This window comes from Nyctibius grandis, chromosome 9 (assembly GCF_013368605.1).
Source record: "Nyctibius grandis isolate bNycGra1 chromosome 9, bNycGra1.pri, whole genome shotgun sequence".
In the NCBI taxonomy this organism is placed as follows: domain Eukaryota; kingdom Metazoa; phylum Chordata; class Aves; order Nyctibiiformes; family Nyctibiidae; genus Nyctibius; species Nyctibius grandis.
In genome coordinates this window covers 36,732,994-36,805,082 of record NC_090666.1, presented here as the reverse complement: position 1 = coordinate 36,805,082, position 72,089 = coordinate 36,732,994, and the positions used below count along the sequence as shown (strand labels likewise).

The 72,089-nt window shown below is 37.5% G+C and overlaps 1 protein-coding gene across 2 annotated transcripts; it reads left to right on the top strand.

The window, feature by feature from the left end:
• The first annotated feature begins 29,721 nt into the window (after positions 1-29,721).
• Positions 29,722-71,840, top strand: DARS1 (aspartyl-tRNA synthetase 1). 2 transcript variants are annotated; one of them, XM_068407960.1, is made up of 17 exons: positions 29,786-29,876; positions 30,662-30,726; positions 31,124-31,181; positions 37,334-37,426; positions 42,357-42,459; positions 50,973-51,075; positions 52,341-52,421; positions 52,886-52,945; positions 61,185-61,296; positions 63,280-63,414; positions 64,596-64,743; positions 65,713-65,859; positions 66,868-66,910; positions 67,596-67,676; positions 68,314-68,425; positions 69,375-69,446; positions 71,199-71,840. In XM_068407960.1, exons 3-17 carry the CDS (start codon positions 31,157-31,159, stop codon positions 71,288-71,290), a joined length of 1,407 nt encoding a protein of 468 aa, XP_068264061.1. In that variant the 5' UTR covers positions 29,786-29,876; positions 30,662-30,726; positions 31,124-31,156; the 3' UTR covers positions 71,291-71,840. The 2 variants fall into 2 exon arrangements, with proteins under 2 accessions (XP_068264060.1, XP_068264061.1); XM_068407959.1 differs by lacking the exon at positions 30,662-30,726 and having other exon boundaries at positions 29,722-29,876.
• Positions 71,841-72,089: the final 249 nt, after the last annotated feature.

Here is a 72,089-nt window from a genome sequence, read left to right as displayed (position 1 = left end):
ATCCTCTTAAACAGAAATGAAGAACATTAGACTAGAATTTTATTCAAACACCTGCTAAAATCAGTGGAGACTCTCACTGGACTGATACGCTTTGGATCAGGACATCAATGCAGGGTCTCTTGCACACTGACTTTCTCCATTCTTTTCTACTGCCATCACAGCTACCCAAGTAATTATGATTAATTTTTGCGTCAGATAGTTGGGACTTTTCAGAAGAGTCATTAGAGTGGGTCCTGTGTGGTTAACTGATGTGCTGAGCAAGAGTGGTATGTTGCAAAGTGAAGTATCAGGCTGGAAAGCTGAAACAATGAGTTACTCAGAGAACAGCTGGAATACACCATGTTTGTTCTTTGCCTTTTTAGACATAAAAATGCTTTTGAGTATATTTGTTCAAATGTTAAAATGCATCCAACTATAAACTCAACTTAAAAATCTCACATCTCCCGTTATAAGCCAGTTATATTTACAAAAAGCAATGCTAATTTACCCATCAGGCACTTCTAAGCACATCTTTGGATGTTGTTGCTGTTGTTTTTTTATATAGTTGAGCTATTGTTCTGAAGTAAAAAAAAGTGGCATCTCTATGTAATTTCCATGCTCACTTGGCACCACTGCCTCCTTTTGATGACAGTCTGTACTGTTTCCCTTTCTTCTTCTAGTCACTCCAGCTGCAGGACCCAGATGTCAAACTCAGGAATGTACTTTTTCCCCAGCAGTGATATCTGATGCTGTTGCTGGCACCTCTACTGGTGGCTGTTCTGAAGCCTCCTGTGTGCAACTTCGTAAGTTTAAACTGCAGACAGTGTTTTTTATTTATATGCTAAAACCTTTTCAGTTGGCTTAAGTAGGGGAACTGAATATCATATATTCAAGTATACAAACATACAGATTCCATTATTTACTATACTGGTTTCACAACAACTGTTGTGCTTCTGTAACCAGAAACTGGGAGGCAAAAAACCTTCCAAAAGTGCCAATGTGACATCAAAAGTAGTAGCTTACTTTTAATAACCGATTCAAACAAAGAAAAGGTAAATATAAAGCAATCAAAGGCTGAATGACAAGAGTAAAGAGTAAGGTAGAAAGGAAAAGGTGAAAAAAGAAATGTATTAAAAAGGAATGAACAGCAAAGAGATGAGGGGAGAATAAAATATTTTAGAACTGTCTAAAAACGTTCTGTCACATGTCTCTAAAAAATGAAGTTCTTTAAAAAAGAACCAAGGGAAAAACTTCTTTCCAGTTAATCCCTTTCTGTAATTTTCTTGTTTTCTTCCTTCCAGCTTCATGTTTTCCTCCTGGGAACTTTTAGCTGCACTATTTGATTCTCCATCACATAGACAAGGTATTTGTCTCAGAGGGGCTTTGCTCTGGCTTACATACAGTGAGTGGTCTGGAGTACTGAGTGAGTCAAGCAGCTTGCATCCTCCCACAAGCACCCGATAGCACCTGTGTGCTTACTCTGCAGCCGTCTACGTGACAAATTAATTTTTGTGTCTACAGATCCCTTAAATAAAGTGCATTCCCTTCGCCCTGCATTAATAAACATAATTTTGAGACAGTTTCTATCTTACATAAATAAATATTACCAGTTGCTTTACATTGATGCACATACAGTCACAAGAACAGCTTATGAAGACAAAAGAGTGGCATATTAACAAACTGCTTAGTCAAGAAACTAACCAGTGTTAGGCTAAAAGAGCTAACTTGCAGGCTAAGAGAAGGGAGGATAATGGCTGAATCCATTAATGAGATAAAGGAATAGTAAGTGGTGAGTAACCCCAGCCAGGTAGATAGACTGGAAAGTTCAGACATAAGAAAATATTAATACTTAGCAGCGTTTGTATTATCTTGAGATCCCACCTGATTTCTATCTTAATATATCTGTTGGATGTTGAACACTGACGTGATAAACTGCATGTAATTCACGTTTTACAAATTAAAGAACCATGATCAAAAGTTTAAAGATTCAAATGAAAAGAAAGAATCAGGAATATAAAATATTTGCTAGGATTCAGCCATTTAATCAATTAATAGATTATATTTATTTTGCTGTTCAGTCTAGAAAGATGTCAACACCATGATTCCTATTCATCACTTAGATACATTTATGTGCACCACAGGTATGGAATGTATTCTATATGAGGAACAAAAACATACACAGGAGTCTACAGCATCTAGACAGATAGACCAATCAGTTTTTGCAGTGTGAAGAAGATAAATAGATGAGAGAGTGTACAATCAGGCTGACATAAAAACTAGGAGGCATCAGGTACAAGACCAACACAAGGAGGTATTGCTTCATACTATATAGTTAACCTGTAGAACTAAAAGATGCTTCAGGTTTATAGATACAAAAAGTGATATCACAACACTAATGGAAGAAAATCCAGCATGGATAATTAAATGCAAATAGGCTATATTTGGCTTAAGAAGTTCCTGCTCTGAAAATCACTGGAGGCTGGGAAAGCATTTTGGGGAAATATCACTATATAGTTACTGTCTTATACTCTTTCCTGTACTCTGGCTGGTCAGTGCCAAGATGATGAGTCACTGATTCAGACAAATCTTTGGTCTGACCCAGTCAAGTTGTTCTTATGTTTAGTTTTTGGAATTTGAAAAGTCCTACTGAAAGCAACAGGATATCGAAACTCATATACCCCACAAGTCTCATCCCCTAGCATTTTCTAAGAACAATCAAGAGAAAAGAAACTAATGAAGCTGAGACTGATGGCAGAACTGCATTCCTGTAGTGGGACTGTGGCATGATTGCTGCCCTCCTGCTGTGGACAATAGGAGCTAGGGTTTTTTCTTTATTTGGACTGTCCAGATTCAGCAACATTAAGAGTACTGGCAAGACCAGAGATACAGAAACAGAAGACATTTTACCCCAGGAGAAAATGTACTGCAGACTTCAGTCATGACAAGTACATTACACTTACCTCAAAAATATTTTAATTCAGCAGCATGAAAATTTCTAATTGCTCTCATAGTTCTTCCTAAAAACAAACTTATGGAGATTAGGTGCTGTTTGGAGTTTGTGATCAAAGCGTTAGAAACAATCAGTTACACTTGTAAGTGTGAAAACTGAAAATGTTACCATACAAATGGAAAAAGGAAAGCATGTCTTTAATTAGCTATTTTGCATATAAAAGCCAAAACTGTGACACCTTATCACAAGTAAGATTAGAGACAGCATACAAACAAAGACAATGCATTTAGAAGTGCTAAGGACATTATCATATTCTTCCATTTACTATCATTTTTTAATACAGCAAGATTTTATACAAGTGGGAGAAAGCAAAAGAAATAAAAGCTTGCCTATACGTAAGTAAGCAAGTCAACTTGTCTATGAACTTGTTCTCCAGCACCTCTGCCCCTAGGAAGTGGAATTTGTTTCCTTCTACATCTACTGCCCAACTACTTCTTCAAACTGTTTGTGTAAACACCAGGTGTTCAAAACAGTGGAGGCCTTTTTTGTCTCCATAATACAAGAAAAACATGCTAGACCTAATGACAGCTTTCTGCACACACAGAGGCACTAAAATGTAAACTCTCCATCCTTCAGTTGCTTTCAGCTCCAACATTTTAAAGGGGCTCAAAGAGATGACAACTTTTTGTTTGTTTAAGCAAAAAAGTGGCACTCAAAAGTCTACAGCAGGAAGCAGTCTCTCAGCTTTTCGAAAGTATACTTTTGGAAGAAACTCAGGCAAAATAATCTTTTGACTTAACTGGAAATAATGATTTACCTTGAACAAAGAAGGAATTTTCAGATATTTTGCCAGGGTAAAAGGTTGAGTAGGAAGAAACATGGCTTAAATTTCTACCATTGCTTCTGGAAGAAGTAAAAGGCATAATTAATATTATTGCTCATAAAAAGAAAAAGTCAACAAGCTTGAGGCTCAAACAGCTCTCACAATGAAGGATGTAAATCCATTTTATTTTCACATTGGGAATCCACAACCAGAATATTAGGAACTTCGGGATTACAGGAAGGAAGACCACAGACTATTCATCTTTAGGAAGACATATGGCAGAAAAGCTGGCTAGCTAAACAACTAATGGAGATTCCCCCTATTTTTCAAATTCAGAAAATCATCCATAATTATGTGGACCAGAGTCCCTGGCTGAGACTGAGACCTGGCTAAACTCCATACTGAGAACACGGCCCTCTAGGAATATATATGTCCATCAGATATCCTTCATAACAGCTGAAAGAAGTCTAGGTCCTACCTTTGTTGTTGGTTGTTACATATACATCATGGTCCGAACTTCAGAGGAGACTGTTACATATTGACTGGGAGTCTTAAAGAGTTAACAAGTGCAAAATAGACTGTGGAGTTTGTAAAACATTTCACCTGCCAGCTACCAAGATAAGGATAGAAAATAACTTAGTATGAGCAACTGCCACAATAAGAACCTTTGACATTGACCCTCAAGGTAACAGGAAGATTGAACTGCACAATCCTGTACAAACAGTGATACCAGGCTGCAACAAAGTGAAGAAATTTCCTATGAAATGGATTATAATGTGGAAGTAAATTAAGATTAAGAGAGAAAAGTGAGTTAACCCTTTGAAATAATGGTATTATTACCATCATCATCATCCTGAGCTTGAATTTGACAACAAAAGTGTTCAACTGAAGTCTGAGACGGTTCCCTAGTCTCTTTTCTTCTTTTGATACTAGAAAATACTGTAAAACTCCTTTTCTCTGATAGAAAAGAGAAGACAGTCTGTGGCTTCTAGATTATATGAGCAGCTACTTTATTTGGAAGGTCTACTGCAAAGGCAACAGCTGTGGAGTATACGGATTCAAGCAAATACAGTGGAAAAGTGGGCTATATTTTAAGTATTTTACATGAGACAGAGGAAGAAGTCACAACATTTCAGGATCAGACTATAAATGTATCTTTCCATAAAGGTATTTTTTAAAATTTGAACTGTCCTGGGATTGTCCTAGTAAAAGCAGTTTGGCATGGGAAAATCTGAGTGGGTAAAGCAAAATGGAGAAGATAACAGAAAATTAAGTATTTTAGCACAAAGCTACAATTAAAAAAATGGAAACAACTGGAAGTGCCTAAAAGGGAAACATCACTATCACAGCAAACAGAATAGGGACAAAAAAACTCCCAGTATTGCTGTTTTTTTTCTTTACTTTTTTTATTATGCTCTCGGAAAAGATTACCCAAGCACTTTTTCCGCTGACAGTCAAGCACGATATAATTAGAGATAGTCAAGTAAATGTGATATGTGAAAATACAATGAGATTTTCTTCCTCTTTCAGCAACTTCTTCCAGCCAATTGAATACCCACATTGAGGAAGGAATACTGCATATTGCTAATATGCACAGATTTCAGGTCTGCGTGTCTATTTCAGTCACTAATTTAGAACTGTGAAGAGACTTACATTTCTCTAACTCCAAAACTGGACTTGCAATGCCATGTAATTTGTAACATGTTATTTGATTTTTTGCAGTAGAGAGTAAAAGGAATAATTTTAAATAAACCCAGAACCAATAAGCTAATAATTTGTTTGACACAGCTTTCAAATTCGTCAGAATACTAGTGTTCTACAGAATAGAAATACAAAATTATTATATAAGTAATCATCAGCTGGTCAGTATCCAGCAAATGAAGGAATATTCTTTATTATCAGTATTCAGAATTGAAGTCTTCTTGCAACATATTTGTGACAATGGCCTTTTGCCACATTAGAGAAATAGTTCTTGTTGTTTCAAGAACTATTGTTAGGACACTGCGACCTAGTGATGAGTTGTACTTGGCAAAATATACAACCAATAGAGAATTAAGAAAAATGAGCACTTCTTAGCTTGAGAGAGAGAAATCTTAGTGAACATGACACAATTTATAGTTATAGCTAAATTAGCAGGTCAACTATAATGAGCTAAAAACATTATGGAAACCACAAACTGATTTATGTTCACTAAGATTTTGTCTATAGTCTGTTCTCTAGCTGAGACTAACTCAGGCTTTCTAGACTTTTTTGGCAATGAAAACAATGTCTGTAGGGCAGATGTCTGGTGGAAATAGAAACAAAAGCAATGTGATAGAAGTAATCATGCCAGATGTCCAGAGCAAGCAATTATTCAAAATAAAATTAATTGACAGGAGATCCAGAGCTTAAGGCACTGGTTACCCTTGGCCATATATACCCTAGCAATACTGACAGAGGTGAGACTAGTATGAACTTTAAAAGTAAAACCTACTATGTAGGCCAGAAGTTTTCCTCTCATAAAAAGTATTTCACAGCAACCACCCGAAAGGTTGCTATTACTAGACAGTCTCCAGAGGTCCCTTCCAGCGTCAACCATTCTGTGATTCTGCAAATGTGGAAAATACAAATGTGTAGGAGTTTTCTTTAATTTCCATTTATTATCAGTTCTTTTTAAACAGCACCAAATGTCTAAGTGTCATCTCCATATCTTGTTTGAAATTATGGTAGTTTTGATTTCCAAAGTTTTCTGTTAACTAGTTATGAAGCCATGCTGTAATTTTGATCTTATTATCCTCTGATCTAGTCTCACTATCCCACCCTCTTTCTTCCTTTCCCTCCTTAAGTGTCCAGAGCACAGAAGTATTCTAATTTATAATATCTTTAATCTGGAACAATCCCTTCCCTTCCAAATTGCTAAGACAATTTTTTTTTCACCAATCTTTTTGTAAAACTTTACTGCACATTTTATCGTAAGCACTTCTGTATGTTCTCCTTTAAAAAATGCAGTTGCTTAGAGAAGAGTATGTTTCACTGTTTAGAATTACAGATTATGACTTTAGTATATTTTATACTTTTTATAAAACTGCTATTGTTAAGGAACTGATAGTTCATGCACTGCCTGATCCAGAAGAATCCAGTTTGTTCAGAAGAAAATATTTTTTAAACATGCACATAAAAATCTTAGCTATTCCATCCATGAATGCCTACTGTAAACTAAATACATTCAATATGCAAAGTTATGAGTCAATTAAATGCACAACCCTTTTATTGTCACAGAAACACTTTTCACAGAAATGCTTAATGAATTGACGCTACGCAATTGCTACTGTCCTCACCTCCTGCTGATATTAGAAGTACTGAGCTACATGAGGAATTGTCCTTTCAAGTTATCTATTTATATATTTACATAGTAAACCTCTTTTGCAGGTACAGGTATGATTAGAACACATAAATTTCTGGTTTTGCATATGCAAGTATGCTGTGTGCAAATGCTAGCACTCACAAACAACTACAAGCGCCACTTTGAAAACTAGTTTAGGTATTTGGTTCTTTGTTATGATATATATTGGCAAATCAGAACAGTATTTGTCATTTTATCAATTTCATAATGAAAATGTATAGTATTAGTAATGTGAGATATAATTTCTTAGAAGTAGATTTTCAGTGGGATTTTTGCAGTCACAAGTGCCCAATGCTAATTATAAATCTTGCTCTCTGCTTCACTGTATTCTGTTTCGGTAGGACACTTCACAGGCAAAAAGAGAAGCTTTGTAAACATCTACATTCATCATTACTAAAAATAAAATGTGTACACTAACAAAGGCATTTAATAATCGACACTTGTTTGAGAATCATATTGTTCCAGGAAACACTTCAGTAGGACTCCAACCATGTCTTCTTTTGAAATTTTATAAGATATCTTCCTTTGAAAGTATTTCAGACAAATTTGTTATGCAAGAAGAAGTATTGATAATAACAAGGAACAAACTTTATACAAAGTTCACATAACTGAGTTTTAAGAAAATAGAACATGTACCTTCCATATGATACGAGAGTCACTGAACTTTTTGGATGATGTTGTAAATGAAATCAAAGCATGTTTAGTTTCATTTTGGTTTGTTAGAACTACAAAAGAAGAAGAAAGAAACAACAATTTGCAAGGAGATGGAAAACAAAGCAAAATAAATAGAAAAAAAAGTTACACTTAATGAGATTTGTTTTCATTGGAACTGCTGCTGGGTTTCACTTTCAAACTACAGAGTTATCTACTTTCATTTGATTAGAGACAATGCTATGCAATCTGTCTGAGTTGCTTTGATTCTCTCACTGGATAAAAGAACAAGTGCGTCACACTTAAAGAGAGAAAACATTCAATTTAAGGAAATGAAAGAACAAAGAAAGAACCTGGTTACTTTAAATACAAACGTGAAGACAATTACATTAAAGATAGTAAATCACAGTCTGGCAAGGATGCTGGTGGAGAAATTCTGTTCTGGCACAAAATCACAAAGAATTACTAAAATTCACAAGATTACTTTGGAAAAGCATAGTTGTGGTTTTGTTTATGCTAAGCTCTCTATCTCAATAGATCAGGTTTTTTTCTTTTTAGTAGTTGCTTCTAAACTTTCCCTTTATTGTAGTTTTCCATCACCATCTTTCAGTCTCCCAGTGACTAATGACTTTTCCATCTCTCCCTGTGCTGCAGCAGTACTTGCCACCTTTTTTCCTTCAAACTGTTTAACATAATAGAGTAATTTAAATTATCAAAGCAATTACTCCCAAATGGAATACAGTTTGACATTTGCTGCTTCTACTTCATGTCTCTTTCTGTCTTGCATTCTCAAAAGCTTATCGATTTCTCCAACTGAAAACTGATATAATAAGATGTTGTCTCTTCCTAGAAGCCTTGCCTTGCTTGTACTTCTGTACTCTCAGATCACCATGGCTACAGCACTACTACTACCTATGGATGTGCTTTTACCTCCATTTGTTGCATCACGTTATTAAGTCCTTAAGCATGCATTCCTTCACCACTAAATTATTACCTATGTCTTAGAAAAACTTTCACCTCCAATTCAAGTCTCACATATTACGTACTATAAAAGAGTAATCGTATTTATACTACAGAGTTACATCGCTTTAAAAAGCTTAGTAAGCAATGACAAAATCTAAAGTACCCCTAGATAGTTCACCAGAATGCAAAAACTGCATGGATAGCATGTTCCCACCAGACTTCATGATTCAACACAACTGCTTGTTCAGCCTAAATGAGGGAGTCAGTTCTCTATCTGAAAAGATTGCCAGGGTATACCATTAATCTTACCACTAATCTTAGACATGTACAGAAACAAAATTTAAGAACTTACTAAGGACTTCAGGACAGGGTTCAAAATACCAATTAATTACAATTGGTGTTTTCCCTCTGTGAAGACTACAAAATGTGACTTAAAACTGTATCAAGTTACCAAGGGTTCAGCCTTGGAGGATAAATGTTCAGCTGTAGACTACAGAAGCAGAGTCTTCAGGAACAGTCTGTAGCAAACACTGTGGCCACAAATTTGGAACACATCTAATGGAATCTGATGGCAATTCCATGCAAGCTGCATCTAAGGGTCTCTATCTCAAAGCATACCTCTTCTAACTAGGATTGTGTGGTATGTGGCACTGCTGTTGACTCTGCACTTTTTGCGTATCTGAGTTCCCTCCCAGAAAGCATAGGAATCATTTTGTGAAGCAGAATGGAGGCTAACTAGCAAAAAAAAGTTCTTTTCATAAATATATTATGTTTCCAGTAGCAATGATGATACAACTACGGTAGTCTGTGTATATAAATGATTTAAGCTGTATAGGGATAGTTAGTATTTTTACTAGACAAAACAATATATTTGGTAGTTGCTTTACTGCAGGCCTAAATAAAAGCTTATACCGCAGAAAGTCCAGCTGTTATTTCACTTAAGTCATTTGTCTAGTAAAAGATACTACTTCTTCATACAAGCCTTGACTTACTTTACGTTCTCTTATTTGCCGTTTCCAACTCTTGTAAATTAAGAGTTCACATGTTAAGTGTGTGGTTACTTTCAATGCACTAAAAGATAGATTGTTAACTTCATCTTTTATTTCACTTTTGAATACATTATACTTTACTGTACCTTTTGACTTTTAAATACTTCTAATACTTGAATACTTCAAGCTCTCTCCTTCGCTAACAAAGTAAGCCTCCTGTCAGTGGTAACATGTTAATTCAAGCATATGTTTTAACAGGATTCCCATGCCCTAATAACCATTATTTCCTGCATTCATAATAAAAGCTGTGTGAGATGGCTATGTTCTCACATATCAAACCAAACTTCAGGACAGCCCAGTTAAATGATTTGCCAACGTACAATTTACATAGCATTAGCAATTTTCTAAGACTTTCTCAATTATCCACCTAGCTCTTTAGGACACATCAGGTTAAATGCTAATCAGCACTACTAAAGTGTTTGATTTAAATCACTTGTTCCATGTTTTGAGATAACTTTGGTAATCTTAAAATAAGAGGTTGAACGATACAAAGTATTTTTTTAAACAGTTTGCCAACCTTAATGTGTTTCTTTACAACAACATATGGTATAGTCATTATTTAAAGGCAGGTTCTCAGCAGTACCCATCTTTCACTATAGGGATTGAAACTGGGGACCCATCTGCTCATATCTATTAAATTCTCGGTACAATTTCAAACATTTGCTGAACTGATGACACTTTCAAATATGGTAGGATTTATATAACATAGGTGAATAACAGGAACATGATTTCACTTTAACCAAAATCATCTTAAATTGTTGTCGGAGAAAAGAAAAAAGGAAATAAACAGCTGCAGTACTGAATCACGTTAAACACAATGACAGGGCTGTGTAATACAGGCTCCATGTTATAAAGCTTTCTTTTTTCCTTTAAACTAAGGAATGTGCAAATGGTAATCACACTAGCTCAACAGAAAAGCACTTTACAGCACACCCAAAAATGTGGAGGTGATCTCTTTTATTGGGGCAACTAAAAATATAAAGAAGTCTTTGAGAAATTTTATTTTAATTTGTTGTATCAGAGCTTGTGAGCAGTAAAAAAGAAAATCAAAGGGCTACCCTGTGTGGTGCCTCTTGGTAAAATAATCAGCTTTGAAGTTATTCTTTGGATAACACAAGACACTGGGTTAAGTAAGGGGCACCTCCTTGGGATTTACTCCTATTTGACACCGCACTGCCAAACATATGTAAATTTTATACCAAACTAAATGTGAAAACATGTATTATACTAAACAACCCTATAAACACTATGATTGTTCCCTAAATAACCACGCAGCTGAGAAAAAGACACAGGAAAACACAGCAGAGTAAAATCGAGGAAAATCTAGCGGGGGGGAAATTACAAACTGAAAGAAAAACTGAACCATTGATCCATTGATATTCTTACTCTGGCCACTCCCCAGCTGAAGTAATATATCACACTTCAACAAGTCATCAGCTATGACAACTTAGACAACAAAGGATCTGTACGTATATAAAGAATAAATAAAATCAGATTTCTTCTTAATTTGATAGCCATCATATTTTTGACAGTTAATTATGCTTATTTAAAGAAACACATCCCAATTCACGATAACTAAAATGCTCACTGTGACTGAAAATCTGTTCATCTTTTACCTTATTTGTTTTTTTTTCTGTTAATTCACTGATTTTATTGTCTAACATGAGGAAGAAAATTAAAAATAGAGGGGGAAAGAGAAAGAAACAGAAACAAACAGAAAAAAAGATCAACAGTAAAATGAGAAAAAATACAGAGCTCCTCACAGCAGCAGTATCTTGAGTACAGGATTACAAACATACGTGCAACCTCAGACTTTTCTACAGAATTTTTAAACTGAATATATTCTACCTTGTACCACAGCTTTCCATAGCAACTTGCAATAGAAACCTGCATATACTGGAATGGCATCTTGATAAAAGCTAAGGCCTTGTCTAAACTTGCTGATACAAATAAGATACAATATTTGTTCGAAGTAGAACAACTACTTTAAAAATTCCCAAAATCCAAATGTCTCCATATGGACATTCTTATTCCAGAATCAAACCATCCAAGAGTGACAGCAGCAAGAAAATCCTCAGGAATTGTTTTAGTATAGTTAATGGTTTCTCTCCTGTATGTATGAACTTTCTGAAAAAAAAATCACAGCTACTCCTACCCTATTCAGATGGCTGAATGAACACTACATATTTTTTCCATTGTTCATTTGAAGGCGCAGAACACTTGCAAAAGGTGTGACTTTTTGATGCTGGTATGATCATTATAGTTTCCTCCCAGTACTTCCATACAACCTCATTACTGGAATTAGCAAACCATAGCTTTTGCTTGACATATATTTATTACCAGTTGACACTATTTTGTCATCACAATATACTTACTGGCTGATTATATTAAACTAATTGAAAAATTCTGTTTCTTGATAGCAAATACCATGGGAAAAAAATATTGAAAATTATTATTTACATTTCTGATAATATTTTGCCACTGGAATGTGGTAAAGTAGTTCAAATACACTGTGGCTTTCCAGTAAAGTAATCTCAGACAAAACAGCATGAAATTCCTCAAATTAATCTAGGTGATTTTTGAATGATATGTAGGAATGACACCATGCCAAAATGAAGGCAAGCATTAAGAGGGAGTCAATAAAGAAAAATATCTAGGTGTCAAATCGTATTTGTGGAATATATGGAAACCTCATCAAAGTGAACGAGATTTGTATCAAAGGCAATTTTTGTGATGTCTGAGTGAAACTGAGTAAATGCGCTTGGAAATCTATGTCTGGACAAAACGCAATAGCTCAATGTGGGTCTGTAAAAGTTAGACTGACAACTGACAACTCAGCCTTCAAATCAGGTACTCAAGCTGGCATCTCAGAGCTTAAAATAGGTAACAGGATGATCAGAGGAGGTTTGTAAAAGGCAGAGAATTTCAGAATTGAACACGGGCTCTCATCTTTGAAGGTTGTCTCTAGACATCAAAGAAAAAAACTACTGAGGCATAAAAATGTACAGCAGTAAGTACTGCAACTAATCTACCCCAATAACTTTTCATTCATTTTGATAGTGGATGGGATTATCAAACTGGAGCAGATCACTGAAGAATCATTTTGGACAATGAAGATCATACCACAGTAGTAAAAATTTTAGGATACTTTCAGTCTTCCACCACAGACCCTTCATCTCTTGACAACATTCTTGCTTGTTGAGTGAAGATTTTAATGAAAACAGTATATCAGAACTTCCTTCCTTTGTGAGTATATGTCCTCACCTTAACCTTATTTCAACATTGTTTTTTGTGTGGGCGTTTATTGTATTGTAGAGTATGGCAAATCTGATAAGAGAAAAGCAAAGGTTGAGCCCAGTCTTATTGTATCAGAATGGCTGAAATAATCACATATCCTGGAAAACCTGGGAATTTCTGATCCTACTTTCGGACATAGAATGGATACACAGTTTTTGATTACAGAAAATTCTCTTGCAGCCAAACACAAAGCTAAACTTCAGTTGTATTCTCTGATGAACAATCAACATGGCTCATTTCCTGGGCTTTGGGAGAAAAACTGTTTCTTGCACAACCCAGTGAACCGAGAACAATAAGAATGATATGCTTGATGACAGCAGCAACACAGTATCTAAAAAATACCCCAGAAGACTGCACTTTTGAATTAAAGTATGAATGTCATAGGGACAGCACGTAGGATGTTTGATCCCAAAAGATTTGCTTCTTTCAGTGCCCTATAAGCCACAACCACCCATAACCCGGATAGTTAATTCTCCCCAGATGTTCTAACTTGTTTCTAAAAAGATTACAACAGTTATTAAAAGACAATAAAAAAACCAGTAATTTATATTCTGGTTTCTAAAGGAAACAAAAATATTTCTTTTATCTACATTTTATCTTATTATAGCTTTTTTCATGCCTCATGATGCAAAAAAGTGTAATTGTCTGAGTTTGTTATCCCATAGGAGAGAATTTTTCAGGTATAATGGAAATATTATTCCTAGTTCTTTGGGAATTTTTTGCAAAGAGAGTTTCCTCTGCTCTTACCATAAAACATCAACCAATTATGTAATTGAGAAAAGATCCGTGCTTCTTCCATCAGAGTCTGTTAGTATCATTCGTGAAATGCAAAAGTGGTTGGCTGCTGCAGAACAATGGCCTTCACACAACAAGGCAGTGTGACAGCATATCCATACTCTTGGCGGGTATATGCAATCCCTAACATCTCATCAGTCTCCTGTACAATAATGACTGTCCAATTAATTTGAATATATAATTCATTCATACTACTAGCTGGATTCCTATACATACCTAGAGGAAAACTGAAGAAGATTGAACAACTTAGTGTGAGCAGAGCTCCTGGCAGCATGCACCATAGAAATTGTTCACTGTAGAAAAATAATTCAAACCTATAATAGATACATTTGTCTGTAGGGACTCACAGCTCTTCTAGAGTTCTTACAATTACCAATCGTATTGACATATATTTTCTTTAACCTTTACATTTAAAAAGATAATCCTACCATCAATAGATTATGGTTTGAAAGAGATTCCCTTTACAGGCAACCCTTTTCAAAATTATTCATAATATACTTTCCCATGCTTCTGGTAACTGTCAAAAATTGGCTTCATATCAGATGGAATATTGGTCTGATTTAATACAGCATTTCCTGTTTGGATATTTAACTAATTCCAGTATTTTCTCCAGGGCTTCAGTTTTCACTAAGAAAGCATACTGCAATAGCCTCCAGTGAAGGCTGTTTCAGTGCTCATTTCCTGAATCTGATCTTGACTTCTGAGAGAATTAACCATTTAGTTCAGTGAGCTGCTGACTCTTAAAGTGGTCAAGATGTCCGGCTTCACAACCACTTACTTCACAACTCTGACAGTAGAATTTAGTTGGAATTTGAAAGCTTATTCCATAAGAGCAAGGACTCCAAATTTCCAAACTGTTAATAACTGAAATTTCTGACAAATATTTCTGCCTGTAAAAATGAATACTCTCTATCTATAAATGAGGGGGAAAAGAGACTTGGAAAACAAACAATAAATTTAAGCTTCTTTGGAAATGGCAAGGCTTCTTAGGATTCAGCTCATTAATTTTCCCTGGGAGATATGCAATTGAAATTCAGTGAGAGTTAAACACTTGACTCCCTTAGGTTCTTTAAAATCCCAGATGAAGTGATATTTAACTAATTCCCACACTAACAGAAATCAGTCATTTGGCACAATGATGCAATCTAATTGTTGGTCACTATAACAGATTCAGTCCCCAGAACAGCATTTAATGATGTCATTATAGGAGCTCACATATCCTGTCCTGCTGGGCTAAGAGCAGCTGAGTTTACTGGCCTGAAAGCCCAGTCACCTGAAGTGCAATACAAGGGATGTAGTTGCATTGGAGGATGCCTCTCATTACCTGCAGCAAGATTGTGTATGTTCATGCAGCTTTCCACAGGCACCTTTTGCTTTTCAGAAGAATGCATATTCTACATATTAGAAGTAACATAATCTTTGGGTGTGACTATCCTCACATGTTCTATAAAATCAGTGAAATTAGATCCCTCTCCGCCCTGTATGAAATAAAAGTATACCTCTCTGGAGAGATTCACTCTTGAATAGCAGAAGAGTTTTTCTCTCCTTTCCTAGTTTGTTTTCCCTCTTTCATTCCTAGTGTCCTCAGTTTGCTGCCAGAAATATCTAAACTGGTGAGCTCATTCTCCCCCCTCCTCCTTCCTTTCTTCCTTTCTCTCCTTCCCTCTGCCCGCCGGTGGGTTCCAATGGGCTCCTGCAGCTACTCAGGCGGACAGCATCCTGTTGCCAGGCAACTCCCTGAAAAGCAGCACATGCTGCGGCTGCACAGACAGAGCCTGCCCGTCTGCTCCAGTGACGCTGTGGCCTAATTTCTACCTCTCTTGTCTTACAGACAAAAGGGAACATCTCCAGAGTAGAGGGTTAGGGAGTAGTGAATTATCTGCACTTTTTTGTTTGTTTGTTTTTTCCCCGCTCTCCTGATCGGGTGCATCCCCTCCCATCTCAGGGCCCCCAGAAGTCATGCATGTCTAATCTGCGTGCCTGCGTTTGGGACTGTTCACTGGGCTTTGTAGATTACTGACAATTTTCTGTTAGCTTTTGGCTGAGTTAATAGTACTTATGGAGATCTGTTAAGCTTTCCTGTAGCCCTCCCATACGGGCAGTTTTGCATGTAAATTCTCAAGGCCATTAATCTTTTCCTACCTGGCTCTTTATTGCCTGCATGTGTTTTTATTTTTTAAAAGGCCTCTTTAGGAATGCAAGCATAGCCTTTCTTATTTTCTCTCCTTTCACTAAGCTTTCCTGAGAACAAAGAACAGCAAACTAAGAAATTCCTTTGGTTTTTCCACAGCCTGAAGAAAGATCACTGCTTTATCCATGGATTTAGTTTTGGACTGCCTAATCTTCTCAAAAGGCAGGCCCATACAGATTCAGATTTTGTGGTTTGAACTCAGATCTGCAATCACAATCCTTCACTGTCTATTACAGACAGTATTATCATTAGGTAAAAAAAAGCAGTCAGAATAAGAAGCAAGTTTCCTTCTATTTATTGCCAGCTTCCTTAAATTTATTGTTAGCATGTTTTTAATACGAAGGTTGCTTATATTAGTTGCCTTTTGTCAGTTCTGGTACCAACTCAGCAGCTCACTCAACCTGCAAGCAAACATGAACCTCAGAGAGAAGCTGCACTGTATTCAGCCTGACAGAGTCTAATATTGCTCTGGTGCTGTGGGTATTCCTCCAATCCTCCTCTCACTTCTGGACCAAGTCTGAAGTCCCAGTCCTAATCTACAAATCTCTGATTTGGTTAGTGTACGTCTACTTTAAGGGCAGCCAAGAATCTTCATCCACTGATCCCTAGAGTCAGCACTACACTACAAATGTCTGCCAGCATAGCTACGTCAACACAAACTGTGAAAAACATATAACCTCCAGCTGACACTGCTGTACCAGTAAATGCCTGTTCAGCCTCGTTTATACCATCAGGGCAGCACATTTGTCAGCTTAGTTTGTGCCTTCAGAAATGTGCTGTAATTAAACGGGCAAAAACCACAGTGGCATGGAAAAAGATAGAAATTGCAGATGCCCTGCCACAGACAAGACCGGGGCCAGTGTCTGTGGACACATTACAAGAAAGGCTCTGTGAGACAGAGATCCGATGGCTCTGTAGAAGAATGGTCCCAGCCCAGATGTTCCCATTCTTCCCAATGGCACGGCACTTATGAGACTGCAGCCGCTTTTTGTTCCAATGTACTTTACATATATAGTGCTGTGGATAAGATTCTGCCTGTCTTTTCCTTATCTTTTGCTTACCTCCTACACAAAAGATCAGAACTCTTCAACTGTGTGGTAGCCATAGTTCTACGACACTAAATGCAAATGGAGTGGCGAAGTGTCATCCTTTTGGAGCAAAAGGATATTTCAGTCCCTGAGAGTTTCACGTGCTAGGCAATCCCCACACTATTGACAAACTGTTTTGAGACCTTCTGGAAAGAAAGGTGCTATATACAGGCAGAACAAGTTAGCACTTCCATGAGTTACACATATACAACTTCCAGTATTACACAGCTCCTCAAACATCCTTACTCCCCAAACACACTCTGTATAAGATGAAATGTGGGACTTTTCTCCCTCAAAAACACAATTTAACAGAACTAAAGAAACAACAAAATGTCTTAACATTATATTAAAAATTCACACTCCCATTTGAAGTCAATCTAAAGGGGAAAACAAGGCCCCAGAACTGCTTATGGCCATGGTAAAGCTAATGAAGGAAAATAATTAGGTGATCCCTTGTCAAACAGGTAAAGAACTGAAGAAGAACAACACAAGCCAATTTGTCATACAGATACCAATTTCTTATTCACTGTCCAGAGGCAGTCTATGCTTTTCTCTACATATTTTTGGATCTTGCATCAATTCAAGATGATACTACAGTTTGGCCCATAGCCAGAAAGTGGCAAGTGAAATAATGTTCCAGTACTCGCACTGTGAACACACAGCTGGCTTCAAAGGGAAATGGACTAATCCTACTTCATTTCCCTTCTTCAGTATGTGTTTAAAGAGCTTTGGTGCGCTGAAGGAAATCGACCAGAATTCATTAGTTCCCTTCTGATTCAGCTCATTGCTGTTGGAAAGGGAAACAGGTTGGGATTGCAGGATCCTACTCAATTTCCTTTTGAAGCAGACTTTAAGCCAATTCTGCTCTCAGTTGTACACACACAGATCTTGACTAATGATGCATATATTTAAATGCAATACCTCTCCCAGCTGGCTAAAACATATAAAGACTATGAAGGGTAGAAGAAATATTAAATAACAATTTAAAATATATATTATCTATTTGACTTCATACCATTGAGAACTTTTGCCTGAGAGCACTCCTGAGAAACAAGCTCAGAAAATCAAGAGAGGAACTTCTAGAAAGAAACATAGGAGAAAAGAGAGGGGGAAAAACCCAACTGAGATTAGGAAAAGATCACAATGAAGGAAAAAAGAAGAGTAATTCTGTAAACATATCATATACAGTTTTTGCTATTCAATGGAAAATTACAGCAAACTAGAACACTGATTGTAATAGCTAAAGTAAATCCTAGGGAACATTTTGATCTTGTTTGGAGGTGGTTTAGGAAATAGAGACATGAAGCTTAATCACTTTCTCTGGACAAAAAGTTTTCCTTCGCGTTCATAATCAGATCTCTCCATTTCTCTCTTCAGAGCTCATGTCATGTTTTTATGAGCCTTCTCAAGGTTACTGGAAGCAATAAGTATTTCAAATGATTCCAGGCTATATCCTGTTCAGTTTAAGGCCATTGCTTTTGAGACAGTAAGCCAGAACTAACAATCTTTCAAAGCACACCTACACTTCACCACCTAAGCAGAAAGTGGCTTGTGACAAACAGAGCAAGAAAGAAGAAAGCTACAGGGTTCATGATATAACTATGGCTTCACTTGAATCAAATAAGCACAACATGTGAAAACCACTTTGTGTAACTGTAGTGAAGACAAAGAAGTATTATTGCTGTAATGAACTCTCTCTTAAGCTTGAACAATGATACTTTAAATGGTGAAGAGTATTATTAATTTGGTTTCCCTGCTAACTACAAATCCATGAGTTTGAAGCAGTATATTGCACTGAAAACCTGTCCTGGACTTGGAATCAACCATAAAGCCTTTAAAATAGCAACAATGTATCTAAGAAGAGATGAGTGATTCCAAAAACCTTAAGTTTTTGAAGGTTTTATTGACTGAAGTTGTAGAGCTGTCTGAGGAGCTCTATGCTACATTTAAAAAATTTGATTCCTTACCAGTTAGCTGCAGAAATATAGTACAGACACAATTTATATCCTGCATTAACAGCTCTCAGCACAGGAAAATGAAGGACAATTAGAGAGCAAGTAATGGCTCAGTGATTCTGTAAAACACTGTACCACCTACAGAGTGAGTTAAAACAAGAATATTTTCCTTTGCTATTCTATGTCAATATCAGTTTACCGCTTTAAGTTTTATCACTAGACCATAATTTAAAATGTTATTCAACCTACTCTAGAAAAAGCTATATGACTCATATAACTTACAAAGGCTGAGAGCTTCATTTAGAAGCACTGGGATAGCCACAGCTATAAGATGGATAATCTGTTCTCTTTGCATGTACAACTTATTTTCTCACTCCAAAGACAAAGGTTGAATGTCCCATCCCTCTTTAGTTGTAGTGAATGGATATGGTACAGGAAGAAATCAGTCACCACTTGTAGATAACATCACAAGCAAATAAATACATTAAACAAAGGCATTTCACAGCTCAAACATTCAAAGTCAAAACTAGTTTATTAGGCATTTGTCTCATTTTTGTTTTTTAATGTACTTCAGTTTGAAAGTACAAGACAGTAAATGATACAAAGGCAATTCTAGCTCAATCAGCTCAGCAACTACAATGAGCTACATTTTTTAATCCTTTCTTGTTTGTCGCATTTACGTCTCTGTTATTATTACTTGTTTGCTACACTGATTACACAAAAGGTTTTTCTTCTGTATTCCCTTTGTAAAATCTGCATTCTCCTTCTTCCTACCTGCTCAGTTTTGCTGTCTCTCATAACCATTTCCTTTTGTTCATGCTGTGCAGACATACGACTCAAACTTCACCTGATGTCACCTCAGAATTCAAATTTCCCTCCAATTTGAGATAAGTTATTCTGGATAAAACTCTATTCTAAACGTATCCAAGCCCTTAACAGAGATGAGAATTTTGTTTTTACTGTCAGAAACATTTCAGCTTGCAAAATATATTCCAGCAAAACCTTCCCTTGATTCCTAATGCAAAGAGCCATAGGTTGCTTTTCTGAAAATAAAAATGAAGTGCAGAATGAGAAATGCAGTTCAATAACCTAACCAACCACGGAGACAGAGTTACTATTTACAAATGGGAGTTAGTGTATGCAAGGAGAATTGGGCTCTTGAAGACATAACAGGAAAAGAAAACATCCTTTGATTTACATCAGAGATGTCTCTCAGACTTCAAAAAGGGAGGCAGCGAAATACTGAGGGAGAGAGATCAAATACTGTGGCAAGAGGTAGAACACAGAGACAGAGGAATGTCTGCCCCTACTGCTGTTCTTTGACAGGTACCAAATGACCATGTTTGTCTGCAAGCAAGATTTAATACACTGTGGAGACTGACACAGGCTGCCCAGTGTAGGAATGAAAGGGAAAGGAAAGCAATCAGGGAGCCAGGAAATATCAAGTCCTACCACTATGCACTGCACATAGTGCAAATGCTTGTGCAGACCACCCTGGACAATAAAGGCACTGCATGTTGTTTGAGCAACTCATCCTTCTACTTATGCACAATTAGGAAAGGAGGGACAGAGATCACGGACACCACATAACCTTACAGTGACCTTAGTAAAAGGTACTCTAAAAATACATGATGGTTACTTCAAATTACAGACACAGATCTACCACCAGCATTCATCAACCATACCTCCTAGTCCCAACACCTTTTTTAGACATCACAAACTAAGAGTTAGATTTGATATCTACAAACTTATTCTAAGAGGTTTAACCTCTGACTTGTTAATATTATCCCATCTCCCTGATACTTCAAGTATAAAGTATGACAAACCACTAGCAATTCAACATTCCCTCTAAACAACACAGCCTCCTAAGCATGAGGTTTGGAATTTTGACATTATATAAAAAACCCAACGTATTTCTCAATTCATTGACAAATGTGCTTGCTATAGTAATTGTGCCCAAACCAAGAAAAATGAGTCTCTTTTAGCCGAAAGCCCAGTAGCTAAACTCTAAGTGAAAAAGGATGTATTAAAATCTTCCTCTTCTGTTCAACCTTGGATTAAGTAGCTGTCTATTTACCAGGGATTTCAGAAGACTATAATTAGAACCCAGCCTATTATTATGCATTAAAAAGTGAGCTTTCTGTATGAGAATAGCCTCACTTGCTTTACTGCACTAGTTCAAAATATGTGATGTGTAGCTACTGAGAAATGTGGAGAAATTAATCCACTACAACTATTAGAAAATGCTGTGTTTAACACTAACCAGTCCAGCTGGTTTCTTTGCTTTCTCAACAGCCTTCGTAGCTTCCTTGAGTTGTTTTCTAAGGTCTTCCTTTGGCTAGTCATGTTTACAGCACTAGGAGAGGAAGAAACAAAGCAATTGTAAAGCTTGTTAAGAAGTAGTTCATATGCTATTAAAGGTGACCTTCCCACTTCCAGCTCTATTTGTTCTTCTTCCTCTCCAAAGTGGGTCAAATCTTTCAATTTAAAATCTGAGCACTCTTCAACAGTCAGGTCTCTGAGAAAAGCATTCAAAGCTAAGTCCTGAGATGTCCTGACTTTCTGTAAAGCTTAAAGCCACATTCTAAGAAAGTGACAAAGTGACAAAGGATCACTCCATAGCAGGTTGAAATTCACCAATATATTAGAATACAACACAACTCTAAGCAGCCTTTATACTGGATAAACTGTTAGTCACAGTGGTAGCATAGTGGTAGTCTGCAAATGTGGAAAACCCAAGACACACGTCTTCTCAGAATGATTCACACTAGAGAAAAACATGCCTTTGCAAACAGCTGTACTGTACTACTGCCCACTGCCTCACTCTCAACTGTTCATCACACTACAATTCAGTGGAAATTGCTAACCCTTATCTATGCTGTGTAAGGTCAGCCAGGTTAAACAAATGGCAGAGCTTTGCTGACCTGGATGACTTTGTCTAAAATGATCAGGGGCGCATTTATAGGAGTAGTTCAGTCTGAGGGTGTGGCTTCATATTCAGCTTAATTTGGTGTAAATGCAGGTTATCACAGAAGCTAACCTTTAAGACAGTAATGTGGACAGCCAGTCTCTACTAGCTCAGTGGCAGAAAAGACTATTGTCCCTGGCTTGCTGTTAGATATTTATTGGGGAAAATTTGCAGATCCTCAGATTCTTCATCCCCATGATCTTCTCTAATTTTTTTTTCTGTAGCTTAATCATTCAAGTGATAAAACCTTGCACCCAGTTCTTGAACCTAATGCTCAGCTTTGCTAATTCCTCCTCCTCAAGGAAGGCAGCTGAGGTTTTGGCTTTGTGCTAGTGTCTGTCTTAGTTGATAACAGAAAAAAAGGGCACTCCGGTCTTCATTAGCCGAGTAACTACAACAAAGGCAAACCCACTGCAAACCTAGACAACTGATAAAGCAAAGCGAAAGATATACATTTTAGGTCTCTTTCACAGGGTGTAACTTAGTATCTTTCATATCTTATTTTCCAGTTAGATTCAAGTCTACAGATCATGGAATCTAGAATGTAACTACAAAAATATGAAAAACTAACAGACAGATCTTGACAGTCACCTAGTTAAATCATATACAGCAGCCAAGCAAAATTAACAGGAATGTCCTCAACAATCCCAAAAAAGGAGTAATCTATCAAGGTCTGAGAAACAGAATCTTCAGGAAAAAAAAAAATCCCTGCTGTCAAGTAATGTATTTAGTCATTCTGAATGACAGACAGTTAAAATAAAAACCTGTTGTGATGTAGATTTGCATTTTCATTTGTAAAAAGGAGATGGGATATGCCAGGTTAATCAACCTGTTTATCTGTATCTCTGGTACCAGCTGTGAAGCATATACTCATCATTTCATGTCTTATAAAAAGCAGCAAAATGTAGAGGGGAAACCCCCACAGTAGGATAAAGAACTAAACTAGCAGTTCTGTATGCACTCCCCACAATCCTGAACACCATGAAGTTTATAAATGCCTACAAGTTTTGCTCAACAGACTAGAGGAGAGAGGAAGTACAGCAGCGAAAAGCAGCTGCAGTTTGCATAGTGTGCAGGTCATACTGGTGTTCCCAGAACATACTGGCCTGTAGGTATGCATACCATTTAATCACACTAGTTGCTCAGAATTGAAAATTGGCATCATATTCTTCCTGCTCCCTCTAGAAGAAACTAACAAAACACATTTGTAGAACTCAGCATTGCATCACATAAAAACTCGTTAGGTTTGCAAAGTGAGGTGTTCAAACTGAAGGCCCACATCTTACAGAGATGTGATAAACTTGGCACTCTATGTAATCCCACTACCTGAAAATTAGAGGAACTTGAATTTCTAGGTATTTAGACCATTCTGCAGATTTCATTTCAATTCTGTAGAAACTAAGTAACTTCAACCCAAAATGCTACATTCATCAATCTGTTGTGATCAAATTTAAGATTTATACTCTTTGTTACTGACATGGGGGAGCCATCCATAAAGGACCACCAGTAGAGACATTTAAATGATAAAAGCATCTTGTCGTTTTTTCCTCCAAATGAAAATGACCATCCTTCTTTTGTCCAAAACTCAGGAAAAATGGCTATAAACTGAGAACAAACATAAGCAAAGAAAAAACGTCCCCAAATGAAATGTTAACAATTAAAAGAAATTTAGAAGAAAGAGTACAACCTTTATAACAAAATTAACAGAATTTGCTGTATATTTTTGTCGAAATCCGCTATCAAATAAAATTTTATTTTTCTCATGATGGTGAAGGCAAAGGCTGAAGTCATACCTAATTCAAATCACACCACCCTAGTGAGATGGAATTATCTCAGTTTACAGAAGGAGAGGTTTGATCCTAACGGTGTTTGCCTGAAGCTCTCTGGTAGAGAAAAGCTTGAGCTATAATGACAGTGTGCAGAATGACCCATATTACCTTTTGGCTAAGTACTACTTTTAGCAAGCTTTAGTAGTTTATCATCACTATATGGTAATGATGACTTTTCTCAGACACAAAGAATTATGGTTTTTATCAATGGTTCATGCCAAATCCAAGTCCTTAAAAGAAATCAGCCCAAAGCAGGTGCACAGAGCTGTCAGACCTTGAAATTTGTTTTGAAACCAACCACCTGTTAGTGTAATTGTGTAGCTGTTTTTCCTGGCTTATGGGATTTTAGTTCAGCTGTTGTTCTCATGCTAACGCTTATTTCCTCTAGGAATCAGTCTGTCCATTTACACTAACCTACAAATTTCTATGTGACTGTCTTCACAGTCTGATTCAATATATACATGCAGAATGTCTGGTGTAGCATCCTTCATAACATACTTTGTTTACAAAATGGCTTATAATTCCTGTAGGAAAATGTCTGAAAAATAGTATTTAACATTCTCTGTGTCACATTTAATCATTTAGATGACTCGTCTCTGTTTCTTGTTTGTTTCAGACAGCAACAAAGAACATTAACTCTTAATGGATGATCTCAAAGATCAGATTTGCTGTTGGTGCCTGAGTCACATTCTACTGACAACAGAGCACTGTTCCTGCTGCTGAAATAAAGACTGAGTCAGGATCCCATTTAAAACCTTGTGTTTCTAAAGGTTTATAACTTCACCAGAAGTTGACTCTGGGTTAGAGGTTAGCAAAGATACTCTCAGTTCACAGGAACATTTACTCAAAAAAATCTGAAAGAAAAAATCCGCCTACACGTGAGATAAAAGTGTAAAAATTATCACAGGAAGGACAAGGGCTTCAGGTGCCTTTTGTAAATGAGAAATGACATGTAAGACACAACAACGCGCTTGCGCTTAAGGGACCAGTCAGAACTGCAGTCCCTTCATTCTCCAGACTGCTGTTTTCAGCATCCTTTGGCCATAAGCCACCCCAGAAAAACAACTGGACACTTGGGTGAGAACAATAGTTGAGCTGTTCATGAAATGTCTCCTGCAACAGTCCCAGTCATCCCATAGCTCCACACTGCCCTCCAGGGAGGGTCGTCAACAAATTTACGATGTTTCCCTCAGTTTACCTCTGACAGGAGATAATTCTTTGGGCGTAAACACATAAAGCGAGTAAGAAAAATAGAGCTGACATAAACATGAAAATATTCGTAATATATTTCATGACATAAAAACAGTAAAAGATAAATTATAAAGATTAAATATTCCATGTATTCTTATTCATGCACAGATAACTGCTATCCAAATGCCTTTTTCGAGCATCATATAAAGGAAACAATAAACAATTTATGGGTAATAGTTCATAAATATATGCAGTACTGTATGTCCAATGGGCATAGATATTTCATTGTGTAAGACATGATTACTAGGTTTATGCATGATATGAAATGTGAGCTGTTTGCAGCTATTTAAAATCATTTTGGGACACAATAAACTTTTGACAAGATATATCCTATTTAAAAGTATTGCCCATCCCTGACTGTAGAGCATGTTGTCTTGTGTTTATCAGAAGGAACACTTTTAAAATGCATTGAGAAACTCCATTGTTATCATTGTCTTAACTTAAAAAGACTACACCTTTGTATAGAGTTCTGTTAAAAGAAATCCTGCTGCTTATCATAAGCACGTACTTCCCCAAAGTTCCTGTTTTTTTAGAAGTTTTATTAATTGCAAATGTTGTTTACTAGAGGAAAACCGTGATTGAAGCTCTAAAACAAAGAAAATAGTTGTAACTTTAATCCTTTCAATAAGCCTTTGTTTCCCATTGACTAAAAACTTCCTAAAGGAAGTAGAGCTGCGAAAATCCAGGAAGGAATTAGATTTGCCAAATTCTGTTCCTACTTGGATTTAGATGCAAAGGCTTTGTTACTCATTGTACAAATGTTCGAGTAAAAAAAGAATGATCAATTACAAAAATGCATTTTTGCCAAGTTTGAAAATTATTAATAGAAGAGTTTTCCCTATCACAGAATGCACACTATGAACATAACTTAAAAAATAAATAATATATTCATTTTTTAGCTGCTGCTGCATTTTTTTCAGTGGCTTTTTTTTTTCTCTTTTTGTTATCTAAGGGGAACTTGGACACTGGCCTGACAATCATAGAAGAACCTAAAGAAGTAAACAAATACGGAAAGGAAAAATCAAATGCAGCCTCTTATTTAAATTAAGCATGCTTTGCAGCATCCAAAATAAGAAAAATCTTCAAAATCCCTTTCCATGACAACAAGTAATTGCATACTGGAAAGTGTACTATTGTGGCAATAAAGCTGAATTCCCTGAAGACCTTTCAGAGACACTACCAATTTGTTTTGTATTTTTTTCCACATTCTCCTTTTAACTCTGTACCACTTCATGCTCTCCGGGTTGTAACTAGACAAACATGTAGAGACTAGGTAAACATATTCTCACTTATTCCGTAGGCCAGAGGTCCTTTTAATTTCTTATCCTAAAATAACTTAATGCAATTCCTATCTATCTCGTTCCCATCAACATGGTGTATATTTTAACTGTTCATTTCTTGATCAATAGTACACTGGAAGATTAAAGAACATTTGAGCCACTATTTTTGTGAAGTGCTATGTAAGGACATAGAAGGACATTATGGAAGGTGCTGGCTACTTTCAACTTCTCGTGGTTTCAGTGGAAGGGTGGTTTAGTACATTGTGGCACCCAGCTCCTAGGTAAAATCAGCACTGTACTTTTAACAAAAGCATGTCAAAGGTTTGGCCAAGCTTAGCTGGACCACTAAGTTGGAAAGGCTATGCTGCGAGTTCCAGTAGCAAACAGCAGGCAACAAAATGCTGTGGTTAATATCATATACAACCTCTGTGTACTGCTAGCTCAAACCATCCCGAAGAGACTGACGGGGCGTGATCTTCAGCCTAAGCAGAAGCAAATGCCTCTGGATTCCTAATGAGACGTATTTACAACTCTGCTATGAAAACACCCATGTAACATTTGTAACATGAATACATGTATGACCAAATTTTGGAATAGCTTCAGTTTAGGATATTACAGGTGCTGATGCCTAAGTTTCAAGGATATATTGGATATCATTATTCACAGTGACTTAAGACTTGCTCTAAGATTTTCCTGCATGTTAATAGAGATACATAGAATACATCCCCAAAGTTACCAAAAAGTGTTTTGATTAGATCAAAATATAACAGGAGAAAGAAGAGAGAGGAGAGGAGAGGAGAGGAGAGGAGAGGAGAGGAGAGGAGAGGAGAGGAGAGGAGAGAGGAGAAAACAGATTTCCGCATTCCACTTTTGATCACAACAGTTCACAACCCCCTCCCTCCCTTTAAGACAGAAAAGCCAATTTTAATTTAAACTACAAACTGTTGACCAGGCCTCAGCTTGGCTTTGCAATTCACTGTATGCCTGAGGGATAAATTATTTAGCATTAGCACATGGTATGTCATGTCTTGTTACTTAAGTGGAATATGGCTCCCATCCAGCTGTACCCCTGGGGCCCCCCGATTGGCTGCAGGTGACGTTACTTCCATTTGGTAATCCTCGACGAAGGCCCAGGGGACAGCGCTGGCCGCCCAGCAGGTCCCCCAGCCCCTCCGCCTCCCACCCGGGCTCAGCACTGCCTTTGCTCCTACTTATCACTCTAAGGTTCACTGCAGGTACTGCCCCAATTACATGATTTTCAATAACAGAAGGTGCAGCAGATGAGCTACATCATCTGCACGTAGCATTTTGTTTTCTTAACAGATGATTTGTAATAAATTTAGTGAGATGGATACGGCAAAATAAATTTTTGCTGCAGACCCAAATTAAATGGAGAATTTTGAGGGGTTTATTTAACCAAATATGAAACAATTATTGTCAGTAATTCTTCCTAAAATTAATTTATTTTTCTATTTTCAAAGTATTGTAGAATTTTGTTCAAAAAAACTGTTTCTGCACTGCAAGACAAAGGGATTCTGGACAAATGACCTGACAGCATAAACTCTGGAAAATGCTTCTTCTGAAGTTTAGCAATGGAATAATTAGCTACAGTGCCCTTTAAATGGCCATATTTTGTTTTCAGTTAACACTCTCATTATATTAAAAGGGTTTTTCCTTCAGAACCACCTTCAGGTTATTTGCCACAGAGGAAATACTCATTATGCTATTCACTATTGGAGGGCTCCCGGCATAAAAATAGGGGTTACAGGGTTGGTTTGTTTTGATTGAATTTTGCAGCAAAGTCAGCGAAATGCCGGGAATTACAGAGCACCCTGCGGTACAGATGGTACTGTCTGCTCCGTGGTGAGGCACAAGATTTGCATCTGTCTGTTAGCTGAGGTTCAGCAGTGGTTCTGCTCAGCCTTGTGTTCTAAGTGACAGGTAACAGAAAAGACACAACGGACACGCTGTAAGAAAACCACGTGTTTTGTTACTGTTATATTAGCGTTTAAGTACACTACACGATACCCTACTATCAGAACTTTGTTTCTTGTGGTGACAAGGTATGAAAACTGACTGTGATTTGCCTTCTCTGTTATTGGATCTTAATTCTTTGCAACACTGTTTTGCGTGAGAAGAAAGGATTTTGTGAAAGCTGTGCGGTCTTATGGTGAAGTGCATAATTCTCTGAGACAGAGGCAGAAGGGGAACTTTGCAAGGGGATTCCCACGAGAAGAGATGCTGAACCAATGCAGTACAAAGTGTAAAATAAACAACTGTAGGACAGGAAATGAAGAACTCTAATCGATACCACAAGAGGGATTAGTTAGTCAAATGTGAAAATTCAAAACTGCAATTTAAATCAGGACAGCTAACTCCTTCTTCTCGTCCTGCACAAAATAAACAATCTACAGCCATAGGATCCGACAGTTGCTTGCAACTTTGATTTCCGTCATCTGAAAGTTGGCACCTGCAGCAAGCCCCGGCCTCGATACCGTAGCGTTGATTTAAGCACCCAGCTGGAGGGAAACACCTGGATTTGCACTAATGTTCATTCTCCCCAAACTACCAGACCTACTGTGGGTTTTAGCTGACTAATAATAAACAGCAGGATTATCAGGGGGCCAGGAGACCAAACTGCTATCAGGGTAAGCACTGACAAGCCAGGTTTGCTGGTGAGATAGAACAAAAGTGAACTTTAGGTCGGTTACCAAGCTGAGCCGATCACATTAGTTAGCCACCTCACAGTCCAACACTCCACCTCAGGCCATAACGTGCCCGACTGTGAAGCAGGGTGAGCCAGGACCAAACCCCCCCCGCTGCCCAGCCTCAGAGCCGCGGCCCACACCAGCACACCTCCGCAGCTCTCGCCTCAGCGTCAGAGGCAGGGCCGGAGGCGCTGAGCCTCGTCAGGACGGTGGCAATGGGGTGAAAAAGCCCGTTTCGGCTGCTTGCTCGCCTTCTGAGGAGAGGAGGGGGCGGCCAACAGCAGCGAGGAAGGAACCAGCACCTCCCTCAGCCCTGAGGCTGCTGAGGGGAAGGAGCCCCGCGCTGAGGCGGCCCGCGCGCCCCCCGCCCCGCGCTGAGGCGGCCCGCGCGCCCCCCGCCCCGCGCTGAGGCGGCCCGCGCGCCCCCCGCCCCGCGCGGCGCCAGCACCAGCCCCTGGCCGCGCGCCAGCCGCACGCCGCCGGGCGCAGCCCCCGCGTGGCCCCTCAGCTCTCGCGATAGGCCCGGCCGGCGCAGGGCAGGCGCGGCGCTCTCGCGAGAGGAGGGCGCGCGGAAGCGGCGTGGCGCGAGGGGCCGTGCTGAGGCGAGCCGAGCGGAGCCGGGTGGTGAGGGGCCGCGCCGGCCGCAGCAGGATGCCGAGTGGCCGCGGCCAGGGCCAGGAGCGCCGCCGGGAGAGCGACGACTCGTCGGCGGGCGATGTGGGTCTCCGCAGGGAGCGGGCGGGCGCGGCGTCGAGGCTGCCCGTGCCGAGAGGGGGCAGGGGCTGGGGTAGGGTCCGGGTCTGGGTCCGGCCTAGCGCGGGGCTGGAGCCGGCCGAGGGGCCGGGGAGGAGGGGGCAGGCGGCAGCGGCCCCCGCGGGGTGGGGAGGCCGGGCCCGAGGGCAGAGCTGCCTTTTGCCTTTGCCCTGCTTGTCCGCCTCCCCCTCCGGCGGGCCCCGTCAGTTCGTGCTTCACTGAAGAGCTTCGGCCCCTCTCTGGTCACACAGCGTCTCCTGAGCCCGGGTGGAGGAGGCCCGGCTTGAGCAATGAGAGCGCAGCCTTGCCCTGTCCCTCAGCCCTTTCCCCCTTGCAGTCCCCTCCAGAAGCACCTGGGCTGCTGCTCCATAGCAGGCCCCTTCTGCAGGGGCACCGGTGGCTCCTGCTGGCCTGGCAGGTCTGTCTGGCTCGTACGGAGATCAGTGCGGAAAAATTGTAGGCCAGTATTTCTTCAGAAAGAAAAAAAAAAGTATTAATAACGAGCATCAGTTCATTTTGTTATAAAATCAATTTTGCTTGCTGTTGAAAGGCCAAAAGTGCTGCAGCAATAAGGAATTATGAGTATAGGTGGCTTCTGTAAAATTATACATGGGCCACGATTCGTCAAAAGCAGAGAAATGGAGACCTCCTCCCCCAGTAAAGTATTTAGAATGAACTTAGGTTCGTATATTGAATAGAATAAAATAAATAAACCAAGGCTTTTTTTATTTGGAAATGAATGGGCTTAGCTGGAAAACTAGAATTGTGAACTTTTTGATGAAAAGGCCCCATCCCCCTGTGTCTTACCTAACAGGTTAGTAGTCAGTCGAGCTTCCTTTGGCTGTTGTAATGACATGCAATCTGCTGGATTTCTTAGTGTGCCTGAATATGGGAAGGAAATACTTAGCAATGGATCTGCTTCTGTAGGACTCAAATATTTTTGCAGGAGTAGGCTCTTTGTAAAGGCATTCACACTAACTTCTGTGTAGCAAATAATGATCCTAATGCATGTTTGTTGCTGTTGGAATTTTTATTTTCTTACGGGGCACAATTATCTTTTCTCATTTGTGTATCTCAGAGTCTACAACACAATTTCTTGACTTTAATATTATAGCTAATTGTTTTCTATTACCTCAGTTACCTCTGTAATGATTTTGTTAAATCTTTTTTATGTATGCTTCTTTGATATATGTTTCTCACCTCCATTTTAGGATTATGCTAAGGAAAGATATGGAGTGTCATCAATGATACAATCCCAAGAGAAACCAGGTCAGTTAAATAACAAAAAAAAGTTTTTTTAAAAAGAGGAGAGGGGGGAAGAAGGAAAAAAGAAGTTATATACTTTATATCTTCAGCACTTGTTTGAGAAACAGTTTACCAAACTTTTTGATTCAAATCCTGCTGCCATTCTTTCTATTTGAATACATTTGGCACTTGTGAGGCTGCATCGGGAGCGCTGTGTCCAGGTTTGGACTCTCCAGTGCAAGGACGACATTAACATTTTGGAGCCAGTCCAATGGAGAACTACCAAATTGCTCAGGGGACTGGAGCACAGTATCTCTGAGGAGAGGCTGGGGGAGCTGGGCTTCTTCAGCCTGGAGAAGAGGAAGTTGTGGGGTGATCTTATTACTGTTTAAAGCTACTTAATGGGATGATGTAGAGATGATAAAGTCAGACTCTTGAAGGTGTGTGGTAACTGGACAGAAGGTCGTGGGCAGAAGTCGGAACACAGGAAATTCTGATTAGATAGAAGGAAAAAAAATCATGAGTGTGGTTGGATATTGGAGTTGGGTCCGGAGAGGTTATAGAATCTCAATCTTTGCCCTTGCCGGGACTACGCCCTACACAGCTTGTCAGTTTTTGTCTCTGTCAGTCACTGCAGGCTTGACTTTTTTGGATTAAATTATTATTATTTATAATGTACTGAGTCCTGAGGTGTCAGTTTTTTTCTTTGTTTGGAGTAAGTTCTGCTATGGCTTGCTGCAACAGCTGTCTCTCTGAGTACGATATCTGTCTGCTTATGCAGCCTTCGTTACTCCTGCATATGACCACCAAATCCATTAATATTATATGTTAATTTTTATGGGTTTTATCATTATTCACACCACTATGAATTCGGGAAATCCTCATGTTATACTGCTGGGGAATTGGGATTCAGAAAGACTTGTCAGCTAGAGAACAATCTCCCAGGCCAACATCCCAAGAAATCCTAATCTTCATATTATGTGCATGAAACAGGAACGAGGAAAGGTAATAGACTGTCTTCTTGTAACTTCTTCATAACGAAATGTAAAAAAGGAACATCATCTGTGATTAGGTGATTTTTTTTCTCCTCTGAACGGTTGTTTTGGTTGACCTCCCTTAGGAAGGGAAATACAGAATGTAGGGAAGAGGAGGAGCCACAAAAGCAATCATAGGTTGAAACCAGCTGAAGGGGAACATTATATCAAGAACGGGACAAGAAAATGACTAGAGACTGTATTAGCAGTCATTATTGAATAACATACATACTAGCTGTCAAAGAAAGAGAACTAAAGTTGAGATCACGTTGTAAGCCAGCCCAACTGCTGGCTGCTGTGGTCTCTCTCTTCCTGATACTGGGTCTTCTGATCCGTTTCAACATGCTAATAATAACAACTTGTTTAGTCAGCGTAGCAAAGGGCAAGAAGTTGGGTAGGGGTCTGATGACTGCTGGAAGGGGCAGGAACACAGCCATCCATTGTTACGCGTGACCACATAACGATCTATAGGTTGGTCCGCAGTCACAACCTAAAAGGTATGATAATAATAAAAAGGTAACTTCTCCCAAGTTAGCATCTGATTGGTTAACCTGCACTGCTGACTGTGGACTGAAAGATTGCCCGATTGGATCTCTTCCCCCTGCGCTCTTCTGCGATGGCATTTGGCTCACTAGAGTTTCTGCAAGCTGTGTTTCCTCTAACAGTTTCACACCCCATAGCAAACAACTGTGTGGGAGACCCAAGCTGGGAGATTGAGATGGTGGATCAAATCCTACTCTCATGGAGAAAGTCTGCCCTGCCAACTGTCTCATATTGAAAAGAAACTCTGAAAAATACTGTGGAGAAAAAAAATACATTGAGAAGGAAAATGGCGAAAGCTACACAAGATGATAGGAAAAAGGCTGAGTGCTGTATTGAGATCTGCTGTGCCCTTGGTCCTTGTTTGAGAAAAAAAAAAGTCTCAGGCAATGTATGGATGAGATTGAGTAGGTTTTCCATTGGGCTTAAAATACAACCTATGGCAGTCCTGCTGTTCCATTTTTTAGAAGATGGTTATGCAGAACACCAAAACTAGTAACAATAAAAACCAAAGTGCCTATAATAAAAAAGTTCAAGATCAGCTTAGTCCCTTCCATGAAACTAATGCCCTCTTATTTAAAGATTCAGTAGTTCCTGCCAGGGAGAGCTCTTATCAAAGGACTCAGGGGAGGGTGAAGTCATCACTCAGCATCAGTAGTGTATATGTGCTTTTCCCCAAAGTATTCTGCTTGCATGGAGTGTCTTGGAGGAACTACTGCTTGGAGCAGGGGCTGGCGGGGAAGCACAGATGCAGGTGTTCCCATCTGTCTGTACTGTATTAATTTTGTTTGTTTCTGAAGTCTGTGTGGGTACATGCCATTTCTAAGTCAGAATAATGAATTGTGGTATGACATGTGCGGATCCACATACCGTCTGGTTACTGGAGCCAGCAGACAATACAGACAGCACAGACGTGGGTAGGAGCTCAGTTGGATGTCTGCAGCACTGTTGCTTTTAGGCTTGCTATAGTTGCACTGTCCTGAGGACACCGGCTGGACATGGGAAGTTAAAAAGCTTAAGAGTGATCAGAGCAAATTATTCTGCCTTTCCAAAGGATGGGCTTATTGTCCTTTTGCCATACTCATAGATTCTTGTTCCTCTGCAGGCAAATTAAAACTCTCTTTGCCTGTTCACAGAGTTGTTGCATAGATGCTCCACTCTGCTCCACTGATCTCACGCACACCCATGCCCTCATTCTTGGCCCACTTCAGTCTTCTGCTCACGCTGGCTGCCCTGGCTATCTGATGTTCTCACTTCCTGTTACATCATGTCTTTCAAGTCCTTCCTGCCTGCTTGAGGCTATGATTGCCTTTCCCTTTTTCTCCCTTCAGTCCCATTACTTTCATCTCCCCTCCCTGGAAGCTGCTTTCATCTTATACTGCTTTTGGCTTTCCATTTTTTTTTATTAAACTTAGCTTCTCTTTTTCAAATTTATCCAACATTGTGAAGATGCTGGCACTTCACAGAGACAGCAGAAGTATTGATCATACTGTTCAAAACTCCATGATGCAAGATAAATCAACTTGGTAAACACGCTGATAGGACAGGCAGAAAATGGGGATCTGGGGGTGGAAAAGTGATTTTGTCTTGTATAACCCACACAGCTTTTTGGGTTTTTATCCTCTCCTCCCATGTTTAGAAGAGGGTAGAGTTCTGAGAGAAAGATAAGGATATTTAGTATGTTGAAAAGAAGAGATTGTGCTATACATGAAGGAGATGAAAAAATATGGTTTCCCCTTAAACATGATTCAAAATAGCAATGAAGGTGAGATAGCATGAATATTGAACTGGGGCTGGAAGTGTAATTTCAGACTTATGGAGTATTTTGTTTGAACTTCGTTTAAAATCTTTGTTCCCTTGTCTTTACTGCAACTGTAGCACGGTTTAAAACATCTTTTATTTTTGCATTATTTAATTGTCTGTAAGTGTTTATGTGGCAAGAAGACAGAAAATGTAAGTATAGCTTGCATTTGTGAAAGAACAGGGAGGTGGTAGTCTGAAGGGTATGGTGGGAGGACCTTAAAGGTGAGAACAAGAAGCTTCATTTTTATCATGGAAGAGAGAGAAATGAACTGAAAGGAATTCCAGGTGAAATGATATGTGAGAGTACAGAGGGAAGATTTGAGCTACAATATGTTGGTTGGACAAGAGAAAATGAGTGACAAACGATTGCTTACGCTAACAAAGGTAGATGTTATCATGAACTGGTGGCATTTTAGAAATGAGAGGAGAAGACTAGATTTAGGAAGTGTTGAAGGAGGGAAACAAAGTGACTTAGCAGTTGCTACATCTAGCTTTTTTCGGTGGAGCACATTGACAGGACCAGAGGCAATGGGCACAAACAGCAACCCAGGAAGTTCCCTGCAAACATCAGGAAGATTTTTTTTACTGTGAGGGTGACCAAGCACTGGCACAGGTTGCCTGGGGAGATTGTGGAGTCTCCCTCCATGGAGATATTAAAAACCCATCAGAACATAATCTTGGACAGCCGGCTCTGGGTGGCCCTGCTTGAGCAGGGGCTTGGACCAGATGACCTCCAGCAGTCCCTTCCCACCTCAGCCATGCTGTGGTTCTGTGATCTGCTGTTGGAAAAAATGACTTTATGATAGATGTTGTTTTATTACCCTTTTTAAGAAAGGTAAAAAAGTTCTTAATAATTCATACCATATAAAAATTTTTGTGTTAAAGGTGTCTTTTTAGTCTTGGTGAAACATGAACTGTTATGTATACAAAGGACTTTTTAAAATATTTATCTGATGCAGATGGATCCTGAAACACTAAGGATCCATAAAAAGGGTGACACCTCATTCTGTCTTTATGCTTGTGAATGAAAAATGCTTTAAGTTTCTAACAATACCATTTTAAGTTGACTGAGGTAATTTTAACTGTCTGAATATAAAACTTTTAGAAATACTAAAGCTTATGGGTTGTGCTGGTTGCATGCTTCCTGTAGTACTGATAAAGTTTGAATATCACAAGTTGCTGGCAAGTGATAACATCTTTATTCCCCTTTCTCCCTTCCCCAGTGCATGCATGCACACACACATTATTAATATATTTGAGTCAATTTCCTATCACATTTCTCTGTGCACTTTCATTCTGTTCTGGTTTTCATGTGTGTCTGCGAAGAAAAAAACCTACATTGCCCTGAGCATAAGCTAATGAACATTTTCAACACCCGCCCCCCGCAGAACTCCCAGTGCAGAATAAGAGGCTTGCAGGGCAAGCTGTGACTGGTATTGAGAGACGGAGGGAAGGAGTCCAGAACGACAGATGGAACCCGGGGGAGGCAAACTTTGGAAAAGTTCTGGCGGGAAAGGTCTAGAGTGGTGGTGTCTTAGTAAATTTAATGTTATTTTGAAACAAGGGAGAAGAACAGAGAGAGTGAATTTGCTTGTGTTACGTATCAGAGAATCATAGAATAGAATCATGGAATATCTCGAGTTGGAAAAGACCCATAAGGATCAATATCTCTCTTGAAGATATTTTTTTTTTCTAATAAGCAGTGCTTTTAACCACATACAAACTGTAAATGAATAAGTGTAGCTGTTAGAACTGTTGAGGTTCTATGCAATGCTATGTAGATCCTCTAACTGATTTGTAAATACTATAAGAAATAAGTATTTGAGATCATGCAAAAATACATTTGGCCAAAAATCTACAGAAAAATACGATTAAACAAGTACATTTCAAGGAACAGTGGCATGCAGTCAGCATATTAGCAGTTCATAAGGTTGTATACAGTTTTTAAAGTCCTGATTTATTTAAAAATATTTTCCTTTATATTTTTTTTTCCTTTACTATCCAAAATCTGTCCTTTCCAAACCGTGCATTCCTATTGTTATTTAGCTTTCTTGGGTACATAGAATTTGAAGGGTTCTTATGAATCCTGGCTCCTACAATGATAGTGGTGCTTGATCAGGTTGTCAAAGAGATTCTCTCTTAAAATAAATTTTACTGGTTTTACACAGTAATACTCTTGTTGCTCCAAAATGCTATTGTTTTTATCAAAATAAGTCGTCTTTTAATTTCTAATGCACTTTTATTTGTGGTTTCTTTCTTTTCTTTATTTTAAATAATAATCATTTTACAGTGATAGTCACCCTACTTACGTAGATACAGAGAATAGTCATGTTACCTCTGAACCCTTGTTTTGCTGTGTTCAACATACCAACTCACGTTGCTTAGTGCAGCAGGGCAGACATCCCTTAGCTAGCAGAAATCCAGACTAATAAATGCAGGTAGTACAGCGCAGCACAGTGAAGTCCTATCAAAAATAGTGTACTCATGCTGGGTTCTGCCATCCATGAACTACAGTGAGTCTTGCTTTTGTTTTAGTGCAGTTTGACCCTGCTATATAAATCAAATAATAAGCTCAAACCAATTTAAAACTACTTGATCAAGTACAATTCACCGAGAAAGGAAATGGGGTCTTGTGTGTTTTCAGTACTTCTATTATACTGTAAATAAAAAAGTAATGTTTTGGATTTATTATAAATTTTAGCAATGATAGAAAATGTATTTGGAGTTTAAAGTGAAAAATGTTTCGCTTCAAAAAAAAACCAAAACCATTTTAAAATGTGTTTTATTTCTGTAATTCAGACAGAGTTTTGATTCGAGTAAAAGACTTGACAGTGGAGAAGGCTGATGAAGTGGTTTGGGTTCGTGGCAGAATTCATACAAGCAGAGCTAAAGGTGAGATGCCTCCAGGGTTTTTATTTTTATTTCCTCATATTGTTAGTATAACCTGAATGTTTATTTTGGCTTCATGACCTGTTAGTTATGTCTTGCATACAAGAAAACTTTGCCACCTGGTTACTCAGTGTTCACTTTGACTGGTTATTTTCTCTTTTTTCCACCTCTCTTTTCCCAAGAGGAGAAAAGGAAATTTTGTTTTCAGCTGAGTGGAAATGGGGTATTACTATTACACTGTAGTAAAAGTGAGTTTTGGTTTTATCATATTACTAAATAATGTGTGGACAATTGTAAATAATAGGAATTTAAAAATATTATAGTCATTCTGCTTTGGGTGTTAACAGTTGTGAGATAAAACAGTTACAATCTTCTACTGTAAAACGTACTTTTATTATAAATGTATCAGTTATCAGACATGCTGTATTTATTCTGCTGCATATGAATATTTTCACTATACCTTTTCTTCTACAGGAAACAAAAATCTGTGTTAAAATTTCAGAATTTCAGAATTTTTACTTCCAGTTACCAGTATCTGATTATATCAATTTGAACTTAAAATAAGAAACATCATCTTTTTTTAACAAGACAAAGGGAAAATCCTTTTATCGGTTCTCAGTAGTGTGGGCTGTCATACTTGGCTATCTGACAGCCATATTTCTTTCCTGGAATCAGAAGTTCTCTCTGGAGATCCGTTTGCCATATGCAAACTTAAATAGGCTTTGGCCTTTTCAGTTGACATCAGATGCTGACAACTGTTGTACTGGTTCCAGTTATGTTTGGCAGCTCTGTAGTGAGATATAAATACCTTGTCTTCCCAAGAGTTGAAAGAAAAGAGCATAAAGAAATTTATCTTCACAGATGAAATTTAACAGTAGTCTTAGAATTGGGAATGAGTCAAACTAGGGGTGAAAATCCAGTACAGAATATTGTCACAGATACCAGATTAATTTCTCTTTTTGAGGCTTCATTTTCTTAAAAAATGTCCCTCTTAATGAGTGTCTGTACTGCAGTCAGTTAAGATAAGGAACTGCATGTATATATATACATATAATGCACATTTCATTTTGTATTAGAATCTTTAAATTTAGGGGGTCCTCTGATTTCCTCAATAGTTCTGTAGTGTGGTCTTACGTGGAAGTCTCTCTTTGCTATATATAGAAGTTGTCAACCCCAAAAGCCGTGAAAGCCTTGTCATTACAACTTGAAGTTGTTCAGACAGGAAACACACTATCTAATTAAAATGTTACTATCAGTGTATGAATAAGAGTATCCTTATGGCTTTTTCTTTTGCGGTTGTAGGAAGAGTTCAGACCATTAACAGAATTTGGTATATTAAAAGACAGGTGTCTGTGCATACCTTTAAAACAAAGTAAAGTTCAATGGTTGTTTATTACTGTCTCTCTATTGTATTTATATACGATATCTTGCATGATATATGCATTTACTTCAATCAGAGTAACATATATGTATTTACTTCAATCAATCAGAGCAACATATATGTTACATGGCAATACTAACTTACAAGAAGCTGTTTGTCATCCTTCAACTTTGACTCAGGAAAGACTATTGCTTTTCATGAAAGAACAGTGCTTATTTTCAAAACTCTTTAACACAACCTGAAGAATGAAAGCAAAAGGAGTTGATTATGGGCGTGAAGTGTTCTCAATTTATTGGTTGTGCTTCTTGTTCCCTCTTGGTCTGACAGCACAGAACAATTCTGACATTCAGGGAATGCTGCTAGGGAATGCCATATGCTTGTTTCCTTAAGCTTTGGGGGAAAGAATCTCAAAAGAAAAGTAAATGTTTAAGAGTAAAAAGTAATATTAGCCTTTCCCACACACATCGTGGCACTATTCCTACCATTATGGAAAGGAAAGTCTTGCAGGAAACAGGAAAATCTTACAGAAAAATAGCTTTAGTTTTTCTCAGAAGCTCGAATTTGACTCCTAAATAACCAACATATCCTTTATTTAACCCTGACTGGTTCTGACCAATAAACTGAAAAAAATGAATGTGAACAACTGCAGAATCCAGCTGTCTCATATAGCAAGCCACTCATGAAGTCTGATGGAAATGAACTGAAGGATGTGTAAAGAATGGGGTGCTGGGAATTTCTGTGGTTTGTACTAAAATTAAAGTGCTTAGGACCCTGTGGTTGTCACTGTAGACTGACTAAATGTTATTTCTGGCCTTATTTTAAAGCCAGCCTAAGCTGCTGATCACGTTTATCATTGCAGTTGGGAGATCAGTCTGGATTCTGTCAGGCAGCTGGGAATTGCACAGTATGTTAGAGCTGAACTTGGTTTTGGTTTATGAATGCAAAGGTTTAGAAAACATCAGTATGTTTAATTTTTCAACAGTATGTCTGAAAATACGAGTACCACCAAGAGCAATTTAAATACTGGACCAAATTTTACAATAAACCATATGAAGTTTTCACTTTGCTGGCAGATGTCTGTAACTAGCAATGTATTAATCTATATGACCAAACATTTTTTACTCCTTATGCAAATTGCTTCCTTACATCCTTTTCTTTCAGAAGGTCTTGTGTCATTTGGTACTTGCATCCAAGAAAGGAAATGGATTCCCATTTGGTTTTATGTGCTTACTTTTGATGGGATTCTCTGTGTGGTGTCTTCTCTTATTTGTTCAGTGACTAAAAGTTCCTTGCATTAGACTGAGTCAGACCTTTTTAACCATATTTCTTTTGAAACTTTTCATCTTTTTAGGCATTCCTGTGGGAATTCCATCTCTTGATCTGGAAAGGCATCTAATCATGAATTAGATTGGATTATGGCTTGTCTTTTGGATACTTTATTTTGCACGCCTTCGGCTCGTTTGGGAAAAGTTCTGTTTCCTCCTACAATCTTTGTAACTGTGATAATTTAACTATTCCTATCAGAGAGGTTTGTTTGATCACTTATCTTTGTGTGATTAGAAATGGTTATGTTCTACAAAACATCCTCTTTCCTCATGAAAACAACTACTGTTACTCATGACAAAAAGATTTGAGTCCTTTTATAATGCAGATATTGATCCGACTTCTAATGTTTGGGATTAAGTACAACTGCCAAACTTTTGCTTCTGATTAGTATGATAGCAGGTCCCTCTGTTTATTTCACTGTCTTCTCCTTAAATATTTACTAGTCAAGTGACATTGTAGCTGTCTTCAGTTGTGTATTTTTTGTTTGAACACCTAAATACGTCATTGCTGAAACTTTGATCATATTTTCCTAAAATATTTGTAACTGAAATCATGGAGACAAATACTGTTTTCTAGAAAATACTGTATCAAACCACATTGTAAGTAAGAAATATTGAGATGTCAAAGATGTGGGATACATCTGGTTTATCCAAAGCAGCTTAGCATGTTGTGTCCTATGGAAAAATTGTACTTTGTTGACTCGCTGGATCTGAAACACAGGCATGTATACCACTGAAGGCTCTATTTAATTTCTGAAGCCTGTACTTTTCTGATTTAAATCTGGGACTTGATGTTTGCCTGCAAGAAATATGTACATCCGTATTGTATTAGCTTCTTTACTTAGATTTGCAGCCTCTGCAATACAGAAATAGTTGTACTCTATTTTCTGAAAATATGGAATTAATTTTGTTGCATTTATGAAATCACAATCATAGGACAATGTTAGTTATTTCCAATAATTATAATGTTAATTTTTAATAATATTTGATATAGTTTTATATGTTTGCTTTTATTTCCGTCAGATTATGTGTCCAGTGTTCTGCATTTATCTTCTGATACTGTTTAAATTATCTGTAGCTATGTGTCAGGAATGGTAATCTACATAATTACAAATGAAAACTGCAGCTGGCTTTTTAGTGTCAGAGTTCAAGTTATATATATGTTGATTTTAATGTTTTATAGTCTAAGTCAACAATAACTGGGAAATAACAAAGCTTCTGGCTTCTTTCTATTCTTACCATTTTAATGGAAATGCTATAATGTTATGAGTCAGAACTTGGAATTAAAATTATATTGATGCATTTTATCAGATACAATGAAGTACAACAATGAAATGTTTGTTGTTAATTTCTCTCTCGGAGGAAGAAGCATTTAAAATCACCGTATTTCCTTAAATCTAAGTTAAGGAGTAAATGATTATTAGAAATGTGAGGAGAAATATGAAATGGTTGTAAGTGTCAGCTAAACAGATTAGAAGGAGCTTTGTTGACTTGGAAATACCCATTTAAAAAGTCAACAAAGTGCATTATGTAAATTATTATTAATTCCTATTAACTTCTTTTTCCCTAAGCTGTTCATGAATAAATTGCTCTTACAGGAATTTTTACTTGGGTCTTTCAGGTTCTTGTCATTCACCAGAATCAATACTCCTTTTGTTTCCCTTCATTCTGAATGTGTGGTGTATTATAGAATGAACATTGTTGGTTTAGTCCCTGTGGTGCAAAATCAAGCCTATTTCTCTCAGAGCAGCTTTGTGTAGTGAACTCTACAGCTTTAATTTGAGAAGATGAGAAAAAACTTCTTTTAAAATAATGCAGACTTGAAGTAGTTGTGAGCAAAGCAACAAGAAAAAGTATGATTTACTTCTTGCAGTTGAAGAACAATAGATATTTTAAAAGTTATTATTTCTAGGTTTTGTTTTGTCTAGATGTTATTTATCTTGGAAGGCTTATTGTTGTTTTTAGAAAATGTCCATTCACATGTTTATAGATGGACTTGATTTATCTCAGTGTTCAGTGTGTATATCTGTGTACATGGAGAGCTGACTAGTTTGATGTAGCTGTTTGGCGCGGGGCGGGGGGGAGGGGGGTGGGAAAAGAGAGAGACACTCACACACCCCCTTAAAAGCTCAGCTTAATACTAAAGTAGTAAGGCATTTTTTCTCATTCACAAAGACCTCGAGTAACTTGTCCTTAATACACCTGCGTTGTTTTTCTTTGTATTCAGGGAAGCAGTGTTTCTTAGTCCTGCGTCAGCAGCAGTTTAATATCCAGGCTCTTGTGGCTGTGGGACAGCATGCAAGCAAGCAGATGGTAAAGTTTGCTGCCAAGTAAGTAAGCAATTATATCCTGTTGTCAGAGTAAACAATGGTGGGAACCAGGACTCCCAGGGGTTGGGACCATTTTCACACATTAACATCAATGCTTCGTTTGTTTTAAAATGTAGTTATTTAAATTGTCAGCTCACTATTGCCTTGAATACATTACCCTGACAAAAGATAAAATAGAGAACAGGCTTGAAATTCATTCTGAACTGCTGAAGCAGCATTCTCTCGCCATAGACAACCTACATTTACTTTCAGGCTGGCTAACAAAAAGTCTGGCAAGCTGAGCTTAGTGGGACACTTCATTTTGTGTGTGGTGTTTGTGTGTCTGCACATGTTCAGGGTTTTTATTCTACAAGATGCGCAGAGTAGTAATACATTTTATAGCTAAAACTGATGTGAAGAAGTTCCATATTGCAAGTGGCTTACTGAGTTGAAGAAATAGAGAGTAGCTTCTGTGCAGTGAATTAATCTTGTTTACACCTTACTTCTGGCACTAGAATGTTTAATGAGGGATATAAGTTACTTTTTAAATTATTTGGGGGGGGGTAAGTAGTTAGACTTGCCAATTAAACAAGTGTTTGTTGCAGCAATTTAAATTCAGTTATTTGGTTTGGTTTGTTCTTAAAGATAAAAAATTACCTTCCCCTGCTACTTGCCTCAAGATTGTGCTTTCAGGTTGTCCGCTACTAAATATGCTTGCACGACAAAGGTGTTTTTATAGTAGAGCTTTTAATCATGTATATCTACTTGTTCACAAATAGAAATGTCGATCAATTCGGTGCAATAATATGTTTAGCATGTGGCACTTGAGTTGCTTCTGTGTAGTTCTTGGCACTAGTCACATGCCTGGGAAAGGAGCCCCCACTAATTAGCTGCAAAAGTGCTACAGCCTTCAACCTTCAATATGTCAGGGAGAGGAGGGATTCATTATAGTACAGACTTCCAGAAGCCAAGTTAAGAAGGTTAGGATAATGCTTCTGCTGATGAGGTTCAAGGCAACGGGAAAACAGAACCAGCAGTGTTTGTCGTTTGGCGGTGCTTAGTGTTGGCAGTGCCAGTGTGAAGCATGCTGTTTACAGGTGTTCATGAGCCAAAGTGAAGTGTTCTGTTTCTTCATGAAATAGTTTGTTCTCTCCAGTGCTTAGAATCTTTGAAAAGAATTAAGTGTATAATCGACTTGTTCCCCAATTCATCTCCCTCTAACCTACCAACGGTCTGCCTGTACTCGCTTGACGAACTTGCACTCCTCAACAGTGAAACAACTCTTATAGTTGTGATGCTCACTCTCCTATTCTCCAGTTCTCTCCAACATCTCTCTTTTTCAGTTTTCTTCATGGTTCTTTCCTCCACAACTGAATTTCTTGAATTTCATGAGTGGCAGAGATCAGTGATTAGGAGCTCTTGAGAGGGAAGTTGGTCCTTACTCTTTTGTTCCATGTGTTGACTCTGCCACTTGTAAGCATTCCATGACTTTTTTTTTTGATTCACTAATCTTTTTTTACTCATTTAATTTTCTGTCAGGTTAGCGATTTAAACTACGTCATGGAGGACCAGAGCTAACAAGGAGTGGTAAATGGTGGAAAAGGGTATCTGGAAAGAGGAGAGAGCAAAGCTCCTTTCTCTTCTGGAAGCAGTGAGCTCTTAAATCAGATGGAACCTCATCCTTAGGTTCTTTCCAACTCCCGGTCATCTCCCCACTTTTCTTGATGCGACAAACCTGATTTCCTATGAGTAGCCAGATTCATGATGTTTGTACTGTGTTTTGACTTTTCATTCTGCTCCTTTTTTTGTGGTAGCATTTGCTAGCTAAATCCTGATACTTCAGCCTTTCTATAGCATGCATGTTTTACTCATTATTTGTGCTTCTGAAATGCTTACATGCTTATCATCATGTTCTTTGAATGATAGAACTTTCTCTGTTTTCTATTGAGGGTTTGCTTTTGTTTTTTTAACACCGTTAGTGCAATCATCTTCTCACAATTCCTTCCCACCAACAAACCTATTTTATTAATATCCTGCCCTGCTCTCACTTTTTCCAATGTTTTACTGCTACAGTTTTGTCTGATACTGCCATTGCAGCTGCCTCTTGTCCTTCAGAGACTGCTGCTGTTCCCTGATTTCTAAGTGCACTTGTGGTCGCTGCGTCAGTAACACCTGAAGCACAGCAACAAACAGTACCTGCCTTGTCTTCAGTCACTTTCCTGCTCGTTTTCACCTGCTGTGGAATGATGCCATTATTACTAGCAGATGAGGCTAGTCTTAGATGTCTAAAAATAACTATACTGTTTCTCTGCCTTTCTCAATGTCTTTTTTCATCATCTCGTCTTGTTTCCTACACATTATAGGAGGAAATATACATTTATTCAAGAAAACATTAAACTTGAATACCTTACATTTCAATTAAATTTTAAATTAAACTTTTTCATTGGTAGTACATAAACTTTATTTTTCATGTGCTACTTTCTCATATTTTGATACTGGGTCCAAAACTTTCTTTAAAATAGTTTGTGAAATTCTGGATCTTGAATTTTTAATCAGAACTGATTAAATAATGAGCATTTTTTCGTATAAATGTTCGTAAATAATAAACAAACCAGTTCCTCTTTTAGTATTGGCACATGGAAACCAAGAACTTTCATAACCTTCTGTGGTCTAGCAACATTCGTATACTAATTATCTCCGTTATCATAAGAATGTGACTTCTTTTTAGTGAAAGATACTTAATACTGGTCTAACTCAGTTTTACAGAGAAATTTCTGTGAGTTTAACTGTGAAAACTTTCTAGTTGAACTTTCAAAAAATACATAGCCAACAACATAGAGCCAGTCGACATAGTGGATTGGCAGCTGTGCAGTTCTTCTAATGTGTTTCATCAGACAAAAAAATTCAGTCTAGTCCTGCAAGGGATGCTGTATGAGAGAGTTACTTGTCTCTTTCAGCCAGCAGAGGTGCCAAGTGGTGCAATTTTTAATTTATCAATCTGCTTTTTTTCCATAAAGTATTGGGTGTGGTCGGTTTTGGTTTTGTTTCTCTTTTTTCGTATCAGCATTGAGGGTTTCCCCCCTGCTACCATAGCTACGTGATACGATATAGTATTTGAGAGAGGTGGTTAACAGCTTCTAATGTAGCTGCCAAAACAATGTGCCCTCACTCAGGAAGTAACTTGATGGCTCTTTATAGTAGGCTAGAGAATGAAAATCCAGAAAAGAGATGAAAAATGGGGAAAAAAAAAATGGGCAAACGTATATGAAAATACTTCACAATGCAGAAAAATATACATAAGTTCATCAGCTAAATAAATTGGTAATACCAGGAAAACTGGTGGATATTGCAAAAATATTTTCTTGATCCATTTCTGTTTAATTTTTATATCAGTGATCTGGAAGAAAATGTCAAATCACAGCTGTTAAGTTTGCTGGTGACACAGAAATTGGAATGGAGAACTAGGGGCTAGGAATACATAGTAACCAGGGTTCATTTAGAGTAATCACTTTGATGTTCTTCAGTGTGAATTTGTACCTTTGTGATGATTAGTTCAGATTTTGTATGTGTTCAGGATTAATATGTAGGAAAGTAAGTGATGAGAAATGTGAGATCATGATAGATAACTGACTTAACAGGAGTCCATGCGGTTCTCTTACCTGCTATGCTAGGAGACCTCTTGAGTTTTGAAAAAGAGGAATAAAATGCCATTAACGTAATATATGCCAGTCATTAGACCATTTCTGGAACATTTTGCCGCTTTTGTTGTCTTTGTGTCTGAATATATGTCAAATTGGAAAAGGTTGATGGTGAAGCTGCAAGATGAAATGATATGCGGTCAGGCAAATCTGTCCTCCTGTGAGACTGAAGAAAACTATTCTGTCCAAGAGAAAATAATGAGTAATTTAAATCCCAGTGTGATGGTACCTATGCAAGAAGATTTTCTGCCAATGGAAGGTTCTTTACTTTGCAGATACAAAGGTGTGACAAGATGCAATGAATAGATGGTGAAGCTAGGTAAATTTGGAAGGGAAATAAACTGGATTTTTTTTCAGTGAAAATGATGAAAAATGTGTAGTGGATTTTGTTACTTAAGATCTTTAAAAGAAGATAGGCTTTTTTTTTCCACAGAAGATATCCAGGTTCATCCAGGTGTTAGAATGTTGGTATAGGAAACAGATTATTACATTTTTAGAACAAAGACAATAAGAATAGGTGTTTACCTGGCCTTCATGTGTATAATGTCAGTTAACTCTCCTTTCAGAGGGCTTAATGGATACTTACTTCTTTTACCTCCAGCTTTCACTGACATTCAGATAAGGGATCATTGATTATTATGCTTTATTACAATTATTTAATATTCTTAGATTTAATAATGTATTAGTATAATAATTTGTGCAGTCTGCTTACAGAAAAGTGTTGAAGGAAAAAAAAGAAAATATCTGAACAAGTATAGATGCTTTCATTAAGTAAAACATTTTCTATTTGAAGTCTATAAATAACCAAGTTTCTTCCAATTCTTCAGACTTTGGATCAAGAAAATGTTGATTGTGATTCACTTAGGCAGGCCTGCGTGGGGTTCAGCTTGCAACATGAAGCTGTTGATGAAAGATGTTGTCATACAGACTGCAGTAATGCAATCCTGTGGTTAACAGAGAACGTCTTGGCTAATAGACAGGCAGATAATTAAGAGGGACACAAGGCATCTAGTGGACATTTTAGTAATTGTAGTCTTGATTTTTTGGAAGGAACATTACATATAAAGAAGCAGTTTGCTCTACGGAGGGATTTTTTTAGCATTGGACTTTGTGAATCTATTACTAAAATAGCTTCTTTAAGGATTAAACAGTATAAAGATGTCACCTGTCTTAATGCATCATGCATCCTAATTTAGTTTCTAGTCCTTTGTATTATTAATTACAGATAGAAATATTGTTGTCTTTAATGGAAATGGTAATAGCTTTGGTGTGCTTTTCTGCTACTTGTTTCCTTTTTTTTTTGGTTTGTTTGGGATTTTTTGTTATGCAGGGGAATTTTATCAAAAAATCACCTAGATTACTTAGTGCTGCTGCTGCTGCACACACTTTGCTGTAGTTACCGGCATTTAATTAAAGCATCTTGTTTCTTGTTGTAACTTGAACTGAAATGTTCATTTCGGTAACATTCTTGGAATTACCTGTTGGGATCAAAGCAGCAGCTTCTAGGCATCTGTAGTTTACATTTACTGCGCTATGTTGACTTAAGATTTTCCCAGCACTAGATCTTGCTGAGCATGGTTCAAACAGGACTCAAAACACGAGCTTTTACTTCCATATCAGATTAGGTATGTAGTCTGAATAAGCAAAACCATATTTTCTAATTATCAAATGAAAGTTTAGAGTAGATGATGAGTGTTTGTAAATACAAAGATGGTCATATGCAGTAGAAAACTTGGTAGTGCTTTTGTGTGCTCAGGCAATTATATGCATATTTGGATATAGGGATCTACATAAGTAGGATCTGAGTTGAAATACATCTTAAAACTACGGCAAATTTAATGACTGAGGCATGTTACAGTTTTAAAGTGTGTTCCAGACCAAGAAACATACTGTTTTAATTGCAGCTCCAGTTTAGAGAGAGAGAAAATCACATTTAATTACAAGTGTGAAGTTTTAAAGTTCTGTTATGCAAGTTTACAAAGCAATATTGCAGTTACAATGATGTAAAAGTCAGTTTCTTCCTGTATTTTTAAACTGATACCATTTTGCATGTCTTGAATTCCGTGCGTGTTCTGATCAAAGCTCTGTAATTACTTCACTAACACCAGTTCTCAGCCATGGGATCAGTAATCTGTTTATGAATCCATCATACAACACATTTACATTTAACTATTATATTCTTTTTCACAGTACAGAGAATTTGCTTCAGTAAGTTTAAAGCATTATTTTTATTTGCAAGTATTAGTGAGGGGGCTTTCATTCAGCAGATTAGAAGCTTATCTTTTCAATGAAGACACTGGTATTCATGTCATTAGTAGTGTTTTCTGGGCATTTGCCAAAATGTTGACATGAAAAAGGAAGCGGGGAAAAATAGAAGAGAACTGTTTAGGGGGAAAAAAGTTAACACAAGAGTAAAACTTCTATTTTTTTAAATATTCACTTATTTGAAAAACAAAGGGAATCTATAGTTAATGCCTAGTACTGTTTTAGCATGATACATTCTCTGTGCGTTTCTTATCATCACGTTCTCTTGCATCCAAAGCGTTGTATTGCTGCCTCAGTATTTTTAAGGAGTTTAAACAGAATCATTTGTAAGAGAGTGTACTTCTGAGCACTTAGTGTCATTTCTCCTTGTCTGTCTTCAATTTGTTGCCACTGCTTAAATAAGGGAGATGAAGAGGCTCACCCTTAACTAAATGAGTTCGATTTAAAGCCCACTGTCGACCTCTGCTTTGTACAAATTTAGTCATTTGTCCATTATACTGATCTGAGCAACTGTAGCTCTTTTAAAGTGTAAATGTACCAGAAAGGCATACTATTCACAAATTTATTTTATGCAGTGTGTGGAATTACCTAATGGTTAAGCAAGTCAAGCATATGAAGCACCGTGGTCTGTGTAACTTTTAGAAGCAGCTGCGAATGAGTTCTATCACCTGAAAGTATTCCTGTCAAAGAAATAAAGTAATCAACTAAAATGCTCAAATTTGGCTTTTTTTTTAGTTTTTTTGGAATTTACTTATAGTGATGCTGTTAGGTTTTGAGAATTTTGATGATTGAATTTTCCACTGTTACTTTAATATCATCAGATTTTTCAAAACTTTGATCATTTTTATTCAAAAATTCATTTGGATAACGTAAATTTGAACTCAGCTTTATAATATAAAAAGGTTTGTCCCAGGTTAGACCAAAGATCCATCTAGCTTTTCTTAGGGCTAATATGGATGCTTCAGGAATAGTAGAAAGCAGGGCAAGCAAGCAGTCATAGCTGGCAACACTTGGGGATTTGTATCTATCTCAGCTGCTTCTGGGTCACACCACTCGGGCTTTATCAGAGAAGAAAGCTGAGTTTCTCTCATGAACTCAAAAGATAAACTTTAATTGTTTAGCTGGGTAAATCCTACTTTTAAAAATGTGAGGGAATGACTAATTCCAAATACAGATATTTCTAAAGGGAAGCTTCTCAATCCTAGTAAGCTTCTCATGTGGTTTTACTTAGCTGTACATAAAGACTGTAGGGCTAGAATACCTAGATTTTGTTCACAGCTCTTAGACTGGCTTACTCCAGGTGGTGTTAGATAAACTGATGCAAGTGATTAGGACTGTAGTTACCATCAGCAGTAGCTTGTACCTGCTTGTACTCTGTCCTTACCTCCTGTAACTGGGGGTTATTGCCCCTCAATAACCCTTCCTGTGCATATAAATATTTCTCTCACCACCCTCCAACTTAGCTGTATGGGTTTTGTTGGTTTGGGTTTTTTGGGGCATGGGGAGTGGTCTTACAAAAAAAAAAAAGCCAACCTTGTAAACCTGACGATTGTTAATTGCTCTTTGCTTTACTGGGATCGGTAGTGGCCAGTTTGTCCAAGACATCCTTACTCACCTCTTATTATTTGCAGTTAAATTGTGGGCCTGCTACTTTCCTGCTTTCTAAGGGCTTACGTGGTCAAGTGAGGCACAGAAGGTGCCTTCCAGTCTTCTCAAGAAGGCCTGACAAGTGAAAGATAGTTAATTGTAACAGTTGTTTTTCATAAAAAGGAAGGGAATATTTTCTGATACTTGGCCTTTTGTAAGAAGACTAGCAAAGAGACAGAGTGAAAATATATTTCCTCTGGGAGTGAGATGATCTATAGAAAATTACTGCTTTAAAGTCCAATACCTTAAATACCTAAATAAAAAGTGCTCATCCAAATTATTTTCTCACCTATGACTCTTGAGGGTTTTGTTATTGTTTGCTTATAGCACACATACTTTATATCATATTTTTGGATGACTTTCAAGTTGTTATATGGTGTTTTAATGTACTATTAGCGACTGTTAGTGGAGAGCAATTAAGATGTCCCCCGTCACAGAGAAATGACTTAGAAGCATCTTGCATCTTTCAGTAACAAGTCATGTAGTTTAAACAAGCTCAGTCAGTTTTGATTTCCCCCTCCAGATCTAGGACTTCCTTTCAGTTTGTTGTTCTGCTGGTTAAGACACATCTTTCAGATAATTGCATCAGCTGACACATACAAGAGTGTATGTGGCCTAGAAAAAGAACTATGCAACTTGTCAGTTTATGTATACACACACAAAGAGCAAGCGAGCACTAAGCTTAATCATAATTCCTTCCCTCCCAAGTCTTCCATCCCAGTTTGAATTTATTGTGGCTGGGAATATTTTAGCAAAGTCCTTCATTACTCAGTTATTATATGTATAATAAGTAACTTTACCTAAATCCTGAACTCTGTTTTGTTGTTCCAGCAGTCCATACAGTACATGAACGTCCTAGTGCTCAGTACTGAGTCTGGTGCAGTGTGCAATGAAATTTAGTAAGCCTTCTATCTTTATTGACAGCATCAACAAAGAGAGCATTGTGGATGTAGAAGGCGTTGTGAGGAAAGCACTTCAGAAAATTGGAGGTTGTACTCAGCAAGATGTTGAGCTTCACGTTCAAAGGGTAAATTTTTTAGCAAATGGAGCACTGGTTAATTGTTTGAGAGGTTATCTGTCTAGGCTGTATGTCTATCTACATATATAAACTTTGTCAGTAAGCAGTCCCATACCAGAGAAATAGAGTGCTTTAAACTACAAATTTCAGTGTATCATATGTAAATGTGAAACATTTCTGGTTTTAAGAGATTTGATTTTTAGAATTCCCTATTTTTATCTGCCGTTTGAATTACAGTACCAAGTAAAATAAAGTATCTCACTAGAATAATTTGGCTAGGAATGCTTGTAATTCTAGTTTTTGATTCTTAACTGCAGCAGATACTATAATAAAAAGTCTGTGTTTTTTTAAGTGCAAGTCAGAAGTTTTCTTCTTTATCAGAAAGTTACAATCTTCCCCTTAGTACAATGAAATGGAATACATCACTCTCAGCAAAAGTAAAGCACTGGCTTAACAGTATGGAAGCTCTTGAAATCTAAAATTCCTGTAGCTTGTGCTGGAGGAAGTGCAACTTTATAATTTGTTTAAATAGAAAGCATATTTAAACCTTTATGTAATATCCTTTCCTTCTAAAGGTTTTCAACCAAACTGTATGCCCACAATACAGCTGAAACAGTCACCTCAAGAGTAGAGTACAATGGCTATTATAGTCATAGCAGTAAGGTAAATTTTAGCTGACAGCGTTGGGGAAAATCTGCAGATTTTGAAGAAATGTGTTGTAATGTATGTGCAGATTATGATGTGCTTGATTTTTCTGAAAGAATATCAAATTCACTGCACCTATGACTAGACTGTAAGGCAAGGCAAGGTGTTTTTCATTCTCTGATTGTATTTCAGGTATCTCATGAATTTTCAATCTGAATTGGTTCTTTCAGCTATAATCAGGTGATAAGTAAAACAATACATTAATGACAAGAAGAACAGGATGATCTTGCTGGAATCAGAACCTAAAACTCTGTGAAATCTAGTGGTTTCAGACCTGGCATTCATGCCAATAGGCTTGTCTCTCAGGCAGTGTGTACTTGCTCAATCCAATGCTTCCCAGAAGAAGAAAAGATATTTTTAATCTTTCAAAAAGCAAATAAGAACTAAGCACTTCCAGTATTGTCATGAGAATGCACCCATGTATCTCAAGTATTTGAATAAAATCACAGTCTTACAGCTAACAGCCTATGCAAACACTGTTTCAAGTCTATGCCAGAAATATCCTTTTGTAAATCACACCTCCTTTTGAGCTGAGTCTCATGCTATTTCTGTTCCTGTCTCAATTTCAGATCTACGTGATCAGTTTAGCTGAACCCCGACTGCCCTTACAGCTGGATGATGCTGTTCGGCCAGAAGTGGAAGGAGAGGAGGTGAAAACTTTGCATCCTCAAGTACTTTTTATTGTCTTTGTAATTGAACAAAAGCATGAAAGCCAGGCAACTTCCTTAATGCAGTGATTTGGGGCGTTGTTAGGCTTGCGTTTTACTTCCTTTATGTTATCCAGAACTGTGTTAGAAATCTCTATGACTTTAATATCTGCTGAACTGCAGTAGAAGGTCAAAACCAGAGGGTTTGCAGTCTTACGTGTGTGTCTTCTTGATCCTCATAGTTGGGTTCTGCCTGTGACCTCTGGGAAAAGTTACGCCTTAGGCTTTGCTATGCTGCCAATTTGCTGTGTGTTCTTTCCAGATTGATCTAGAAATTCTACTGAGCTTAGAAGTAGCCCTTGGCTTTTAGCCAAAGGATGTTTTTCTCCATTGATTTTGTTTTGTTGGGTTTGGGGGTTTTTTTGGAGGTGTATGTATGCATGATGTGTTTTTTCACAACTGTTTAGGATGGAAGAGCTACTGTAAACCAAGATACAAGACTGGACAACAGAGTCATTGATCTGAGGGTAAGGAACGGGCTGTGTTGCGTGCTTGCCTGCAAGTGTTTATTCTTCACATTTCTAATCCATGAAGCAATAAAAGTCATGGATTTGATGGAAGTGCATTGTTGGCCAGAGGAAAAATAAACAACATGTTTTTCTATTTGTGAGTGGCATTGTGAAAACACAGGGTTTTTTAATCCTAAATGTTCACCTTTCCTGATATTAATCAAAGAACACATATTAGTAGTTTAAAGGTGAAGTGAACATTTAGGATTTGGCATGTGGCCATGTACATCTGTGCTTTTTTATTTACAGAAGTCAAAGGTGACTGAATAGGGACAATTTAGAGATAACATTTCTTCTCAAATGTAGTCTTTGATACCTAAAAACTGTAGTAAGAGCTCGGTTTTGAAGTATGAGATGGAAGTTTTGAATTTAATGTGTAATTGAGGTACTGTAATGGATGTCTCGGAAGTGAAATTGTACCAGGCTGTCCTGGTTTTAACGTGGCAGGCAGCTAAATACCACACAGCCACTCACTCGCTCTCCCCCACCCCACAGGGAATGGGGGAGAGAATTGGAAAGGTAAAGGTAAAGAGACTTGTGGGTTGAGATAAAAACTTCAATTTAATAATTGAAGTAAAATGAAATAATAATAATATACAAACAAGTGATGCACAGTGCAGCTGCTCACCACCCGCTGACCAATGCCCAGCCTGTCCCTGGCTAGTGATCCCGCAGAAGAGAAACCCCGAAACCACAGTCCTGGAAGAGCGAGAGTGAGCTTCCTGGCCAGCTCTCATCTACATACTGAGCATGACGTTGCATGATATAGAATATTCCGTCGGCCAGTTTGGATCCGTTGCTCTGGCTGTGCTCCCTCCCAGCTTCTTGTACACCTGCACACTAGCAAAGCATGGGAAGTTGAAGAGTCCTTGATTTCTTAGCAACGACTAAAGACATCAGTATATTATTGACATCTTCTCATATCAAATCCCATGCTAAATCCAAAACATAGTGCTATTCTAGTCTTCATTGCTAAGAAGAACGTTAGCTCTGTCCCAGCCGAAACCAGCACACAGGCCATGATACCACTCTCATTCTCTTTGTGTCTTCCACAGCATTCATATCTTTTTCTTTTTTTTTTTTCTGAAACACCTTTCTTCATCCAGGTCATAGAGACACAGCCTTCTGTGAATTCATATACCTCCCAGATATTTACTCTTTCTGATCAGCAGCAAAAAACTATCTACTAAATCACTTACAGAACTTTTCTTCTTTTCTAATGAAACAGCAGCTAACACTAAGCGTGTAAGTAACTAACCATTCATATTGACATGAGGCTTTCTGGTCTTTTCCTGTATTTGGCTCTCCACAATAAAATTTTAACTAACTTTTCATTGAATGAAGAGTGTGCTTAGCTCATTTTTGTGGTGTGTCTAGTCCTGCCTTCAAAGTTCTGATAATGGCAGTTTCTCAGTAAATCAATCAATGGACCTGGGAAACAAAAAAGTCATTTATTGGAAAATTTGGAAAAGTTCTGGCACTGAGATACTTAAAACATTTGAACATCTGATCTTATTTTAGCAACTAAAACAAACTGCTTGTGCAAATGGTTTTACTTGGACCAAAGTCAATTGCTTTTTACTTGACCTGATGTATATTACTGGGCAACTTCCATTTGTGATTACTTTCCAGGATACTCAGTATCTCATTGTATTAGTCTCTTCATCTGTGTCTTAAATTAAGCCTTTGATGAAAAGAATTCTATACTAATGTTGAAAGTGAAAATCATTTAAAGAATCATCGACTTTTGGTAGTGGTAAGGCAGTGTACTAAATTGAAGGGAGAACTCGGGGATGCTCAAAGTGCAAGTTTTACTTGAGAGTCCAGCAGGACTCTCCAATACTTCTTATATATCTCTGCCAGTATCGTAAGAGAACATTAGTTGTCAGTATTGTGCCTGGAGACTACAGCTGGTGAGATAAGTGGGTGCTGCTATAACCTTTTCTATGTCCCAACCATTGTAGGTGCACCATTTATTCAGTAATGTTTGGCACCTTGTTTTGAGGTCTGAACCTTAACTCTGCCTTCTACAGAAGCTATTTTTCTCCTTAGCTCCAACAGCTGCCGCAGTGTGGTGCTAAACAGCTATTTCATGCTGAACAGGAATTCGGGTTAACTTTTTACAAAATTGATGGAAGGATGAAATGTCAGATCTCAGTACTTCAGTGCCTTATGTCTCGTCCTCTGCGTGCACCCATGGCTGGATGTAACCTGGCCACAGCTTTCCCTTAGTTAGGGTTAGGTATCTATCTTGCTTTCTTCCTATGTACAGGAAAAGTTTCTGTCTCTTACTGCATCACATTTCTGTGTCTTTTCTGTTGCACATCTCATTATTTGTTTCAGAACAAAAGCTGATTATTTTGGAACAGTAGGCTCATGCTTATTCATAAGTTTGCTTTGTTTGTTCTGCAGGAGCTTTGCTTGTGCAAAAGAAGATTCTAAATAATTATGTGTTACTTTGATGTGTTTTTTTAAAGGGAGAGCTGAATAAGCAGGAAAGGTAATTAATGGAGAAAGGGAAAATCTCAGAATACATGTGCTTATATATATATATATATATATGTATGTGTGCACATCCTAAGTACTGTATGGAGTGGAATCACAAGAGGTAGGACACGAAGGCAGTTTGTCCTTCAAAATAACTGAAAAAAAACCGCCAAACCAAAAAGTAGTAATTGTTTTTCAGTGATTTGGTTGCATAGACTGGAGCTGTGGTACAAATGGGACTTCAGAGAGCCACTGGTGTTTCAAACGCACTGCATAAGTAGGCATGTTCTAAGGAGGATTAGAAGACATGATATGTTAAAAGCTCAGAGAGATACCTGAAACCATTGTTAGCTACTGCTCTCCCATATCTCTTCCTTCTAGGAAAACCAAATCATGGGCAGCAGGGAAAAAATGTTAACAGGATAGTTCTAACAGAGATGCTGTGATGATCTGTTCCTACAAGTGTGGGAGGAAGTACAACCACAGATATACATACCATCTAGTTCTGGTTTCCTCAGTGCCCTAGTTTTTTAAGGAAGAAGCAGGTCATCGAACATCAAAAAGAGAGATACTATTTTTTGGAGGAAGATTTGACAACCTAAATGCATAGATCTTGGCTGGACTCAGACTAAAAATATTCCTTAGTATGGAATTAAAATTATTTTTGTCCATTTAAATACAGTTTAAAGTAATTAAGTAATTTAATTAATTTTAAGTAGTGATTAACCAATGAGTTTATTGGATAGGGCCAGATCATGATAAAGTGGAGCTATGAAACTCAGTTATTGCATGAATGAAAGGGACTGGACTTCCAAATACAGCATCACTCCATCCAGCTATGATGTATACCACGGAGAGTTTGATGATGCAATAGAAGGAGAGCAGTTAATAATAAGGAAATTACATTAGTGGAAATGTAATATGCAAAGTATTTGACAAAGATTGCAAGACTTCCATTCTTGTGTACATGTGAAAATAGACTGAGTAGTGCACTGTATTTTTAACAGTCTTGCATTTTGGTTGCTGACAAAGATCTCTCTGAAGTGTCTGGTAGGTTTTTTGAGGCTAGGGGTGGGAAGTACGTAAATGCCAAGATCCCAAGGTGTTGCTGTAGTTGTTATTCTGAGGTATGGAGGGAAAATGGTGATTATTTAGGGGGGAGGGCTTTTAAAAATCCTTTCCAAGGAATGGTGACTGAGGAAGAATGAATCTGTTCCTGATGGGTTAACTCATGCAATACAAATCACATACTTGTGGAGTATGTGGGGTGTAGAGACAAGGGAGCTGGCAAGAAGAAAAAAAAGAGTCCTTGTATAGATCAGATTTTCTTTCACACAACCACAAGTGACCACGAGGAAACCACTGTTGACCTAAGTATCTATTTTTCATGATAGCTTAATGAAAGTCAAACCAGTTGATTCTAGAGATGTTTAATTTACCATTCCTTTATTGGAACAATTAAAAAAGGCAAATTGGAGCACTAATTGTTTTTAAATCTTTACTTTTCTGCTGTTCTTAAGTTTAACTGAAGTATTCAGTGATGTGTAGACTTCCCATGTCTGTAAAAACACCTGTAGAAACCATATTTCATGAAGATCTGTAGTAGATGAAAAACAATGAAGACAACAAGTGAAACACTGATTTTTGGGTTTTGCTTCTTAGTTTGTCTTCCTCTGAAGAAAAAATCAATTCAGGTTCATCCAGTTTTAACAATGGACCTGACTGATGTCTGTGCTCTGGCTTATTTTTGATGTCCAGCAGGGTTTTTATCCTAATAGTATCTGTCCAAATTTGACTTAAATTATGTGCATTTTGCAGTCCTGATGCTATAATTGTGTCTGCTAATGCACAGCTCGTTGAGACAAAAGCATAGTCTTTTTAGGGTCAGTATTATCCTGTTTAAACTGCTGAGGGTAGAGTATAAATATTAAGCTGTATCTTTAGTAGTTTATGGATGTCAGACTATGTTATATGATAATTCAACTGTACACTGAATGTAGATCTTAGTGCATTTTTTTTCAAAATACTTGGTTACTTCAAGCTTGATTTCATTGTGCTGAATTCAATTTACTCATTGCAAAAGCTGTGTTTTTCCTGACTGAATTAAAGCTGTAATGAACAAGCAGATGTACAGTTTATTTTATTGTGGGTAGTGATTTGGTAGTGAAGACATAACACAGTCCCAGTCATTTAGACAACAAACTTCATGTTCATATCTTCTTATACTATAATATTGAAATTTGAACAAAAGTTGACTTCAGTTACTTTAGGGTTAAAAAATTGTTATTTAACATAAATCCTCTTTCCTAGCAAAACCTTAATTTCTCATATGTATAGCACAGGAATTGCAAAATTATTTACATTATTTAAAATAATGTATATTACTTAAAAGAATATAGATTACATTATTTTCCCTTTTTATTTAGCCTATTTTACGTATTTAGTGATTGTTCATGGTGGAAGATAGGTAGTTACAGCAGGCAAACAGAAAAGCAAAAGTGAGGTGAGAGTGGAACAAATTCTACAGCTAATGTGAGAGTAAAAAGAAAAGTTCACAACTTTACACGTCCGTGCCTCAGTCGCACCTCTTTGAGATACGATCACCTAAGGTGTTAACTGCCCTCAATTCTGCTGAAACACATTTGTTGGTCTCTGGCGACTTACATGGCTATTACTCTAACACTGCAGCTTGTGCTGAATGAAACTGATAATTGTTTTTATAATCTTGCTTATAGTGTTAAAGGACGCTCTGTTCTATTATTATTAATATTTTCCTATGTAATAATAAACACACAGGTGAAATTAGAGTGAGGTTATGACCGAAACTCGTCTTTCAGCAGTGTTAGCTAAACATTTTTTTCTCCTGTCTATGACAAAGGTGATTATTAAAAGTAATGAGTTTTCCTGTAAAATCAGCTCTGCAGACCGAGCTAAAACATTAACACTGTTAACTGCAACAGCATTTAAGTGGTGTAAGTTTGTTTCTGTTTCTGCTTAACTCTTGAAGGAATATTTACTGCCTTTGCCATAGTCCCAGATAAGGTAGTTTGTCAGTGTGTATGTGGAAGAGTTCATACTAGAGTAAACACTACAGGAAAAAAATGCCATGGCAAAATCTTTTTTAAGGCAAAATCAATTCATTTTGACAACTGTCTCTGTCTTTAGTTTGCTGTGTTGTACTGAGTGTGGTAGCTCAGATGGTTACTGTCTTACCTACCATTGTACCAAACACGGTAATATACATACTAACATCTCAGTTAAAGACAGGGTGACAGCTTGGATTATTGTCTTCAGCTAAATTCACTCTCTTTTTGTCCTAAACATTATACCAGTGCAAAGGATGTAATTACATTTGAAAAGTTTTGCTCCATGTGTAGATACAGAATCATCTTTAAAATCTTTGGAAAGTTGTAGTGGCACATAAAACTTCTGAGGTCATCCATCTGACTCTACTGCATGTTGACAGTTGCAGTTCTTTAGGAGCTTATCTCACATGTCTTGTGGGCCTGTTTAATTCTTGCAAGGAGACCGCAGTATCATAAATTCTCAACAGTTATCCTTGTTGGCAGCCTCTGAATGAATGGGCACTGAAACTCAGCTACCTTTGGTAGAAAGAAGAGTGGTCTTGTCAGATCTGAGGTACAGAGAATTGCTGCTTGTTCTTTCCTTGGTCTGTAGTTAAATAAAAGCATCCATGTCCAGACCTGTGCATTTGGCTGCTTTTATAAATACTATTTTTAAAGTATAGTTTATCATTATAGATGGGATTAGGAAGACAGTCTTTGCTCTGCATGCTCACTAAAGCCAGGAGGAGTTACTACCTGACAAACCATTGTTAGTGGAGAACTGTGTTAGTTATTGACTGGCTGTGTTTCTGTGCATGCTTTTAGGTCAGACCAAGTAATTGCTTTCACATTGGGTTTAGCAACCATTTTTCTTTTTCCTAGTACTGTATGACTTAGGACTGCATTCTCACCTGCTCTGGCATGAAACTGGTGTTGGTTCATCAGAAGGGTAGAGGAGGCTTTGTTACTATCCCGCTTTAAATAAATGTTACACATTTTGTCTCTTAGCATTTCTAGAAATTTGTCTAGTTATCAAAAACGGTATTGGTAAACCCAAACTGACTGTTTGAATTGTCATCTCTTGGAAAATGTCTTTCACCTTCTAAATAGGAGTTGGTTAAGAAAAAAGAAAAAAAGAATTCTTTGAATCATCCCAGTGCTTTGTTGTAACACTGCCAAATTATGCCCAGAACTCAGGCAGTGTCTTAGCATATGTCTGATTCTGGGAGACCCAGGTGAAAAAGGTGAAAAAGTTTGAGGGTACTTTTGTAACTGTTGCTCAAAACCTCATTTCCTTCATTTTGAAAGTAGTGGGAGCAGCGGCTGTGGTTAATGCTATCAGACAGTGAGAGCTGCTAGCTATTAGTTGCTAGTCTCAACCACTTACACTCCTGAGATATTTTATCGGTCAGCTAAAATTGCAAATAACTCCAAATTACTACAGATCTGCAGTATTATTACAGTTTTCTCTTTTGTTTTTTCAGGGAAGTGATATCTTTATCTTGCAGAGATGATGGAGGTAGCTTTATTTCAACATATCTACTGACTGAGTGTCTAAATTTGGGTGCTTATATAATTTGTTTTGGTTGGGGGTTTTTTGTTTTGTGGTTTGGTAGGAGTCATGTGAAAAAGCCCACAAGGCTGCTCTTACCCTAACTGAAAAGTTGGGTACCTTTCAGAAAGGAGAAGTAAACAGTGCTATGACGCAGATTGTCGTAAAGAACTGCTCTCTTAGTTGTTTGCAAGAATTCGTTAGGTTTTATATGTGCTTCTAGGTTGCTAACTGTCAGGTCTTAAACGCCGCAAGCACAAAATCAGATATGGGCTCAGTGTTGACGTATTGCAGTGTTTTCAACATTCACTAAGGTTTGGTTTTGGTTTTTTTTCTTCACACTAAAGCCCAAGAGTGTTACAGGAACATTTAGTGTAGGTATTTGCTAACCAGATAAGTAGCTTAACTGTGTCACGTACATAAACAAAAAGAAGATGATCAATTCAGCTGAATCTACTTTTGCTTTCAGCTAAGTGTACTTTTGGAGTAAATTTTGAAAAGACAGAACGGCAGTTCATATGATCAGGTGTTATGTGGACTGTTTTAAATGCTGGGTGTTTAGACCTCGGTTTTGGGATGTTTTTGTGGCAGTGTGGTACATGGTTAGCATGTGGCTGTGTTTTTACATGAAAAACATTGTATTTGGTAGCCTTTAATAGACACAAACGTTTCTACCTTATGTAAGTTATTGAGGGTTTTGCTTTTATCATGCACTGTATATTACTGCAGCTGTTCTAGTTCAGTTTGCTGAAAGCTTTTTAATAGGTTTAGTGTTTTTATTCAATTTCTTAGTGTAAAACCTTTATTTGCAGAAGCATATCTCATAAATCAGTGATTCTTTAAATGCATAATTGACCATAGTGCCTCCTTTATAACTGAATATGCCATAAATTGAAATGAGGAGTTGCTCTTGTTTCCTTTGCTGTTTCTTTTTGTGTAATAAACAATTACTGATTTTCACTTTTCTCTGTTTAGGCAAATACAATAATCAGGTATTCTTAAGAGAAGAGATTCATCCTTCCAGCTGTCTAGAAAAAGTAACAGAGTAAGGAGAAACTAACTTAGGATTCATTATTTTGTCTTCTTCTCATAGACCTCCACTAGTCAGGCAATCTTCTGCCTTCAGTCTGGTATTTGTCAGCTTTTCCGAGAAACTCTTATTCGCAAGGGATTTGTGGAAATTCAGACTCCCAAAATCATTTCAGGTACTGTATATGTGATCCAGCAGCTACAGGTTTGTTTCTTTTACGGTTGCTCAGCATACCTATCTGCCAAGAATTTAGTAAGTTTTTATTTCAAAAAGATAAAGTTCTATTTCTAATTTAAATGCAACATAGCAAAATTCTAGTAGGTATCAAAGTTTTTCTTTACTTTTTTCCTGACTTTGGATGTTAAAAGAATGACAAGACAAATATTATATGTACTTGATTTATGTACTCTGCAGTGCATTTAAAGTTCTAATTTGGTTAAATACAGATGTCTGATCATATGCATCGTTTTTCAAATCAGTGTTCTCAACGTTGAGCACTGCCAGTTCCATTCCCAGTATCAACAAAAATCTCACTTTAGATTAAAAGCAGCTTCCATCATAAAGAAGTTACAACAAACAGAGCATGGTATAGAAGATGATGCCATTATATACAATGTCAGTTCTTTATCAATGAGCATGTGGCTGAATAGAAGGTGGTAGATCATTTTTCTGAAAGTGTGGCATGACAGCTTCAGCCCGACTAAAAGTCTGGAAATGTAGATCTTGCTTCCAGTTCTGTTGTTGATCTGCTGTATTGTTTTCAAAAGTCAAATTACTTTATTGACTGATGGATGTTTTTCTTCCATCTTATTGGTGTTCTCTGAGGTTTTGTTGATGTCACTAAGACATATGGCATGGAAAACGTAGGGCGGAATATTTGTATTATTGTATGTGCATTCATTGTATGTGTACATTTTGCCTACTGGATTTTATACTTCCGTATTTGTATTTTTGAAGACGGCTCTTAATTGAGATAAAAAAGGGCTTTTTAACAAAATACATGTAAGCAACTATTCGTTCAGCACGGAAAGTATTGTTGAACTATAATATGAGATAGCTTTTTTCCTGCAGAGGGAGTTGAAACAGCATGAAGTACTAAAGACTCCCAAGTAGTTTATTTACGTAGGACCTTTCAGGAAGTGTGCTATTCTTGCTGTGCAGTGTACCATTGAAAGCAAGCAAGCAAGCATCCGATTCTTTGAATGAGATCATATTTTGTAAAAATAACTAAGTTAAGTCCATGCATTCCTTACTAAACTTGAAATTTAAATATCATAGCTGTTCTAAGATTTGAAATTTTAAACATTACCTGTATTCAACAATAACTGTAAATATTCACTGAAACCATTTGAGTGGGAGTAGTGGTAATGAAAGAAAAGAAACATTAATCTCAGTGGAATGGTTAGTAATAATAATTAGTACTTTATCTAGAGTTATCTTAACATCAGAACTCTCAAAAGATTATTAACTAATCTTTCACTCTGGTGTGCCCTTGTCTGCAAGTGAGGCAACTATAACTCTCATATCACACACTAGGAAATGGAAAGGTAAAGTGACTCAGCTGATAGTTTTGGTAGGCAGTTTTCAGCAAGGGATTCAAATACATGTGTTCTTGGTTCCTATTCTCTCAAGGTAACCTATGAAAACTGTCCCAAACTGAGAAAAAGCTTTGTACCTTTGGCAGATGTCCTCTGGTAAATCTAATTTTGGCTCTGAGAGATATTAATGCCTTCAGTTAGAGAGGATGGTCCTGGCAAAACAGGATATGCACTTTCGTCTTGACCTTTGCAGTTAACCCCTCGAAACCTACGTCACTAATAAAGATTGGTGTCCACAGAAATGTTGGGCTGCAAGTAGATGTGGTGGTACAAGCATGCATTCTCTGCTGTTCTCCCTCTAACAGGATGGACAGCTGGGAATAGTAACATTTTAAACTACTCCAACTAAATTTCAGATTTGCAAGACTATGTTGTGGCAGTCCTGAGCTGCAAAACTTTCCTTAGCATTAATGGATGCAAATATATCTGTTTCCTCTAATATGCTTTGAAGAAAAATCTCCTTCTGACCTCTAAATGTAAGACCAAAAGTCTATCATTCTACCTCTGATTTATTTTTTACATTTTTATTTTAATAATTACTGCAAGCATTTCATTTTCAGCTGCCAGCGAAGGAGGAGCCAATGTGTTTACTGTATCATACTTCAAAAGCAGTGCCTACCTGGCTCAGTCCCCACAGCTGTATAAGCAGATGTGTATATGTGCTGACTTTGAAAAGGTTTTTTGCGTTGGGCCAGGTAAGAAAAGCGTTGGTTTATCCAAAGTGTGAAGCATGCAGTGATGGCTTTTAGCGGCTGTGGTACAAATAAGATAACACGCACGCTGAAAGCTTTGAATGGTTTCACTTAATATAGTTTCACTTACCAAACACAAATTTCAGTTGGGGTGACTAATGAGAGTAAAGTTGATGGAGAAGTTGCTGGAACAAAACTAAAATGCTGAAATAAGGGTGGAGTACTCTTCTCCAGTGCCTGCTGTCCTGTGAGGAGAAAGAATGGAGTTGCACTGGAAATTGATAATATGATGAAGTTAAAAAAACATGGAACAAGACTGTGGTTACTGAAGCCATAGTTTCCTATTAACCATGCCCAGTAGTTGCCTTTAGTTGCCTGGTAGTAAGCAGTTAAAATAAGTAAGCTAGGTTTTACGTACTTCACATTGCATATTACCATATACTTATCCCTTGGTTTTGTATATGTACCAAGCAACTTTATTTAGAAAATGCATACTTTTAACTGGGCTGTCAGTAAATAACAAAAAAATGAATAATTTCCAGTCTCATGCTCGCTCTTTCTCAAAAGCTGACAGGACATGGCCTCTTTAGGTGGTAATACAGCATTTTTTTTTTTCTAAGACTTCAAAGACAGGTTTAAACGTATGTAAGCTGGAAGTGCTCTAAAACAAGTCAATAACAGCTTCTAAAAAAAAAAAGATGCAAGTAATTCAGAAGATCTTAAATTTGTTGTTAATTGCTAACAATGAGTCATGGTTTATAGGAAGACATGTTCATATTAGACTCATATGTCTGAAAAAAAAAAACAACGAGAACACACACACGTGCACAAGTCCATTTCCTCTGAAAAAGGCGGTTTTCAGATCTGAAAGTTTTTGTGTGCCTGAAAGCTTGTTTGTTTTTTTCGACTTCTGTCTGTTGGTCTAACAAGAGATACTGCTTCTCTGCAAGTCTTGTCTGTCTTGTATCCTTTGAGCACCACAGCTACAATAATGCTGTCACTGTTGTTATAAATGATGCTCTGAGGCAGCTAGTTTTCTTTTTGTTTTTCAGTGAGAATTGTCATGTCTAAAGACAGCATTGTCTGCCTGATCCAAATGGTGATTTGATTGATTGTCAGTGTTATTTTTCAAAATGGAATGATAATTTCAGGTCAGTTAGAATTTCTGTTGTTTGATTTTACAGTATTTAGAGCTGAGGACTCCAATACACACAGACACCTGACTGAGTTTGTTGGTCTGGATATTGAAATGGCTTTTAACTATCACTATCATGAAGTGGTAGATGAGATTGCAGATACCTTGGTGCAGATATTCAAGGGACTTCAGGAAAGGTAATGAGAGTATTTTCCATTTCATGAGCAACTTTCTTTGAGATCTCTTGCACTGTGGTATGAAATGGTCGAACATTTTATCCTCAGCTTGTCAGATAATCATTAGTAATCTGATTTACAACAGAACTTAAAAACCAACATTTTTGCTTTGCCCTTAACTATTTCTTTGTGCCTGACTCCTGAAGTTCACTCAAGCCAATAAACTTGTCTGTTTTTAGCCCGAGTTGCATATTCTAGAGTGTGCTAGCTTGCACTAAGAAAACTTGTTGCTTACTGTTGAAGGGACTTCCTAACAGAAATGATCCAATATTAATTTAAAACACCCTTCTTTTTGTGCCACTACAGGTACACTGATTGTTCTATTTTGAAATTAATCTTAATATTTACTATCTAAGAAAGTTTTTCTGAATCAAACTTACTGTAACAGCCTGCATCTCTGCCATGAAAGCAGCAAAGATTATTTTCTGTTATTCACAGTCTAACTCATTAAAAAGCCAGGCCAGAAGTTTAGGAAGTGATTTTCATTTGCTTACAAATTCGACTGTCTTGCCAGCAGAAATGGAAATCTCTTCATCTGTCTAGAAGGAAATTTCTCTTTTATATTTGAAATAGGATATTACTCAAATCAAAGAAGAACCCAGGTAAATATTACAAATCAAAGGGATGATTTCTCAATGTTTTTACTGGGAAAATTTGGCCTACTCAATTATTACTTCTGTTTTATTCCTTTTGTAAGAAGTGGTGAAATATAACATGTATATCATTGAAGTAGATGCATTAACTTACATGAAACATTTCATTGGGATTGTACAGAGTTTCTGCAGAAGTGGCTTTAAAACAGTTTTTTATGTGGCAAGAGGGACCTCTTGTGGCAAAAGTGTATTGGCATTGCAAAATCATTGTTAGATGCAAGAGTGCATTTCGTGATTGTTTTGTGTTTTGCTTCTGTTCTTGTTCCCTTGTATATAGATTCAAAACTGAAATTCAGACAGTGAGCAAACAGTTCCCGTGTGAGACATTTAAGTTTTTGGAGCCAACTCTGAGGCTGGAATATCGTGAAGCTGTGGCCATGCTCAGAGAGGCTGGTATTGAGATGGGTGATGAAGAAGATCTGAGGTACTTTGGCAGTACGCAAATGTGTCAGAGTCTTGTGAAAGTGGTAGTGAAGTGTCAGTTTTGTACTGTGCAACTGACAGCTCTCAAGAAGGAACCACAAGTTTTTAGAGGAATAAACAGTACTTATATCCAGATCTCTTGACAAATAATGAATGGATATGAAAATAGTCCTTTCTGTTAACGTAGACTATATGTACAAACTCTGAAATCCAACAGAAAATAACTTACAACATCAAGTGAGAGTAACTTGAGCCTTCTAAGGATAAGAAGCGTTTGTTTTTCTAACAATTGCAGTCCTTCATCTGAATTGTCACATGTCTTTGAATAGGATTAAACAAAAAGATTCTTCAGTCTTAAGGTCCTTCTTTTCAGTAACACCTTCCCATTTCTTCTTTCCACCTCTCAGGAAAATGATTAAGCAATCATGATTGCATTCCCATTGATTTACTGGAAGATGGGTTTAATTAAGTGATTATATATAAACTTTTCTAAAGACACTTAAAACATTCCTGTTCTTTCCCATAATATATCCAGTACCATTAGGATAATATATGATTTTACAGTTAAATGATCTGTGCATCAGAGAAGTTTCGATCATACAAGTTTGATAGAGCAAAATAATTTCCTCAGCAACTGCTTATGGTGTTTCTCACTTATTGTGCCAAAGAAGAAATGGCTGCAGAAGGTATATGCCAATAGGAAGTAGAGTACACAATTCTTCAGAATATGGTGACTAGGAAGTAGTTATATTAAGAGCAAGGCCATCTTTAGGTATCAGTTAATTTAAGGGATTTCTAGGACCAATACAAAATATTTAGGTATGGAAATAAATATACTTTATTTCTGAAATTTCTGTCTGCACAACCCAAAACAGTCAGAAAGAAGTACTAGATTTTCTGAAGAGCGGGGTGCAGCAGATATGTAGCTTGAAATCTTTATAAAGCTTTATGAAGTATATAATCAGTACAAGTTAAATCACTTAATTTTAATGGTGATAATCTTTTTCAGCACACCTCATGAAAAGCTCCTGGGACGCCTGGTAAAGGAAAAGGTAACAATTATTTTAGAATAAATAAATTTGTCATTGAATCTGAAGCCTGATGTCATGGAATCATTGGGTTGGTATAAATGCCTACTTCATGTAAAACAGCTCCGTACAAACTGGTTGAGAATACAGTACAGAACATGCAGAAGTTGTGAAGAGTTTGTGATTAGCATAAGCATTATTTTATGATCCGACTGCATTCCCATTTTGCTGCTGCTTATTTAATCTACTGACAGTTTTGTCTTTAGCATCAATAAGCTGTTTCAAACCATTTTCAATCTTTTATATTTATTTCTATCATCTGTTATACTGAGTAGACCAAACAGGATAGTACATTCCAAAACCAGTTCTTACAAGAAATAAAAAAAAAAAAAACAAACCCAAACCAGATTCTAACTAAATCTATAGGAGATCTTTGGCAAAAAAATAACAACCTGTTACTACAGCAGAACGTTTTACTGCTAAACGTTTGTAAGTTTACACTAAAAGTAGTACTGGAAAGATGAAAAATAATATATGACTTTAATTGATAACTGTTACTTTTTAAGATAATACTGTCAAATTTATGTAAAGTTCTTAGGACATCTTTTTAAATTTTATTTCTGAGATTTACTGGTTGTGTCTTCCTCTTGTAATTTGTTCTTTATATCATTTCCTCTTGTAATAACTGTTTTAAATTACGTTCTTTCAGTATGACACGGACTTCTATATTCTTGACAAATATCCCCTTGCTGTGAGGCCTTTTTATACAATGCCAGACCCAGTAAACCCTGTAAGTAAAATTCTTTGTTGTTGTCAGTGGGGTTTTTTTGTAGTTTAAATTATTCCATGTAGGGATAACTTGACAAAATAAACATTTATATTATCTGCTGTTATAATTAAAATTCTGGTAACAAGATTAGGTCAGTGATACATGACTTGTTAAATGTTTACAGTTACTCTTCACTGGTGAAAACATACCAGAAAGAAACAAATCTAGCTAAAACTGGAAGAATTTTATAAAGAGAACTCTGTGGTCAGAGCACTGCTGCCATCACTGAAAAGAGGCAAAAGAATTCTTCCAGGGCAACAGACACTTTAACAGAAAATATGCTTTTTCACATTGTTAGAAGTGACACAGTTTATTCCTAAATCCAGGGTAAATATCTTTAGAGCATCTTTTGCTGGGATAACTACGTGCAAGTGTAATGGTTTTTCAAAGGGTGTGTGGATGAACTTCAGTTTTTTAAATCAGCTCCAGTCTAATGAGGGGAGACAAGGGGCTGTGATTCCCGGGTGGACTCCAGATACATTGCACTCTTACTGCACAAATTTAGTTATCATAAATGAAGTTATTGAGAGGTGCATGTTTGCCACTTAAGGATGGAGCAACTGTAGGCAGGAAATAAACTCATCTTTTTTTTTTCCAGAGAAACTCTAACTCTTATGATATGTTCATGAGAGGGGAAGAGATTTTGTCCGGAGCTCAGAGAATTCACGATTCTCAGCTGCTGACAGAAAGAGCCCAGCATCACGGCATCGGTAACAAGTCAAACAACATGAAGCTGAATTTAAAAGAATATAAATCATGATTGGATTTATTTCCTTTCGAGGAAGAATTTGGGGCAGAATTTGTTATATGGCAGTAGTGCTAAAATCACAGCACTGTTTCATTCTTAGTGTTAATCCATCTAATTCTGTTTAACCATTTTAAATCTGGAGTGGTGGTATTAAGAAACTAGTTAGTTTCCCAGCAACACCTTGATGAAAAGGAATTGTTTCTGAGGACTTTAGAGAGAACGTAATGCAGGAAATACCTTCAACAGAATGAGGGTAGACAAACGAGTCTCGTTCAGTCAGTTGTGCCTTTTTGTTCCCTCACAAACTTTTTACAGAGTACCCTAGCAGAGTCTTGGTTGGCTGTCCTTTTGAAATCTTGAGCTGAGAGCAAATTAGCAAGAAGTCTCCCTTGGTGAAATTTAAAAAAAAAAAAAAAGACTCATCAGGGACAAGACTAGGTAAAGTAGGAAGGGTAAAAGAGTAAATTTAGGTGGAGACCCCAAGAGTAAAACGTAGATTAAAATTATGCTTCCAGTGAACGGCAAAGTGAAGTGGCAGGTAGGCAGTAGCAAAAAAGGAGTAGCTCCCACTGTAGCAAGATGGAAAAACAGTTGCTAAATCTTCGCTTTCTCACTACAGTTTATTCAAGAAATCACCATTTTCCGTAAGTTACAATGAACAGTTGGGCCTAGCTCTTACTCAACTCTAGAACTTCTTCCCTGATTAATTTAACAAAATTATAAAACAAAACTGTTATAGTCATAATTTCTAGATAGTCCTGGATAATTTATATGCTTAATGAGTAAAACCCCACTGTTAGTTTGTAAGTTAAATTGGTAATTTTTTTGTTGTGTTTGCAGTCCTCTAGTCACGTTTATGTTTGGCTTGGGGTTCATTAAACGGGTGAGAAACATATCTTTTTCCTCTCTAGATTTGGAGAAAATAAAGGCTTATATTGATTCCTTTCGTTTTGGTGCACCTCCACATGCAGGTGGTGGAATAGGTAAGTATTTTATTTTGTTCTGTGTTAGCCTGAGCTTAAACTGCTCAGTCTCAAGCAGGGTTCAATATAAAATTCAGAATAGTAGCCTTGTTAGGTAAATGTGTGGGGCTGTTTATCCTGGAAGATCTAAGGAGAGAAGCTAAAATGTAAGGATCATCATAAAATAAATAGGCAAAATACTAATGGCATAGTCTGGCAAATTTAAAAAGTAGGTGATCACAAGAAAAAAATGCCGATTTATTAGCCAGGCACATCACTTTCAAATTGACCAATGAGAAAAATTTAAGGAAGAAGAAAATAATGTATTATGTATGGATTTATCATAGCCTACTAATACCAGAGGGCACCCGTCTCTTTGCATTTGATGAAGCTGTTCTGCAGTGAGGAGAAAAGTGATTGCTTCTGTCTTAGTGATTTGACTGAATGTCACTGATCAGTTTGGCTGATGCTAATTGTTTCAGCAAAGGTATTCAGGCTTCATGTCTTGGGTGTGAGTATTTTACATATTTAAATGAAAAAAAAAAGATAGGTTTTAGGCATCTTAATGATAGCAATTTACAGTTATGCAGGTTGCTTTCATTAGCAGGATGAAATCTGTTCATGCGTATGGAAATAGGACACTTTGTAGGTCCTGATCGATAATCACGACGATTTGTTTGATTCAGTGTTTCTGCATTTGCCTTACTTTTGTAAGGTATATTTAGTACATTCTCAGCATGTTCTCAGAACAACTTCCTAAGTATGCCTTCAGTAAATGCCTTAGATCTGCGATATGCTGTTGAGACAACTGTTTTGAAATACCTACAAGATGTAAGCGTCAATGATCATGCAGTACTTGTGAGCAGAGGAGATGCAGCATTTGCAGATGACCCAAAATCATTTAGGCTAGTCAGAACTGACATCAAGGAAGCTGAAGCTGCATCTCTTCTGCAGAGTAAACGCTCCCCATGGCACATGCCGGAGGTCAGGCCAAGTACCAGCCAAACAGGAGATGCTGTGAGAACGAACACTGGTTTCTGCCTGTTTCAGATGGAAACCTTTGCATTAGGAGGGCAGTGTGTGAAAACTAGTATGCATCTGGGTTTCATCTCAGCATGGCTGGGGTGCATATGTAGCCCCATGGATTAGGAAGTCCTTTCACAGTACACACATAACCTCAGATTTCATTTTCATAACCTCATTTAATAAGATTTCAGCAAGAAAGAACACATTGACCAGTGCAATATTTATTATCATAAAGACATCAGCAGATAGTTACACAGGTACGTATTGCTGAGTCCACATTTTTGTATTGTAGGGAGTTTGGGATAAAATTCCCCAACTGCAGGTTTTTACTGTAGTTGCTTACGGCACTTAATGTCTCTTACTCTGAAGCTGCTAAGACTGGTTTGGACTATACCTCTGTTACTGTATTGAAGATACCGTTCTCCTGATTACCCACCTCCCATTTCCATTTTCTGCACTATCTTTCTTGAATTCCAAAGTGATTTAGAGTAGGGTTGAGCCTCTAGTACCATTGCATGGTACCATACACGTTCCCAATGAAGTCTGTTTCGTGGCAGAAGGCACTGTATGTGAAATCCCTGATTTTTGGTTCTAGCTCCTTTCTGTAGTCGGACGTGCGAACGCATACATCGCAGTCTTTGGTCACACTACTACGTGAGGCTGGCTGTCGGTATAAAGTACCTTTAGCTTCTTAAGAGTTTCAAACAAAAGACTGACAATGCTGATGGTTTTTTTCATTTGTTGTAGGGCTGGAAAGAGTAACCATGCTGTACCTAGGGCTGCATAACGTTCGTCAGACCTCCATGTTCCCACGGGATCCCAAACGACTGACACCCTAACATGAGTGGCTTTTGAAAGTTTGAGATGATTTGCCCTGCAAGTATGATACGATTGCAAGCATATCCCCTGCTGCTGCTGAACCTGTATTGATTTGAGCATTATAAAATGCAATAAAAAAAAAAAAATCTCATTTACTAAAGTGCCACAATAATTTTTTTATCCTTAGTTGTTTATTTAAGAGAAAATATTTTAACAGATCAAGACTCTTTGTATTGGCAACTGTGCACATTTTTAATGAAAATGTGATACTTTGAGTTAGTATTCTAGTATCACATTAAATTGTATAATGTTTCTAAACATTTTTAATAAATTATGCAATAAATATTCTGCATTTTTAACTTATGTCAGCAAGATGGAATATTCTGAAGTACAGAATTGGCTCAAACCTAAAATAACTGGATGCTTGCAATTTAAGAATCAGGAGAAAACCAGCCAATTGTTAATTTACATGAGTGTCAGGTAGAGAAGCAGGTGAGAAGAAGAACATTCTTAACAAAAAGTCTTCATATGAATTGTGAAAGTAGATTGCAATAAATCTCTCAAAGTAAATTAGATACGTCTTTCTGGTTTTTGCGTTGTATCCTCACAAGATAATCATGAATCGATAAGGGTTGGGGTTTTTTTAATGATGCAAGAACTGCCTAAAGTTTAAGTTTATTTTCTTTCCATGTTCTTCCCTTTTTTTTTGAAAGTTGTAGACAAGCCATGGGCCTGTTCTTTGTTTTATGTTACTATTTGAGAATGGATAGAAGGTTACACACACTCATGGAATATACAAGGGAGATATAACATTCTCAG

Coding starts and splice junctions, on each gene's coding strand:
- DARS1 (XM_068407959.1), top strand. CDS start 29,811: ATGCCGAGTGGCCGCGGCCAGGGCCAGGAGCGCCGCCGGGAGAGCGAC. Junction 51,076..52,340: donor TTGAGCTTCACGTTCAAAGG/GTAAATTTTTTA, acceptor TCTCAATTTCAG/ATCTACGTGATCAGTTTAGC. Junction 67,677..68,313: donor TGCCAGACCCAGTAAACCCT/GTAAGTAAAATT, acceptor TTTTTTTTCCAG/AGAAACTCTAACTCTTATGA.